Source organism: Rhinolophus ferrumequinum, chromosome 25 (genome assembly GCF_004115265.2).
Source record: "Rhinolophus ferrumequinum isolate MPI-CBG mRhiFer1 chromosome 25, mRhiFer1_v1.p, whole genome shotgun sequence".
Lineage (NCBI taxonomy): Eukaryota > Metazoa > Chordata > Mammalia > Chiroptera > Rhinolophidae > Rhinolophus > Rhinolophus ferrumequinum.
In genome coordinates, this window is record NC_046308.1 from 19,085,794 (window position 1) to 19,157,129 (window position 71,336).

Below are 71,336 nucleotides of genomic sequence, written 5' to 3' on the forward strand. Positions count from 1 at the left end.
TGATGTGGGGCTAGGACCTCCGCACCCGAGGTATCTCTCTTGATTTTTAATGGTGACATGTGGGTGTGGGACAGCCAGTTCTGTGTCTCTGCCCCTCCTATCAGTCTTGAGGTGGCTTCTTCTGTATGTTCTTAGTTTCAGGGCTTCAGGTCAGTTAGATTTCAGGTGATTCTCAATGGTGGTTGTTCTGGAGTTTTAGTTGTAATTTTGATGTGGTCGTGAGAGGAGGCAAGCACGGCATTTACCTACTCAGCTATCTTGACTGGAAATCGCAACCAATACATCTTTATTGAGTGTCTATTCTTCCTGGCACTGCTCTAGACCTTGAGCATATAGTGGAGAATGAAACGATCCCTACCCTCTTGGAGTTTCCATTCTCATAGGGGAGACAGACAGTAAACAAAACACTAAATAAGAATTTCATTTTATGTTAAGATTTAGAAATAAAATAAAACTGGGTAACGTATTGATAGTGACTCAAGTTTGATTAGTAATGTGAGATGCTCCAGTAGGTAATCAGGGAACACTTCTCCTAGGAGATGACATTTGAGCTGAGATTTGAATGGAAATTTCAGCCAGGTAAAAATCAAGAGCAAGAGCATTCCACGAAAAGAACAGCAAGTGCAAAGGTCCTGAGGTGGGTATAAGTTTGTTTTATTTGCTGAACTGAAGGAAGGGAGGGAGTGATAGAAAGGGTCAGATATTGTGTGGTCTTGTAGGCCATGCTAAAATAGTTTGGATTTTATTCTGAGAAGGAAAGCTGCTGGAGGGTTTCTGATTAATAGTTTACATCTATCAACTACTTAATATGAGCTAGGCATTGTACTGAGTGCTTTACAGTTTACGTGTCACTTAAACAATAATTCACATTATTATTCCCATTGAATAGCTCTAGTGAAGTGTAAAGAGCACTGATTTTAGAATGGAAAGTCCTGGGTTAGAATTCAAGACTTACCACACTCACTGGCTGTGTGAACTCAGGCAAGTTACTTACCCTTCTGAGCCAGTTTTCTCATCTGTAAAATACCCACCATGAGACTGCACAATGGCCGCTACAATTATTATTTCTGGAGCTGTTGTCATTTTGGAAAGGTGTCAAGGGGAGTAAGGGTTACTGTACAGTAAATCCTCACCCAGATGCCTGCTTAATTAACCCAGCCAGGGGCTACCCTGGAAGCCTCTGGTCCTCCAGGGCTGCCTGCCAAGGCTCAAAACTTTTCAGCTCTGGCTGGAGTCCAAGTTGTCTTGGCAGCTCAAAGAATGAAGGAAAGCCCAGCGCTCAGAACATTCCAGGCTTGTCCCCAGTAGACACAAGGATGGTGACTATCACAGGCTGGAAACAGACTCTGGGCTGGAGGTTACTATGCAGGAAGTTTATTAAGGAGTGGCCTTGGGGTCAACAAAGGAAGAGAAGGAGAGAGGATGAGCAGAGTAAAAAGCCAGATGCAAATGCAGTCTCAGTGGAGGCCTCCCATGACCCTGGACCCTCGGGGAGTTCTGAGAATGGGATGTCTTTTCAGAGCTGCCCTGAGCAGGGAGAGGGCAGCTCTTTACCGCCCCTGTTGATCACCCACTGAGGCTGCTGCCTAGGAAGGGGACAGACTGGGACAGGGGAGTTCTCAGCATAGCCAAACCTTGAAGGGACTGACAGCTAGCTGAGGCCACTGGCCAACACTACTTTCAGTACCTCACCCCTACAGGGAGATCCAGGTGAAGAATCTGAGAGTCCACCACACCTCACCACGTCTGCAGCTTCTCAAGCCCATTTTATACCTGCATCCCCTCCTTGAGGCTCACCAGAATGGATTTGCAAAATAAAAATAACTAGGTATGCTTTTACTTTTTAAACTCATGAAGATTTTTTTTACTATAATACCTGCTGTGAGCAGGGATGTGGGGACTGGTCATTCTCAAATCTTGCTGATGGGAAGGCCAATTCAACCGTCAAAAAACTTGACCCAGCAATTCTAAGAATTTACCCTGAGAAACTAATCATGGATGTGGATGAATATCCCCATGAACCCAGGAGGGAGTTCATTGTAATTTAGTAGTAAATAATGAGAAACAACCTAAATGAACAACAACAGGGAACTGACTGACTAAAGCACGGTACAACAGAATACTGTTAACTCGTTCAAAAGGATGTAGATGAGAAACGGAAAAATGTTCACAATGTCTTATTAACTGAAAAAGTGGTGATAACAGCATGTGTTGTGGACAACCATTTTTTTAATGTGGAAAACCAATGTGTACATTCCTTTTTCTAAAATAGTGCTAGAAGGATAAGAACTAAAATCCTGACAGTCATTATTTCCAGATGGTGGGATTATGGGATTTTTCTTTCTCTTTGCTTTATTGTGTGAACCACATTGAGCATATTACTGCTTTTGTAATAAGGGGGGTAAGCAACGTTAAGTTATTTTTTTTTAATTGATTCCATCCTGTAAGTCAGCCAGCCCTTCCAATTAGAAGGAACAGGGCTATCCTACAAATGAGTTTGAAGTCTTCCAAAGAAAGGACAGAAATCAATGAATTTAAAATGTCTGAGCAATGTGCAAATTTGGAGGGAATATAAATTCCTCAGGCAACATGGAAGTTATGGAAGCAGCTGCTTGAGTGTTAGCGAAGATGACGGCTCTGTACCAGGGGCAGGCAGCGGCCCATGCGGGAGCTCACACACACACACACACACACACACACACACACACACACACACACACACTAGCTGCCTTCTCCGGGCCACTCACCCAGGGCCCGGCCTGCCATTAGCATGCCTTGTGTCACTGGACCCTCAATCTGAGGTGGGTGCTGCTCTCCATCCCATTTTACAGGTAGAAATAAGGCTCAGGGAAGTTAAGTGTCTTGCCCAGGGTAACACAGCTAGTGAGAGTGGAGCAGAAGTTCAAATACAGGACAGTTGGCTCAAGGCTACGCTCATATACACTGCTCCACACTGTGCAAAAAATCATTTTTCTCTTTTCATTGGGGCTTTGGCTTGATATGCTTGGATTTATGCACAGACTGAATGCCAAGGGCAGACTCCAGCCAGCATCAAGGGCAAGGCAATGATGGAATGCAGAGAAAGTGTCAGCTGGGAGCCAGTCTGTGAGTACAGGGGTGCTGACAGCCCTCCTGCTGCCCTGGCCTATCCTCCTTTCAGAATTCCTGCCTGGAATCTTCCTCTACTGCTCTGGGCCCTTCCTCTTCGATGTACTCTCGGGAGGCTGCCAGATCAACATCCCAGCTTAAACACCTTCAATGGTTCCCCACTACCTGCAAGATCAAGTTCAAATTCCTTAGTCTGACAATCCTCACTTCATAAACCTTCCAAATAGGGTCCTTGCTGTGGGTCCATTTGCTCTCCCTCTTGGGCTTAGGCATGGATGATGGACACAGAACAGGCCTGCATCTGAACTCTAGCTCTGCTACTGTCTAGCCAGGTGACCTTGGATGGGTTGCTTCCCTTCTGTGAGCCTTGGTTTCCCCATGTGGAAAATGCGATAATGATAATAATACCTCACAGAGTGGTTAGGAAGATAATGTGAGATAATGCTTGTGATGTGCTCAGCACACGCTTATTAGCTAATGTTGTCTACAGCGAGCAAATTAACAGGGGCTCCCTGCTAGGTCTTCAGGGACAAGTGCCTAATTAGCATATTCAATCCACAAAATGCAGGCTGAGAGCTTTGGGGATGATTGTACAGCTGAATCATCCAAATGGCCCTCACCCCAACTCCTTGTTGCCTCAGCTGCTTTAAAACCATGTTCCCGACATTCTTCCATCCCTCCTGTGAGCTCCCGTGTTCCTTCACAATCTTGTTTCAGCGAATCTAACACTGTTTTAAACCCCAGCAGCCTTGAGTCGATCTCAGGCGTCCCTTATCTCTTTCCCACACCTTTCACCATGTAACAGATTCCTCTCCACTTCTGTCTGTCTTTCTTCCTTCCTGATGTCTAAGCAGACTTCTGTCTCCCTCCTGTACAAGCCTCCAACAGAGAAGCCACTTCCTACCCTGAGTCTGCAGTTCCACGTGATACCTTATCTCCTTGGCTCACTAAGCTTTCCAGATGAAATAAATACCTTCTTCAAACTAGGCCCTCCAACGGCCTTTCTTCCACTGGCAGACAGGGGAGACTATGGAAAACTGGACATTTGGAAAATAAGTCCTGCTCAGCTTCCTAACTCCCCTCTCCTTTCCCCTGACCCTCTCTCAGTGGAATGACTTGATTAGGTTGTATCAACAGAAATATGATATTTAGAACAAAGGAGTTGATGGGCCCTCTTTTCCACGCTGAGTCAACCACATGTGGAGTATTATGGCTTCTAGTTCAAGTGCCCAGATACAGGGAAGCAGGAAAGCCAAGGGGCTAAAAGACGGACTATGGGGCCTGGTAAACCTGATTTTGAATCCTGGCTTAGCCACAAGCAAGTGACTGAACTGCTAGATGAGGCTTATAATCACATGTACGTTTCACCTGTCTTTGTCTCAAGGATTCAGTGAAGTCATTTCTAGTCCCACAAGGCTGAGCAGGGGACCTCCTTTAGGTCCCCAGTGTACCCATCACACACTTACCAGGCTGGATTGTGCCTGTCTTTTTCTCTCTCCAGCTCCTATGTGTCCAGGTCATCCTGAGACAGAGGCTTCTGGGAGGACTCCCCTGGAGGAGCCAGGGCAGCTGTGCTGAGGGGGTGAGAGGTGGGGTGCACAGAGAGCAGTCTGGAGCTTTGGCGGGAGGCACCCTCTCCTGGGTCCCTGTGAGCAGGGCCCTGTGAGTTCACCTGCTTGCTCACAGTGAGCCGGGACTATACACACCTTGCCCCAACATCCTGCCAACATCTCCAATTTACACACAAGACAACTTTGGCTCAGAGAGGCGAGGCCACCTTGCTCAGAGTTACAGAGCCAGGGAGTGGCTGAGGCCAGCTCTGTTCTGACCCGAGCCGAGCCCTTCTCTGAATGACAAAAGAAAAATAGGCCACTGCCATTCAGAGGACCTTGATCCCCAAGGAAAATTTCTGGCCTTGCCATTGCATGCTATTCTGAGTTAATACTCTTGGGGCGAAACCAATGCCTTCTGAGTTAATACTCTTGGGGAGAAACTAATGCCTTCTGAGCAGGGAGTCTGGTTTTCCAGATGTGACAGGTTGCACACCTCCCCTTTGGCAGGTCACTGAGCTGGTCCTTATCTGTTGCCCCTCTCCTGTGACACAGGCCAGTTGGACCTGGGGGCCAGGCTCTGCCCATTGGATCTGTCCTGTGGCACCTGGTGAACCTGTCGGAGGAATGGGGGCAGCAGTCTCACCTTCTTCTAAACAAACCCCATTCAAAGGGGTCTCAACACGATAGTTCTTGGGCTCCCCTAGAAGCAGGGGCCTGGGGCAGACTGTTTCATGGCAGAACCTGCCATGGAGGCAAAAGCTTTGGAGTTCAAGCCACCCCTGATTCTGTCCTTCTGACGAGAACTATCAGCAAAAGTCAGATAAAGGCAGCTCTGAAACTATTCATGGCCTTGGGACCCCAGAATCCCATGTTTGGAAATGTACCCCCTGGCAATATCAGGTGACTTGTACACATAGGTTTCTGGCACGATGATTAAAAGGGAGCGGAGGTGGACGCCGCCTCAAATGCAGAGTTGACAGGGCGGCCCACCCATCACAATTTTCTTCTCTCCCGTTTGAACAAGGTTCACAGCTTTTAGAGTATCCCCTCTGTTGTGATCTCATCTGACCCTCATAGTTACCTGTGCCCGTGAAGCAAGAGGGCCGGGAGAACGCTCATCCCCATTTCTCACAAGAAACCACGGCCCAGAAAAGCCAAGTGTTGACACAACGTATTCAAGTCCAGGGCCCAGATTCCAGTCTCCTGATTCTTCACCTAGTGCTCTTTTCACCTCCCCCCCGCCCCCCCGTCAGGCCACCTTTATGAACAAGTTAACAGTAAAAAGGAGGGGCAGGTGAGGCCTGCCGATGGACATGGGAAAGACTGCTGAGAAGATCGGACCAGGAGATGGGACACAGGGTGGGAGTCTGCACATAAGCTCTGCAAAGAGCTTTCCCAAATGTACAGCAATGATTGGTCTTCATCCCGCTGGGGGTCCCTTTTCTACCAGGCTCTCCTGTGAAAACCACTTTCAGGAAGAGAAAACCATAATTACTGCTTGGGATGACAGAGCACTTAGGGACATGTCCAAGCGCTGAGGATGGGCTCATGCAGACAGAAAAAGCATATTCAAAGTCATAATTTCATATTTGGAAAACTAGAATTAAGTACCCATTGTTTTTGTCATTCAGGCCACAGCAAGAGAAGCTTGGCACAACCTCCATGGCTGGGAAAGACCCACAGAAGCCCAGTGAATTCTTAAGCAGGGAAAGCTCCCCACCCCCAGGGGAAGAGGGGGTATTTGAAATCCTGACATTGGGGTGGGTTGAGGGTTTAAATAGGTTAAGAAATTCTGGACTAAATGCCCTTTAAGACTCTCTGAATTCTGCCAGTCTGTGTAAAATTCTCTTGATTATTGATTGTGGGAAGAGAATTTCTAGTATGACGGGAAGTCAGAATTTCATGCTCATTTTAAGACACTCCCAACCCCCACCACGCACACACATATAGGGCTGGAGATGGTAACCTTTAGACTGATTTTTTGTACCTTGGTTCAGGCTGCAGAACTGCAACAGCCTCTGGCCAGTCAAGGCCCTTCCCTGCTGCCCCAGCACCGAGATTTAGAAATGACTTGACGCTGGGTTGCCCCTTGCTTATGGGGTGACTCAGGGAGTTCCATGTGGGCCCTGGCCTCACCCCTCCCCTCATTGGGTTCTCCAGAGCTCTGGTGCCTCCCCAGCTCTTCTAGCCATCCCATAAACATGTTCTGGTTCTAACACTTCCTTTTCACCGCTGAGCCCCCTCTTCCTCCTCTTGGATGTCAAGTTCAAGAGAGGCCCACTCTCCTGCCTTCCCTTCCTCATCTTCCATTCTTCCCACTGGCTGCCTCCCCTCTGCTTTCTGGCAAAGCTGGGACAGAGCCCCAGGAATCCCCACGGCCTTAGCCTGGTTGACCTCTTGGCGCCTGCCTGACACCGTGACCACCACCCTCTGCTTCTGGAAAGTCTCTTTGCACTCGGCCTCTTTCTGTTGACCTTGCCTGCTCATTTCTTTATTAATTTATTTATTAAGACTTAGCACAACAGTGACGAATCATTTTCCAAACATGTCTTAATATCCACACCCGCCTTGGACCACTAATTCCACGCGGGTCGGCTGGGTCTTGCTCACCCAGGCCTGGCGCAGTGCCTGGCACCTAGTAGATCTCGGGAAATGTGTGCTGAGTGGATACACTTGTCCTCCCCTCCTTGACCCTCCATTCAGGCTGACTGTCCATACCCCAAGCCTGGAGGGGAGGCAGCAAACACTGAAAGCTGCAGCTCTGAACAAATGTCTCGGCCACAGCCTGGCCTAGTCTGTGGCCCTAACTCTGGGGTCCACTCCCTCTCCTCCACCCCCTCTTCTACCTGCACCCTGGACCTTTCGACTTTGCCAGCCTCTTGGCCCCTCCCAGGCCTCGGTGCTCCCCAGGCTCTGCTGTCCCCATCTCAGCTGAAATGTTCTGCCCCTAGCCTTTTCTCCAGTTCCGCTAGAGAAACAGGACATAAAAAGAAAGAATGATTCAATGGGCTTAATAGCATATTGGACACACAGAGGAAAGGATAAATGAATTTGAAGACAGAAAGTGAAAAAAAAAATTGGAACAGAGCATCTGAGATCGGCGGGACAATATCAAACAGTTTAATATACATGTAACGGATCCCATTAGCCTGATGAAATGGGATTTCCTGTCCTCTTGTTCTGCAGCTATTTGACTTGTATTTCCTTCTTTCTTTGTAAGAACAGTAACAGGGCTGCGGGCATAGCAAGGCGGGTGGCTTAAGGGTTAAGAGTGCGGGGTTCGGGAGTGACTGAATGAATCCTCCTCAGACACTTGCTAAACGCGTGAGCCTGCTTGGTCAGGTCGCCTACCCTCTCTGTACCTCAATTTTTCTCATCTGTACCTCCCTTGTGAGGATTAAACAAGACAATGCAAGGAGAGAGCCCAGCGGAAACTCTGGCCACGGTAAGTAGTAAGTGCTTTTATTCTCATTACAAATCATCATGATCTCACATCATCTTCATTTATGCACATTCCCTTCCAGATTTGGTCTGTATGCAAAATCAATGATTTTTTTTTTAAATACTTTCACAATCATGGTACGTGACCATCACGTAGTCTGCTTTCAAATTTATTCTTTTTAAAAAACATTATTCTTGAGTATTTAGTTTCCTGTGTGGCTATCAAGTCTTCATTGACATCATTTAAAGGGGAGGCTCCACAATACCCCCCTGCATTTTTGGTGCATTTACTTTTATTTTTATTTTTGTTTCCCTCCTTGTATTATTTACCCCAAGCTCCTGGTGTGGCAGGGAGAAGCAGGTTCTTGACAACCATTCATTCTTCCAGAACACACGTGGCTGTCTAAGAGGGCGACTCAAAAAGGATCTACATCCAGGCTCTGCCACTAACTTGCCACCGGCTTTGGGCAAGTTACTCCCTGGGCTCCTGGGCTCTCTTTTAGAAACAGTGACAGGCTCTGTCCACCCACTCACAGAGGCACAGAAGCACTGTTCATACGAACATGTTCACCATCATTGTCATGGACGAAAAACAAAGGTCAGTCTTAAGTCCTCTCGGATGCACAAGGTCTTACAAGCTTCCCGGGAAATGCCTGTGGTAGTCATGTTCTCTGCCAGGGTACAGAGAAGGCACTTGGAAAATTCCTGCTTAGGAACAGTAGTGGGGATGGTGGGCCCCTGTGACCAAGTAGGCAGGGTTCAAGCCTCCATCCCATTTCACTTCTAACACTTCTGCCATTGCCGGTCTTAAACCATGGGGCCTCCTCAGAGAATTTGATTGGCACCAAGTGGAAACCATTCATCTTGTTCAGTGTACCCACCTTACAGATGGGATAACTGAGGCCCCAAGAGGTGAAGGGATGTGCCTATCAGCACCATTCTGGAGGACCCCTGAGCTGTTTTCAAAGCCTCCCTGAAAGGGTGCCCTCAAGATCTGAAATGAGAAAGTACATAGTTCCTCAAGAGAGATTAAACTTGACCTGGCACTACATTCTGGAAAATTTGAAAAATCACTTATATTTTCTCAAGTCCTTTGAACCAGGAAGCCATTGTGAACCCTGAACGCCATTGTGGGTGGTCAGGAGGTGCAGACGACCAAGTGAAGGTGAGAGGGCTGTATGAACAGAAACAGGTCAGGCAGGCAAAGCCCGGGAGATCCCCGAATCCGCATCGCTTTGCTCCAGGGACAAGAGCTGGGTCTGGGGTGTTCAGCGACAGAGAAAAGAATGGCCCCTGCTGCTCCAGGCAAATGCCTCCCGGAGGAAACAGAGTCTTCTTGCTGCCTGTCAGGGTGGCTGACCCTGGGCCTGAGCTCAGCTAATTCGGCCATGTGAGGGGAGGATACCACCCCACATCTGCTCGGCATCGCCAACGCAAGAACTGGTGTGACACAGAGGAATTGCTATTGATTTTCACTTGTACGGGCTGACCTAACAAAACCAATTCGTCAAGTCTTGTCTGCCTTGCTGCTTCAGACGCTCATCCTAACCACATGCAAATAAATTGTACTAGCATCTAGGGTGATTTGTCAAGGTCCAGCTTGGCAGGGGCCCTGGCTTCTGCTGATGGACTACAGGCCAGGCTGGGCTAGGACCAGCCCAGCAAATGCCCCACTGGTGCTCTGCCATCGTTCAGCAAAATTCTGGGGGACCAGTTGGTCATGCCTGGGAGGGGGCTCTGAGGAACTGGGCCCAAGTCCCACTCGCTCCAAAAGGGCTCGGCAGTAACATCCTCACTTGTTTCTTCTGGTCTACAACCCCTCAATTTTGGAGTATTTAATAGAGTGTATATGCAACCAGGAGGCATTGAATTCTGGTACTGGCTCTGCCGCTGGCCAAGTGTCCTCAGGCCAGCTGAGATGGAGAAGACACCACCCTCAGGGGTCTAGGACCCGATAAAGGCCAGGGGTCAGACTGAGGGTCCATCCCTGTTCTCCCACTTCCTAGTTGTGGCTGGGCAGGCGCCTTCAGCTCTCGGTGCTCACCTTCCTCATCTGTACTGTGGGGCTGAGCACAGTACCCACCTCCTCCAGGTGGAGCTGGTGGGGGCTGAATGAGATACCAGATGGGACTGCAGGGCCTCACATACCAAGTCCTTTCTTCCACAAGCAGGTACTCGCGGTTCAGAGAAGGAACTGGTGTTCTCGGGGACACACAGCAAGGCAGAGCAACATGAGGAGGGGTTGCAAGGAGAGGAAAGCACAAAAGGTGGATGAAAAGAGCATGGTGACCGTCCTGCCCTCTTCCTCTCCAGATAGCGGCTGGCACTGAAGAATGGCACACAGGGAGAGCGGGTGACGGGCACATCATGGATGATTGCTTAAAAGGGCATGGATGATTGCTTAAAAACTTTATTCGCCGGCCTTTTGTTTTGTTTTTGAATATACAGGTTTCCTGCCATCCAGGGAAAAGGGAAGTGGTGTCTTGCTGCACGAGGTTTGGGGGGCTTGCCTCGGGGCTCTGTCCCGGCCGGTCCCTTTTGCCTGCTCGCTGGCCCCTGGGTTCTTCCGCTGTGGAATAAGGCACTGTGTATTCTACGAGAAGGCGCTCCCGGCTGGCTGGTGGACAATGAGGCGGCCTTCTCAGGGGCTGCAAAGCTGAGGCTATTGAGGGGTTGAGTTGAACTTGGGGCCCTGGCAGGGAGCCAACTGGTGAGAGGCCCTGGGCTACAGAGATGCCTCCTGATGGGTTTGGCACCGCTGCCTCCGTGGTACGGCAGCTTCAGGATGGAATCATGCCTTTGCTCCTTTTGCGGTCGGCCATGGTTCTCCGGTTGTGGTTGGCTCGTGTCGACTTGTTGGATTCCTTCTTCCGGCGTTCCTGAGTTGTCTCACGGCTCTGCCCATGGCCCCGGGGGCTGCCGGCCACTGCCGTCGAGCTGTCATGCCGGTACCTGAAGGAAGAACAACCCATCTCCAGGAGAACCCATCAGCCAGAAGAAGCTCTGATGGGAAGAGCCCACAGATTTCCTCAGAGGTCTCTGAGAAAGGACATACAGTTTGGGCCAGGACACCCACGTCCCAATTTCTGTAGAAGGAGAAAGAGCCCGGCAGGGAAGGGATATTGGGGCTCTGGCCAGCCCCGTGCCTGGTGATTTCTCTTCTCTGAACTTGGCCTCCAGATGGGACCCTGGCTAAGCTGTGAGGAAGGAGCAGCCAGTGGGTTAACTGCCGCCCACCTAAGGAGAGGAGGAAGGCTTAGGGATGGGTCCTCTCCCTTTCCATCAGGGCTTCGTGCTACAGATGAGGTGATACTCCTGTGCTACTCAGAGCCTTGCCTGGTGGCCTCCAAAGGCCAAGTGCATGCACAGACATGACCTGGGACCTTTTCAGACCATCTCAACGGCTGGGTTTGTCCAGAGCTCTGTGACCAGGGGTTTGGGATGGAAGAGAAGTCCGAGTTGCTCTGCTCCCTACTCAACAAGCTTCTGGGGCTCCCACTGCCTTCAGCATGAGACCCACATGCCTTCCCTCTTTGGTGAGGCCTCCTGCACCCAGTGTGCAGTGCTGTGGGAGTCCCAGGGCCAGGACGGGGTCTGGGCTTCCACCCTGGTTTGGCCTTCAGTGGAGGAGGGACCTTAGGCAGGTCCTTGTCCCCCCTAGGACATCTCTTCACTGGGAAGATGAGGGGGATGAATCAGAGGTGTCTCTGGTTATGTGCTCCCAGCTCCCCTCGAAGACCCCTCCCCCTGACTACACCTGAGCTTTCTTGCCTTTCTGCCCTCCTCGAGTAATGCCTTCCCACCCTTTCCACCCTTAAGGGCCCAGCTCACATGCTCTCATCTGTCTCATGCCTTTTTCAGCCATAAAGGATGTGTGTCTGTCTGAGCTCTCTCACACCTTACACTCTGCTTGACACCAGCTAGCTCTGGACACACTGGGTGATAACCCCGTGTAATGTCTGTCAAATAATGGCTACAAGTGTGGACCCGAGCTGAGCCACCTGGACACAATCTTTGCTCCACCATCTACTAACTGTGTGACCTTTGGAAGATTACTTAACATCTCTGGGCCTCCGTTTCCTTATCTGTAAAATGAGAATAATGATAATAGTAGCTACTTTATAGGGTTGTGGTGAGAGATAAGTGAATATACATAAAACTGTTAGGGTTTATGTGTGGGCTTCCTGGGTAGTTGGCTGGGCCCTCCCCAGATGGGTTCCTTCCCACCAGAAACAGCTCCTGAAATGCTCACCCCTTTCTGGCGAGGAAGGCCATGCGCCTGGCTTCGGCTTTCTCCCGCAGCACCGCAGGGTCCTGCACAAAATGGTCAGGCTGTGGAGGGGAGGGGAGAAAAGAATCACGAGTTGCCCCATTTCCCTAAGCCATGGTGAGGCTGAGCCTGTCTGAGTCTTGTTATGCCTCCATGCCAGGAGTGGGGGCGGCCACAGCCTGGCAGGGTGATGCCCCAGAATGGAACGAGGCTTGCTATGGTCCAGGCTTTCTACTACAAGCCACCTCCTCCGTCCTTCCCCTCAATTCCCTGAGTGGGGAGGCAGCAAAAGGGACAGAGGCTTCCTGGATAGGCATAGTACGGTGGCTGACTGTAGTTGGAGCATAATGACAAATGAGAGCAACGGGAGGCCAGGATGGCCCCCATGAGAGAGGCCAGGTAGGGCCTTCAAAGCCAAGAGAGTTGCCCCTGGAAGCTGACTTGTCCTCAGGCTGGTGCTACCACCAACGTGCTATGGGAGTGCCCACTCCTGAGGACCGTTTTCTACAAGAGTGAAAGGAGCGTGGGCTAGCAAGAGTGTAAGGAATAACTGTGACCTAAAGAACAGTCAGGCTTTGGTGGCCCATGCTGCTTTAAAAAACACCAACAAAACACCAAGTAGAATTAGTAACCTTTGAAAAATGGAAGATTTTACATAAATATCTGGATTGCCCCCTTGCCTGGAAGCAGGGAAAGCCCTGGAAGCTCTGGCCTAGGCTTGTGCTGAGGGGCCCCTGGGATAGGGCGTGTATGTTGCCCTACCACCACCAGGCTGTCTCCACCAGGACCCATTAATGATTTACTCAGACAAAACACATGAGTAACCCTGGTGGGAGGGCATGAGGGGACCCAGGATGTCCCAGGCTTCCACCCCTTTCAACCTGAGCAGCACTACACTTTTATTTGTTTTATATGTTGAGTTCTATTTAAGATTTCTTTTGAAGAAAAAGTTTAGCTGCCAAAAAATAGAATTTTCAAACCCATCAGCCCAGATGACCTTCAAGGGCCCTTGGGCTCTAACACTTCTCTGATTTTAAAAATTGCCATCCTGGGCACGACAGCTGACAGCTGCCTCTCGGTCCCCAGGCTCCAGGGCCTAATGAACCCAGCAGCTCAAAGGCCCGGCCTCTGATCCGTCCCCTGGGCCCCCCTGGGCAGCAGAGGCAAGTTCTAAGCCAGTGGCCCTCCTAGCAAACATCCTAGGCTTGAAGGGGCCCCTTTTCTCTTGGGTAGTACTGCTGGGGCTGCCTCGAGGCCAGGTACAGGGATGGGGGAGGGAGTGCTCCCGAGTCGCCCTTCACAGCTGCACCCTCCCCTACATCTGCCACCTACCTTGGGGGCCTCGTCCTCGGCTTCTTCTTCCTCCTCCTCTTCCTCCTGCCCTTCTCTGGGCACTTTGGTTCTCAGCACCTGAGGGATGGTGAAGGGCCTAAGGGTTTAGAGACAAAGTAAGATCAAAGATTAGATTAAACCTGGAGGGAGCGCCTCAGGGAGGAGGGAAGAGGGGGCTGATGGGAAGGGCTCTGCTCCAGCCCATGGATTCTGAGGGGGTGTGTGGGGGGGAAGCGGGGTTAGGGGAGACTGAGCTGGGAATGTGGGGGCTCTCCAGCTCTGGTTTTCTTTCCTTTTTTCCCTCCAGTTCTTTTTTTATCTGTATTGGGGAATCTCCGTATGACTCCACTGGGAAAAGTTTTCTGCAATTAATTTGGTTACTACATGAAACCAAATTAATGCTGCCCCACAGAGGGTGGGTTAGACCAACCAGCCAAGTGGAGAGAGCACTGGACTAGGAGTCAGGAGGCCTGGCTTTGGGCCCTGGTTCTGCCACTGACCTGCTCATGTGATCAGGGCCTTGCTTCCCTTCCCCTCTGTAAAACCAATAGGCTACAGGAGAGCCCCACAGGCTGGAAAGGCCCTCTGCCCCCGACTTCCGCCCTGTCGGCCTCACGGCCTCACCTGCGGCTGATGAGTTCGTCGTCAGAGTCGGCGTCGTTGGCGCCCACCTGGTTGCCATCGTACGTGTCATCGTACTCGTCCTCGTAGTCATCGCCGCAGTAGGACAGGCCCTCACCGGGCTGCACCGGCACCTGCAGTGGCAGAAGCGTGGGTCCCAGGGGCTGGCCGGTGTCCCCAGCCCAGCACGGCGCAGCGGCCTCACGACGCCTACCTCGTCCACCACCACGCTGTACTGCTCATAACGCTGCCGCTGGGCCGCCACCTCCCGCCTGTCGTTCAGTAGGCTCCGCGTGTTCTCCTCCTTCCTGGCAACGAGAGGGAGCAGCCGAGGGCAGCGGAAGGAGAATCATCAGACTTTGCAGGCTGTGGGGTACGAGAATCTGGAGAGACCACCAGCTCACTTCTTCACCCCTCTGTCCGCCCAAAACTGGGACAACTGGTATCAAACACTGGCGGGCTGTGGGTGGGTGAGACTCACTGCTGCTGGTGCCACGTGACAGGGCCCACACTTTGGAGGGCATCCCAGGGCAGCTGATGAAATATGCCCACCCTTCGACTGGGACATTCCACCTTAGAGAAACGCTGGCGGTGCACACCAGGAGGTCTAACTGGGGATTTTCTTTACAGCATCGTTTGTAACAGAGGAATTGTAAGCAACTAGTGTCCATCACTGGGGAGACAGCCAAATGACCTGTGCCACGTCTACAGTCCAGAACATCGTGAGGCAGTGCTCAAGAACGACGGTGATCTATCTGTGCTGACGGAAAAAGAAGTCTGATCTGTTCCCGAGGAAAGCAAGCTACAGAAAAACGCATACGGTAGGATCTCATCTGTATAAAAAGCTGAATGCAAACCAGACCAACTATCTGTTCCTATGGGTACATATATACCCATGTATGTAAATGCACAGAGAAGGGGCTAGTAAGCCCCCCACCAAATGACAATGGTGATTCCCAGGAGGGCCTTGGGTTATCTGAATCTTTTAAAACCAACACTTAAGAAAGAGCAAGGCCACATGTGGTTTTCTTCCTGAGTTCAGGGTAGCTCCAGGGGGCCTCTGGGATGTGAGGAGCAAAGAGGGGGTCCCATTCACCACAGTGGCTCTTTTATCTATTCTACATTCAATCTTCCAGGTCAGAAAAAGCCTGAAAGTTCAACTCCTATCCTATCACAGGTGAGGAAACTCAGGTGCAGTGCAGGGAAGAGGAGGTACTGCTTGGGACCCCAGTGAGCTGTGGCCCCGCCCTGGTGGGACTCAGGCCTCTTGACTCATGGCTTTGCAAATCTGTAGAAAAACCTGGCCTGTCAAATAAAACAAAACAAAAAACCCAAAACCCTGGCTTATCAGACACATAGGGCTGTGGAATGTAGTTTCGAGCCCTGCAGGGGAAAATCAATATGAGATGCTAGGTAAGAAAATCCAGCTTAGCTGTGAAATCAGGTCTCTGGAATGTATCAAGGGTAGGGGGGAGAAAAGAAGAGACACAAAGCTATATACCTAGCTTCCATAAAAATCTTCTATTAACTGGCTTTTGGTGCAGGGAAGGGCAGGATCCTGAGTCTGTCCGGCTGTCTGCCTGGGAGCTTGGGGCAGGTGAGGACTCAGCTTCCAGCGTGGTGGGTTAGGGCTTGACTTTCTTCAATAGTTTTTACAACAGCCCTACTATGTGCCAGGCAGGGTACTAAGGCTGAGTTGGGGAGAGACTCAGAAAAGAGTAGGATATGGATCTGCACTCATGAAACTCAGTCTAGTGGGGGTGACACTGGCAAATGGCAACCAACATGAAATGTGCTGACTAGAGGCAAGCAAGCTCTGGAAACTCAGAGAAAGAAGGAATGCACTCTGGCTCAGGGGGGTCTAGCTGGGGTCTGGAGAGGGATAATGGAGGCTCTTTGGGGGGGGCATTTGATCTGGACAAAATCTTGGCCCACAGGAGTCTTTCACATCACACCAGGAAAGGGGGCCTGTGACTGTGACCTTGGCCCTGACCTGCCTCTCTTCGCCAAGTTGGGAGCTGGAGAGGAAAGAAGTGGAGAGGAAATGAAAGGGGCCCAGGCTCGTCACAGTGGTCGGTGCCACTGGTAGGAGTACATCCATTCATTCAAAATGTATTTCCTGAGCGCCTACTAGATGCCCAGACCTGTGCTGGGCCAGGGCTCCAAGGGTGAATGAGGGAGATCACTGTCCTTTCTGCTATACCCCATGACTCCAGGTCCCCACTGTCCCAGGTTTGGCGAAGTTGGGAGGTTATTTTGCACTGTGTGGTCTCTGGTTATGTGACTCCCGGGCAGGGCCAGACAGAGAAGCCTGGCAAACTCCACCCACCCCAGCCGGGCACTTGGCAGAGGACACAGCTAGCGACAGTGGAACCTGGCACCCTGGGTACCCTGTCTACACCATCTAGGGAGGTGTGGCTTTAGCCCCATGATCTCATTTGGAGTCAGGAAGGAAAAGAAAATGAGGGGCAAAACTAGCCGGGAGAAGATCCACTTGAGGGCCAGAAAGCCTGGAAACGCTAGCAGCAGTGGCTTCGGAGACTATCTTTGGAGCAGGTTGCATACTTGGCCTCCTAAAGATGGCAGTGAGCCCAGGGAACATGTGGGTTCCCTGAAACCCGACTACCTTTCCCCTCCCCACTTCCTCCAGACTTTCCTTTAAGGCCCAACTGAAACTGACTCTTAGGGGGGTGACTCCCACCTTTGAACTTCTAAAAGGCCTGCAGAAGCAATAAACCCTTCTTTTTTCCAGGTGAGGAATCAGGGGATCCAGAGAGGCACAGCAACCTTCCCAAGGTCACACAGCTTCTACCAGCAAGGACAGGGTCAGAACACAGATCTCCTGACTCAAGTCTGCTCTGCTACTTCCTGAGCTGTGTGATCACAGGCAAGTCCCCTTATCCTTGTCAAGTGTTAGTTCTGCCTCCCAGGGATGATGTGAGGTAAAATAAGACGATGAGTAGAAATGGACCTGGCACCTGCTGGGCTCAACAAACTGAATCGTATTTCTTTTGCAGTAGGACTTGTCAGAGCTTTTAATATGCTCTGTGACTCTCCCAGAGGCAGACAGAGTACACAGACTTTTTGGGCCATAGAACCTTTTTTGGGGGAGAACACTTGTCATCTTCCAGGGCACCACTGTTAAGTCCAAAGAAGTTAGGGGAACCCACCTTATACATACTGCCTCTCGTTTAGGTATGATTTGTCTGCAGTATGTGTGCTTGGTATCTATCCAATAGCCACCCTCTACGTCATCCCTACTCCTCACAGACCCTCATTTTGTTCAGCTCTTTCACACTCCCCCCTTTTCCTGAAGCCCTGGATCTCAGCCCTGGGACCCAGTTCCCCAGTGAGTTGTGAAGGAATCTGGAGACTTCTGGGAAAGATTTCCTGGTCTCTAAGAGAGACACGACATGACCTGGCCCAGAGTTCATCTTGGCACTGTCATTTCCGGAGGTCGTGAGTCAAACAGCAGCAGCCATCCAGTGGCCTTGAGGGAACCAGCTCCAAGAGATGGAAAAGATGCATCCAAGTTGTGGATGCACACAGGTCAACCAAACCTAAACTGCCCTACCTTGCCATTTCTTGTCACACAAGGGGACATATTTCCGTATTACCTGAGCCACTGACTGCATCTGACCTGACTTAATAACACACCCACGCATTTTAATTCAAGTGTGACCTGCCTTGTGCTACTTCATTTCTCGTGTGGTCCGTGAGGGTAGGGTCCAGGGCCCAGAGCCTCTGCCCTGCCCAGAGGACAGGTGGCCCTGCTGAGGCCCTCATATGCCCCTTAAAAGCACCTCTCCCATTTAGTCGCTGCTTATTTCGTGGTCTAAGTCTTTCCCACGGTCTCTGCACTGTTTGAGGGTGAGGCCCGGGGCGCCCTGTTCACCTTGTCTCTCTACTATCCAGCACAGGATCTGGCGCTAGTAAATCGCTTAATAAATATTTGCTGAATGAATAAATAATGAATACATGAATGGAGGCTTTGCCGCTTTGCAATCCCCAGCCCCTAACTATCCAGCACAATGAGTTCAGCAAACATTTGCTGCCCAGTGTCTCTGCCTGGCAGCCCGGAGCACTCTCTGAGCAGGGGCACAGACCTTGTCTGCCCCTCTCCCCACAGCAGGAGCTGCAGAGAGTCACCGTGGCCTGGACCAGGGGCCACCGATGCAGGATACCATCTCCGGCTTGGGAACCGGGGATGTTGCAATGTGTGTGACTAAGCAGTTTACAACTGCTTCCTGTCCAACCAGCCAGCTGGCTTTATAGCTGCCCTGTGCCCGCTCCCCAGGCCCTTGGCCAGCCTACCTTCCAGCACTGGACGGCCCTAGGGAGGGGAAATAGCACAGGGCCCTCACTGAAGCAGCAGCCTGCACCGCCACTGGGGCTCCTATCACAAGATCGGGGCAGGTCCCCACCCCTACCTGAACCTCACTGTCTCCATCTATGTGATGGGGAAAACAGCAGGCTGTGCTCAGTGCCCAGATTTCTGGATCTCATAAACCAACACCATTTAGGAGAACTTTGGGGGACTAGCACAGCGTTATCAACGTCCTCTCTTGCTCTTCTCTATTATGCTGTTCTCTCTACCATCACTGCCGACTCTTGGCTCCTCCATGGGTACCCATTCATTCCAAAGTCAGGGGATCTTTCCGAAACACAAAATGTGTTGGCTCATGGCACGATCACCATGCTCCCCATAGCCCTGGGGGCCCTGCCCCTGCTGTTCACTCTGTTTGGAAAGCTTCTCCTTCTCCCCTTTGTGCAATTGACCCTTCCTACCTGGATCAAAGCACCTGCCAGAGGCTCAGAAGTCTGCACACCTTCACCTTGTACTACCTGTTTTACCTGCGATTTTACCTTGCTTGTTCTTGTTTGACCAATGGATTAGTGCAAACTCCACGTGAGCTGGGGTCGTGTCTATTTCAGCCCCTCACTATATCCCCAGCACCTAAGAAATCCAGGGCCTTGGAAGGCCATAAGCACTCGGCAAATATTTGTTGAATGAATCAATAAATCATGAATGGACTTTCAATGCCAAAAAAGGAGGCAGGACATAAACTGAAAATACAGTATGTAGAAAGGCCTTAAAATGAAATGTGTTCACCTTCGGAAAAGCTCACTCAGTACAGGTCCTTAATTTTCTCGTTTTGTCACTGACTGGAGAAAACCAGATCAAGGCGATGCCCAGTTCTAGCATCCAGTGCTTTGATGGTCGGCATATCCAAAGATGTAAGAAGAAGGGAGGGGGAGGACAGTTTTGGCGCCGCTGGCCTTTTGCTGTCAACAAGGAGGATTCACTAAAAACCAGCCTGGGCAAAGTCAGAGCTTGAAGCATAATTGTTAAAGAACCTGCCCCTGCTTGCTGGGAGCACACAGGTCTGGGCTGCTGGGGAGCCCTGCGTTGAACTCAGGCCAGTTCCATCGAGAACTGGCTTGAGAGATTGGTTTCTCTTGCTTTCTCACTGCACATGCAGAGTTGGGGTACCTGGAACTTACCTCCTGCCCTTGTGTACCCGGCTTAGGTCCACTGAGTCCCTGCTGAACACATCAAACTCATCATTCTGGAAGACGTTGTGACGAGATGTCAGTAGGGGTGTTGGGTCTGGCTTCACTTGTCTGGGGGGTGGCACAGAAATCAATTTAAGGGGGACATGCTAGTTGATGCCCACTTGTACCCCACTCTCCCCTACCCTGTTATAGCCATTAGATTCTCCGCTCTCTTTCAAGAGCCACCCCTAGGACACAATTTAAAAGCCTACCCTATTTGGACCTGCATGGTAGGCACCCACACTGCACAGGGGACCAAGGCTCCCCCTTGGTCCCATGTGCCCATCATTCAGATTTTCTTCAAAATTCCCTCCCTCACTGAATGCTCACAACAGCCCTATGAGATAGGCAGCCACAGGTAACTCAACCTCTTTGTGCCTCAGTGTGCTCATCTGTAAAATGGGCACAAAGAGGTTGAGGAACTTGCCCAAAGGCAGAGCTAACTTAATTCACTCATTTGATAAACATCATTTATTTATGGAAGAAACACCCATTCATACACTCATTCCTGATGGCCCATGGGCCTTCAGGGAACAGTGGGCCAAACTCAGAAAGGGTAGGTATGAAGGAAGTGAGAAGCGCTGGCCATCCTCCATCAGGATTCTACTGGGAAGGTGGCAATGACAGGGGCAGGTCAGCAACTCGGAGCTCTGAAGGGCTCAGCAAGCCCTCTGTCACATCCCGTGTCTCTGATAGGTTTCCCACAGGGTGCAGCAGGGATGTCCCGCTATGCACTCTCTGTCCTGCAGGGGCCATGTGAGAATCTCTTGGGGGTAGGGGTGGGGTCTAAGGTTTTTATGATTCCCCAGAGGACATTAGTTTAAATGGTCGGGAAACATCACTGTGGGGAAGACAGAACGCGCTGAGTCCTGGGACACCAGGGAAGGAAGAACGGAGGCAGAGGAGCTAAGAAGGGGCCCAGCCGAGGGCCTGCAGAGCGCCTGTGGCCAGGGCCTAAGGCGGCCTGGCTGTCGTGCACCTCCTCCCACCTGTGCAGGCTGCGGTCCAGCTGGCTGAGGGCAGGGGCCAGCCGCTCCTCCAGGATGTTATTGATCACCTGCTCCGGGTCGTAGCCATAGTGCTCCAGGCAGGCCAGGATGAAACCCTCACCGAGGTCCGGCAGCAGGTCCTTCACTTGGGAGATGAGCGAGTCTAGCTCCACGCCGCACACAGCGGGGCTCAGGGCAGCAGCTGCCCCCATGCACTGTGGGGAGAGCCAGCATGAAGGAGGAGAAGGCGAGGCCAGGGGGTGATAGGGCACCAGGCCCCCAACAGCACTGCACTGGGAACCAGGGGCCCTGGTGTGAGCCCTGGCCCTGCCCCTCCTCTCCTGGCTGGAGAACCTTAGCCAGGTGACGCGTCCCTCTCAGCCTCCATTTCCTCCCCTGTGAAAAAGGGAGCTCTAGGACTGACAGGCTGAGCTATTTCTGGCTGTGGGTCTTTGGGAGGTGCTTCCCCTCTCAGAACCTCAGTTTCCTCCTTATAAAATAAGCACACTACCACCAATCTCACAGAGTTGTTTTAAATGGTTCGGGGAGATAATGCACATAAAGTGCTGAGCACAGAGCCTGGCTTAGACAAGGCTCGCCATAAACGGCCGTGGCTTCTACTAACCAAGGTCCTTTTCAGGCTCCAGCAAACTGATGGCTGACATTGGAGGGGAAGAGCAACCACCACACCTGGACTGTGGAGACGCTTCCCTGGAATCATATGCTTATCAACAAGGGGGATTCAGTTTATAGACTGCTTGATGGGCTTAATTGTGTTAGGCTTTCCATTGAAGGAAATTCCCAAATCAAAACAACAACAACAACAACAACAACAACAAAGAAACCTGCCATGACTCAGGTAAGAGCGTGGGAAGAGGCAGAGAGGGCCGTCCTTCTCCAGGCCCTGTGACAGTCTGAGGCCTGGCCTCTAACAGGAAGGACAGCGGCGTCTGGTAAGGGAGCATCGAGGGCCAGCCAGGTTCAGAGTATTCCTTGCAGCAGCTCTGGGAATCCCAACCACCTCATGGAGACAGGATGGCAACTAGCCCCGCTTTATAAATGAGGAACCAAGGCTTGATGGGCGTCACATGCCCAAGGCCACACAGCTGGCGAGTGGCAGGACCAGGATACACCTCTGAGCTGCCTGACCCCAGAGACTATGTGCTCTTAATCCCTACGTCATGTTCCTCCTGGCATGCAGGGAAGAGTCCGAGGCTCAGTGGCCAATCAGCACAGCCACAGACTTGGTGAATCCTGGAAAAGCCTGGAGAGAAAGCACTAGAGATTTCCCAACTGGCTCACTGGAGCCCTGCCGTCCCACGAAGGGGTTTCCAGAGAGGCCAAGCGGTGAGACCAGGCACTGGTTCCAGCTGCAACCAAGGCAGCTCCACTGTGATCTGTTCAGAGGCGAGCACCAAGAAGAATTTCACATGAAAAAAGCGCCATTGCTTCATTTGATAGAGGGAAACTGACGCTTTGCCGGCTTACAAGACTTGCTCTATCCTCCTGCCTGGTTCAGCATCCCTTAGCTCAGGCCTCTCTAAGGCAGCAAAGGGCTGACCAGCAGCTCCAGGCAGTCCATTCTAAAAAATACCTTTTTCCCTGAAAGCAGAATCAAAGAAGGGAGGTTTTCTGTGGCCCCAACCTCTCAGACGGGGCCAGGAGGGGCTGAGGCAGGGGGAAAGCGCCACTCCAGACACACACCTCCTCTTCCTCCGAGTTCTCTGGACGGGATGACGGTGCACTGACTGGCTCGGCGATCGCCATGACCCCATTAAGCAACTCGGCCCCCGGTGGGTGTTTAGCATCTGAGGCTTTCCGACGGTCCACCCCTTCCCATGCACTCTCAACCGCCTGGAGGATGTAGGCAGTCCGCGTCTCGTCTCTGTGAGGATGTGTTAAGGGGTCTCTCTCTCTCAGGTGCCCTCTGATGCAGCATAGTTTCTCAGGCTCTCTCCAGCATCTGATCATATTGCTTCTGCCAGGAGCTGTCTGGGCTGCACTCAGTGGCCAGCATGGGCACCTGGACTGCCAGGGGAAACAGGCTGGACCATCGCCACACTGGCCTTGAAACCCAGTACCTTCCCGTCAGCAGGAAGCAGCTCTGGGTAAACACAGGGCCAGGGGCTGGCATCGGACACATGGTGTTTGGACAAGCCAACAGCGCCTCCTCTGTACCGACCCTCAGCTTAGAAGAAGGGCCTGGTAGGGGTCCGGCCACTGGGCTTCCTGTCCAACCAGCTGAGGGCTTTCTGCAAAGGCTCGGGGCCCATGGCTGTTTCTGAGAAAGGACTGAGCAATCTCCCCTAGCTACCAACATGGCCCATGGGCCTGCTCTTCCATGTCCCCCCACCCTCTGAATAACCCTGGGCGCTGTCAAGCCGCACTTCTGGGAGTTGCCCTGACTCCCCGACTCCACTTCTAATCCCACACCCCTGTTGGCCATGCCTAGCTGCCAGTGATGCATCCTCACCACCCCCTGTGCCTCACAGAGGTCCCTGGCCAGTCTGTTCTCCCGCTGCCAGATGGAGCATTTCCAAATCTAAAATGACCCTGTCACTCCCTGCTTTACGCCTTCCCACGGCTCCCCAGTGCTTGCAGAGCAGAGCCCAAGGCCATGCATCCCAGGGCCATGCAGGTCCACTTGTCCCCTGCTCATCTGCCACATCCTAAATTCCTCCCAGACTCCGTCCCTTCACCTCCACCCTGTGATCTACACATAATGTCTGTGGTCTCCTCAGATGGGCCCCCTCAGTCCTCCATCCACTGGGAACCCTTCGCTAGAGGTTTGGCCATCTGTTCCTTCTGCTGTTCTCAGCTTGGACTTTACTTCTATGTGAGACCCGCAGCCTAAGCTCTGCTGGCTTAGGTGCCTCCCCTGGTTTTCCCACCCTCTGAATTTCTCCCATAGGACACTCCAGCTAACTGCCTGTTTACTTGTCAGTCTTTCGTCCTGCAGTGAGGTCACGAGGATGGGGCTGAGTCCACCTTGGTCATGCAGGCCCAGACACTCAGTGAACACCTAGAGAAAGCAGGACTGTACTTCTGCTGTTCTGGGGACCAGAGCTGTCATCTCCTCCAGAAAGAGAGGCTGGGGCCTTGGCGGGGGTCTAGGGCAAGCCAGCTGACCTGTTCTGGGGTAACCCTCCCCCTGCTCCGCCGGGTGCCAGCAGCCCAGCTCTGACCTGGCCCCGTCCCGGTGGCTGTGGCGGAAGGATACAACACTGACGAGGCCTGCTGCAGCAAGCTGACATCCTCGGCCACTGGGAAGAGTGCATCGTAGTCCCGGAGGAACCTGCCACAGAGACCCTGATGAGAGGGACAGGGCTAGGGCCACAGGAGCACTGGTCTGCTGCGGGCCACTGCCTGTGTCTGCTGCCCAGTCACAGACCCCGGAACCTTACGCTGGAGTGGTTATGGCCGGGGCTCTATTGTAGAAGGTCTTGTGGGGACAGATGAGAGCACATGAGCCTATCCCGTTGCTGGTCCCAGCTCAGCCATTCTCACCTCTTCTCCTGTAGCAAGGAGCTGAAGATCTGAAGGAACTCTTCTATGAAGCCTTGAATATTTTCACAGCTGGAACAGGATACCAGGGAAGATAATAAACACCCAAGGCCAATGATGTGAAGCTCCCTTCCCCACCTACCCCACCCGGCACATGTGAGGCTTCTGGCCAGTTGGAGGAAAAGCATTTTTCTTGGTTTCCCATCTCTGCTCAGCAAACCGGGAGCAGGGGAGCGGGAAGATCAAATGAGGGAAACATCCCTGCTGGGCTGCAGGAGGGGGCTCTTCCTCCTGGATGGCGGCTCCCAAGGGCTTACCTGCTTTCTAGGACAGGGAGAAGGCAGATCTGGTTTAGGAGGATGTGAAAAATCTCCAGTAGCTTCTTTCTAGAATGGGAGAGCCTCTGCCACAGGTCACCTAGCAGCCTTTGAAGGCCAGAGGAAAAAAAGAAAGAGATATGAGAGACAAAAAGGCACCGAGGGAGCCTTATTTCCAGCTGTTGCAGGTTCTCCCTCCTCTGCCCCTACATCTACCCAGTTCTCAGAAGGCCTCATAGTTCACTGTTGACTAGCTGGGAAAAGGCTACAGGCTCTGAGAGGCCGGCTGGTTCCGGGGCCACTTCTCAGTTCAAACCGTGGGTCAGGAACCAGTGGGCCAGTTAACAAGAGCTTGGAGCAACAGCTGAGGGGGAAAGGCCTAGATGCAGGGGCCAGGAGGCTGTTGGGTAGGGACACAGCAGCCAAAGCTGCATGGTCCTTGGTCCCACCCCCTTGTCTTAGAGATGGGGATGCTGAAGCCCGGGAGGGCAGGGCTCAAGCTCAGGCCTCTCTCTCCCACACCCCTCAAGAGTTTTGTCCCCGCCTCACTTGCTGTCTTCAAGCCTCCTCTTCTTCATTGCAGACTCCAGCTCAGGAATTGCTATTTCGTAAAAGGAAGCTAGTCTGTGGAGGCAAACATGGGTAAAAGGCTGGATTCGTTCATAAATACCACGCTTCATTTGAAAAATCAAAGCAAACTGAAGGGAGCAGGAAGGCCCATTTCTTGCTCCAAGCTGTCACCACAATTTTCTCCTGGAACCACCCTGGCTCTTCTCCAAGCTCACCCCAGATGGTCCCAACTGTGGCTGGTCCCAGGAAGAGCCTCATAGGAAGTGACCTGCAGCTACATCCCCCATTCAGATGGGAAACCAAGGCCGAGACAGGTTCATTCTAACAGTCACAAGAGGGTCACCCAGGACTCACTGAAGTTTGAGAAACAAACACAAGGTGACTCTTTTTTGTGCTCAAAAACTGCCAGCAGCTACCTACCTCCTATGACATCAAATGGTAATTCCACTCTCTGGCACCACCATCCCTGGCACAGCGCAGCCAGCCTTACTTCTCACCTCGGCAACCGCACACCCACCCCCTCCCAACTCCAATTTAAACTCTTCATTCCAGCCACATGCTTCTTTTCTGTTTTTGTTTTTCAATTAAGCCAGCCACACGGTTCTTGAGCACGCTCACCCATGTAACTCGTCCTTCCCGGAACTAGAAGCACAGCACTCCGAGTATGTTGTCCTTACAACGTTAAATGCAGCTACCTTTCTATGGTGTAATTCTATCTTTCTCTGAACACCTTAGCTTTCCAAAGCCAGCAATACAGCCTATATGCCTAGGACAGTGCTGAATCTGTAGCAGGTACTCTGTAAACATTTGTCCATCACCTGGCTGGCTTCTGGCAACTTCTATCCTAATGTAGTACCATAAGTAGCAGAGGGTAAAACTAGGCCAAAAGACACAGGCTTTACTGAGCCCACAGCGTGGCACCCAGAAGACAGAGAGGCAGTTTGGCCCAGACAGATTTAGGTGTTGCCAGGATACATTGCTGGTGGGAGGGTGAGTTGGAACAACTCCTGTGGAGGGTGATTTGGCAAGATTTATAAAAATTTTAAATGCATATACCATCTGTTTCTGCAGTGCTACTTCTAGGAATTTATTCCTTAGAAATACTTGGAAAGGTGCAAAATGATGTGTGTGCAGTTATTCTTTATAGCCTTTTTTATAATAGCAAACAATTGAAAAAATCCTAAAGGTTGATATGGGATCTAGTATACCATGCAATGGAATTCTACCCAGCCATACCAAAGACTGAGGGTGCTTTATGCACTGACGTACATTAATTTTAAAAGTAAAATGCAAATAATACATAGAGTACTCATATGCCAGCATTAAATTTTTGAAAGGGGCCAGGTGACATGTAACATGCATGTACACATATGTATATGCATGTTTATATGCATATCTCTGGAAAATTCTACCAAAAAAACCCTAAGGATAATGGTTGTGTCTGAGGAACAGAACTGGGGAAGAGAGAGAGATTTCACTATATATTTCATACTTTTTGAATTTTGAACCATGTGGATGTATTATTATTCATTCATAAAATGAAAGGACAGAGAGAGAGATACTCAGATATACTCAAGTATATAATCAAGAGTAAGGAGGAGAAAGTTGTTATGAGAGGGATTGGCTAGAGAAAGAGCTGTTTGGTGACTGTAACCCCTTGCAGAAAGTTCTCCGGGACTGAGGTTGCTGCATTTGCTCAGTTCTTAGCCTTCAGCACAGTTTGAACAGGCTAAGCCAGCGCTGGGCTGCCTGTGTGGGTCAAAGGCAGTGTCACTTGCCAAAGACAGTGTCACTGGCAGTCAAAAGTGTTTTGCTTTCTTTCTCCTCACCCTGAGATGGGTGGAACCACTTCCCTGACTCCACTGTCCCTTGCAGGAAAGTCGGTTCTTCCAAAAATCTCTCCTCCTCTCCAAAGATCCTTTCAAAAGCAATCTGTGACACATTTGGGAAGATAGATGCTTTAACAAAATGAGAAAATGCCTATCAGAAGTGAAAATAATAAGGGTACAAAAGTCTAAGAATCATAGGATTTCTCACAGTGATTTTAATCGCCTACCTTTTGGATTTTTCCAAATTTCTACAAGTATTTGCTATATTTACTATGAGAAAAGATAACTTTTTAAGAGCTATAGTCTCATCCTAACCCCTTTCTCCTGGGAAAGTGTTGATCGGCGCTTTATTCTAACATTCTCTGGGAGGCTGATCATTCTTAATGTCTGATTTTCAGGAGATGAGGAGACCCAAGAAGGGGCAGAGCACTAGCTGCCATCTCTGGCACATGTCAGTGCTAGCTCGGTGCTTTGTTCAATGGGTGAGTAAATAACTGAATGGACTGAAGGCTGGGTGGATGGAGTTGGGCAGCTCCCAGAGGCTCCTATGAATGGTAGGGAAAGACGCCTAGCAAAAGCGAGAGCCAGAGGCTAATGAGAACAGGCCAGCCCTGCCGTTGCCAGGCAACATCCACATTACCTGCCCACGCCCTGCAGGCCTTTCTCCCCGCACAAGGAACAGATGCTCGAGTGCTAAGTGGGCAAAGAGGGTCTCCTTTCCTGCCCCATACCCTCTACTTTTTTCTTCATCACAGCAGGATCTTTCTATGACTTCTTTAGACAAAAACCTCCAGTGGCTCCCTCCTACCTACAGAATAAAGGCCCTAATCCCTGCCAGCGCATTCAAGGCTCTGTACAATCTGACTTCTACCGATTCCCCCAGAGCCACCTCTCATCACCTGCACCTTTTCCTACTGCCCTGGTCTCCCTTCCCACCTATGGCTGCGTGTTGCACTCCACTCCTGGCTCTACCCAGAACACACTCTGGGCCTTTGCAGGTTTCATTCCGCCCGCCTAGAACACCCTTCCTGCCACTGCAACTTTTCTCTGTCTGGAAGGTTCCTGTTTATTCTACCAAACCCCGTTCAGGGGTCACCATGAAACCTCTTATTTCACCAGAGTTTTGCCTCCTTCCTGTATTTCATAATATGGCCATCACCGCCCACCCCACATGTGAACACATCTGCTTGTTTCCGTGTGTGCACTCTCCCCTGGACTACATGCTGAAATCCTCAGACCATTTCTTGTCTATTATTCTCTTCCCTTGCCCAGGATAGGGGCTTTGAAACAAAACAGAAGTGAATTGAAATTGCCCTATTCTTGGTTGTTGGTTTTTTTTTACTCCCCTACCGTTCTTAGCCCAAAATGGGAGTGCTTGTCAAATGCAGGCTCCAGACAAGCAGGAGCCTTATCTGTCTTCTTCGCATTTGTGTCCTCAGGCTGGAAGAGGGCCTGGCACATTCTGAGCACCCAGGGAATATTTGTTGAATGAAGATGTGAACTCGAATCTCTACTTCAACAGCCAGAATTACCACAGTACCTGTAACAGAAGTCGTGTTTCTGGAAGGTTTGGCAAGCCAAAGGGAAGATATCCAGAAAGGCCCAGAGCGTAGTGCAGGTATCACAAAGGTAGAGAACAATGTCCTTTAATTCCTGTTGCCAAAAGAAATCACTGCATTATTCTCTTCTGCCCGCCTTTTACAGCTCTGTAGAGGGTCTGAGACTAAGACGACAAAGCCAAAGGGCCCCCAACAGGCAGATGCTTTCCGAGGGGAAGAGAACACTGGAGACCTGGGCAAAGCCTGGCCGGTCCATCTCTAGTAGCACGATTTGGGCAAGTCATTCAACCTCCCTAAGCCTCAGGTCTTGCTACCATATGATCTCTAGGGTTACTTCTGGCTGTAGGATAATATGGGTTCTCTTCTAAATTGAAGGAGACCCAACCCCTGACTCTAAAGGCAATGCCTGTATTCCCGTACAGAAAGTACATCCCGGTGAGGACAAGAATCTCAAGCCCACGCTTTTCCTTCATTTTGAAGAGGGTATGCAGAACAAGGAGTGCTTTCTCACACACTTTCCTGATTCTCAGGACAACTCATGAGAATTGGTATGAGCTGGGCAGCTGTTAGGATCTCCATTTTACAGATAAGGAGACTGGGGTTCAGAGGGGTAAAATGACTTGCTCCCACAGCACTTGGCATGCCCCGTTCTACAACACTTGTTAAATGCCTGTTTTCCCATGAAGTCCAAGCTCACAGCTGCCTCATTCCTGCTCTATTTCCTGCGCTTACCACAGGGCCTGACACATGTCCAGGCTCCTGAAATATTTCGCTCTGTCTGTCATCCCCATGAGACTCTACTTTCCATGGGAGCTGACACCACGTCTGCTTTTGCTCACTGCTTTACCCCTAAGGCTCAGTGCAGGGCATCGTGCATGCTGGGGGTTCCTCAGTACAAATTCACTGAATGAATGCTCACTGAGTAACACACGAATGAACCTGTTGAGCTGAACTAAACCCCACTCTTCTGAATGCTAGTTCCCTGTTCCTTCCACTGTTTCCTAAATGAAGCTCCCCGAGATACGTGAAGCCTACTAAAATGCTCTAAATGTGATGGGAATAGCTGCTTACGGAGTTGGGGAAGGGGGCCATGAGCAGGGGAAGAAGCTGCTGGGTCCTCTAATAGCCAGTAAGAGGCTGGGCTGAAGGGCAACCTCACCAGGAGAGGCATGTCGCTGGGAGTCAACCGGCCCCTCTCCTCGAGCTTCTGAGGTGTGGCGCTGGCCCCGTCCCCCTGCAAACCACTCTGCTGGAGGATATTGCTGAAGACCTGTGAAACACAAGAGGTGACTCTCCCACATCCTCTCGAGCCAGCAGCTAGGACCCCTGTCCTGAAGCCAGGGACGGGTAATCTGAAAACTGCCTTTGACCCTGGAAACTATGCCAATGTTCCTGGGCCACCAGCTGAGACAATGAAATGACCTTCTCAGACAGCAGGGTCAGAGTGGAAATAGTATAAAACAGAGATGATGTGGGTATTCTTCTTACAGAATTACGGGGAGGATTAAAAAGACAAAAATGTATGTAAAGCCTCCAGGATCCTGCAGATGTTATCTGGCTGGATAGGCTGGGCAAGTGTAAGGTAATGAATATTTAAGATACACATGCAGAAATATGTAATATGTTTTCGGATCCCCTGTAGATGGCATTTATGGGAATTATACTGAAACAAAAGACAAATGAACACTGAGGGTAGAGAGCAAAGCCTGTCGTAAAATCTGTAACTCTTTAACTTAGTGTGTAACTAACTACAGCCCTTCCTCGTTATCCTTGGGGGATTGGTTCCAGGACCCTCTGTGGTACCAAAATCCATGGATGCTCAAGTCCCTTATATAAAATGGCGTTGTATTTGTATACAATTTATGCACATCTTCCCGTATACTTTAAGTCATCTCTAGATTTACTTATAATAGCTAATACAATGTAAATGCTATGTAAATAGTGGTTACACTGTATTGTTTAAGGAATATGACGGGAAAGAAAAGTATGGACACGGTTGGTACAGATGCAACCATCACAGGTCTAACTACATAGTACACGTCAGCAACAATGTAATTTCTTTTTAAAAAATGTTTTCCATCCACGATCCGATACACGGTTGGTTGAAACAGAAGATGCAGAACCCAGGAATACAGAAGGCCGACTGTATTCTAAATTACCGTAAACAGTGGATATTTATTGGTGATGGGATTGTGGGGGAATATTAATCTTCCTTTTCCTGTTTTTATATTTTCCAAATGTTCTACAATGAATATTATTATTTCAGAAAATGATTGTGTAAAATTTTAAAGCTCTTATTTGAGAAACATAACTCTTGTAGAGCCGTATCCTTAGAGGCTTATAGCTGTCAGCAAACACCACAAAATGCAAGCCAAACTCTTGTGTGTGAGTATAGTACTGGACCTTCCTGAGATTTCAATCCTGCTCAAGAGAGGAAAGAATGAATTCAAAGGGTGTGGTAAGGGACAGAACACAGAGCCCAGCTGGAGATGAGTGAGGCTAGAGGGGGTGAACAGTAAACATTTCCCTCAGGCTCAGGGACACCATTAGGTGGGGAGATGGTCTGCCTCCCAAGCTCACCCTCCCCTAGGCAAGGCTGAGAGGTGGTACCTGAAGGATGGTAGGCATGGTTTCATCCAGGTCATTATAGTAACTTGGCTGCTGGATAAAGATGTTTCCTGAAAAGTGAGAGAAAGGCAGAAATTGGGAAAAGAGGGGAGGGGCGGAGAGGACACATTACACATGGTTGCCAGCATGTTCTATGTGACCTTTCTCCCCTTTCCTAAGCCTGTATGACCGAGAGCAGCCCTGGCCCCAGGCCCTGCTGGCACAGAGCTTTGGCCCAGCCTAGAAACTTCTCCAGTGTGGGGGAGGGACCTTGCTTGTTACAATTTAACCTTTTAAGCACCTCTGCCTAGGGAATTACGTAAAAGACCTGCCCTGGTCAAACCAGCAACCCCTGACGTCCCCAGGGAGTGATCACACTTGGGCACTGTGCCTTGTATGACAGCATTCATTGGCTTTGGAAATGGGAGTTAGTCATTCAGGAGAATGAGGAGATATGATCTCTTTGCTCAAGAAACCTGAATGCTGCAATCCAGGATTCTTGCCAAACCACGCCTCCATTAATGTGGGGGGAGTCTAAAGAGAAGTGTCTCTGGTAATTCTCACTCTTTGCGTTTGAATACGCTAGCCATTCTAATCCATCCAATCCAAGAAGCGAGGCCTGAGTGGGACCTAGAGATAAGAGCCTGCACATGTGCAGTTGTTCCTACAAAGTGAAGCTCCTCTCTGAGAGTTTACTATCCATCCTCCAAGTGCTGCTGCTGTGAGTGAGTAGGTTAGAGCATATGGTAACTAGGACAGAAAACCAAATGTTCTGGCTGCCCAGATGGCAAAGGGACGGAGGGAGAATCAGAGCTAGCTGGCGGACTTGACGGTGCAAAGCGCCAACACCCTTAAGAGGCCAGGGCTTTTCCTCCCTCTCTGACCCTAGTATCTGAGGCTGGCTGATTGGCAGGATGTTCTGAACTCTCGGTGTCCTCTGTCCTTGGGCAGCTCTGGCCTTGGTTTCCTTATTGAAAACCCTGCAGCCCTCACCCCATCACAGGTTTGTAAATGAAGGAGATCAAAGGCCAGATGGCGCTGGGTAGCTGAGTGAGTAAGCAAGTCGCTAGGCGGCTGGACTTTCTGTAAACACTTTCCTGGATGCTGCTTCCTTCCTTGATTCCAGAAAGCTGAGTTCTATCAGCACGATTGCTTAGCCCCTCCCACCTCCAGATGGGTGCTGATCCCGCAACCTGTGCAGGTGCTCCCTGACCATCTGCATTCACCTCCTACTCCTGACAGACAAGGAGTGACTGAGCTGTGTTTCCACCAACCTCTGCTCTTCCTCAGAAAACCCTCCTATTGGTATTGTCAAGCTCAAGTCCCAGCTCCTGACCATGGCACAAAGGGCCCTGTGAGATCTGGCCTCTGTTGGCATCTCCCAGCCAGCTTTTCCCCATTCCTGGCATTGCATCCTTCCCTCCCATCATCCTCAACCTCAGAGAACAAGCCCTGTCCCCTCCCTCTGTCTGGAGGAACCTCCCAGAGCTAGGTCTGACAGAGACAGGTGTCACCTTCTCCAGGCAGCGCCTCCTGATCCAGCCATCAGGCGGTCTCCCATAACTCCCAGGGCCACACCTTGGTCCCTTCCACACCCCAACCACCCGGCATGGGGGAAGGCACTCCTGCAGAATCCTTCCAGTGCTTAAGCCTGAGTAGCAGAGATATTTTACAAGCATCAAAAGAGATCACATTTCACAATCTACCCTTGGGGTCTTGAGAGTCCCTTTACTCTCCTTTGTGATTCCAATGGTGGTGCAGATTGGAATTCTGATCTCTTAAAGACATAATTAAAAGGCATGGGACAGCAATGGCATTTTCTGAAAGTCTCTCCTCAGACTAAAGCAGTTCAGAAACCCAAGGTGAATGGAAAGTATTGCCAAATAGGTCCGTGCCAGTGACGTCTGCAATAGGGCCGAGGCCCAATGTACGCCTGCTCTGGCAAAGCAGCTCCACGAGAATCTAACTCAAAGGCCCTGCTTTCAGAATTGCTGGCTGATGTACCATAGAGGCCTGGAGGTTTTAAAAAGTGGGAGGTGGGGGAGTGGAAGTGGGGGGCAGGGTAAGGACTGGGCTTCTGCCCAAAGGACAATCAGCCAGTTCCCTGCTCCCTCCTTCTCTCCCTTGTCAACCCTCTTCCAGCTGATCTGCTTTGCCTCAAGAGTTTATGTGGTAGAAAAGTAGAGGATCCCCCATGCTGTGCCTTCTGCTCAGGAATTGGAAAGAGAGCTTCCGCCTGCGTGGGGGTGTGTGTGTGTATACAGGCCCCTTTTCCATACCCACCCCCAAAATACACAGACCACACACACACACAATGAAGGGGCTCCTAATGCCTGGTCCTGCCCTCTTTTCCATTAACGAGCCTCTAAGAGCCAACGAAAGGGCTCTCCTTAATAAGCTGTTTAGGGTTCTCGTTATGGGGATGAGAACATTCTAAAACACCTCAAAATCTATAAGAGGGCACATTTTTCTGGAGGCAAGCTTTCACCTGATTCTCAACGGAGTCAGTAATTCAAAAGATTAGGAACCCCCGCCAGCAGGCACAGCCTTCTCAATCCACTCTCGCCCGTCTGGAGCTGTCACCTCCTCCTGGAGCCACACAGCCATCTTAGACCCGACAGACATAACGTGACCTTGTGTCTACTCACAGCCCATTCCCCCCACCTCCCAAAGGCCCTCTTTCTGACACGGACACATTTCCCCCAGAATCATTAAGACTTCTCCCCCAAGCTGACCTCACTAAATTTGTTTTTATCCTGCCTCCTGGAGGTCCTTTTCCACCCCGGCAGCCCAACCAGGCTCTCACCTTCAAAGTCACACTGAAGCACCAGGCTCCCATGTGGCCTCCTGTCACCACCCTCCCCCCACCCTTGTGCTGCCGGGTTAACCTTGTTACCAGATGGCTCCTCCCCCTGCTCTAAGCTCCTAGAGACTCCCATGGTCCCCTCACAGTAAGAGCTCAGACTGACCTACTGCCTGTAATATACCAGGCACTGTGCTGAGCACCACCTCATGTTTAAATCCCACAGCCATCCTACAAGGTAGGTATAGTATTCGTTTTCCCATTCTTCAGTTGAGAAAACGGAGGCTTTAAGTGGCTCATTGACAATTAGCCAATTAGAATGGCTAAGTGATATAGCCAGAAATAGAGCTCGGGTGTGAACTGGGCCGTTTAACCCTGTAGCCTACTTTCTTAATCACCAAGCAATATGGCTCCCCAAGTGCTAAAGCTGGGCATTAAGCCCTCCCTGATCTGGCCCCAGCTTTCCCTTTCCTCGTCTCCCAGAATGCTCCACTCTAACCAAACAGACCTAATAACTATTTTTCTAACTAATCATGCTTGCTTTTTGCTCACTCACCCCTTCCTGTCAGTCTACAGTAAAATTATTAAGGGTCTTTCTCTGGGAAATAAAGGAAATTAATGGATGATCATGCAATAGTTAGATATGAATGAGAAACCAGAGGTTCTTCCAATGAAAGAGCTGGATGTGAAATTTCATGTACATTATGCTCTAATGTTTTTTTAAAAACACACGGAGGAAATGATCACCAAGTGATTGTTTCTAAGTGCAGGAATTTGGTAGCTGCTTTCTTGCATTTTTATAACTTTGTATTCTTCCAAAATTTTCTAAGTTAACATATAGTATCTTTATTATGGGGGGGAGGGTGGGAAAAAGGCAGGAAGGAGGGAAACCATTTTGAGGGCTAACTGGCTGTTTGGAAGACTGTGTCCTAGAATCTCAGGGTGAAGAGGGCTGACAGGGCTGCCCAGGGTGAGCACGTCTCCGCGCTGGGCCCAATGCCATGAGCTGCCATTCACAGGGTGTTGTTCCCTCTGTGGCATCCCAACAAAGCTTCCGTCTCTGATTGAAACTTCCAGCCCATGGCCTCCTGACAGGCTCCAACTGCTGACGTCATTCCTTTCACAACCCAAAGAGTCCTCTCTGAACTCTGCCCCCATCTGCTCTCAGCAACGATGTTAATCATGACATTTTTGAGGCAGCTCCATCATCTCTGATGCAGGGAGTGGCAAAGGACAAGAGCCTGAAAGTCAGCTTGGCCATGGATTAGTCATGGCCTCTTAGGCAAGTCCCCTACATTTAACCTCAGTTTTCTGATCTATAAATGGGGATGACAGCACTCATGTCACAGGGCTGCTGTGAGGATCAACTGAAATAACATATGGAGTACCCAGAACCCCCGTGAGCACTCAAATAAAGGTGAGCTATCACTGCTATTCTTCCTCTCATCACCGAAGCAAACATCCCCACTCCTTCAAATGTTTGACACACGACCTAATACTAAGACTCCAAGATCCTTGAGGGACCATGAGGCACACATTTTTGTCTCCATTCCCTCATTGTTACCCAGTCACTTCTTTCAGAGTTGACATACCTATCTAAGTCATGTCCCCCACCTGCCCCTCCTGCTCTGAAGGTCCCTGCGCTCATCGAGGCGCCCACCTTTGGAACCTCTGGTTTGGCGTGTGGGGGCCATCTCTGTGCATCCCCCCCCAGACCCCACGCCCTATGCACCTATCATCTTCTTGAGCAGCGGCGAGTTGCCTTTTCCGAAGAGCACACAGAGGTCCAGGATCTTTGGGATGTCAAACAGGAAGTTATTGTAGAGGATTTCTCCAAATGCAGAAGGGGAAATGAAGTGATCCTAAGGAACAGAGCAGACAAAGGATGAGAGATTCCGAAAGCAGATGCATTGTGAAGTAATAGCAAACTTACAAAAAAACAACCTTCAGGTCCATCAGCAGGGGAATGGCTAATAAATGAAGGTCCATCCACACTGTCTGAGCTTTATATATTGACCTGGAGCAATAGCCATTCTTCATTTTAATGTAAAAAGAAGCAAAAGTACACTATAAAACAGTTGGTTAGGGATTCATTCCTAAATATTTATGGGTAAATTATTGTGACGTCTGAGGTTGCTTTAAAATACTCCAGGAAAAAAAGAAAACTCAAGGGAAGAGAGAAAACAAGACTGGAAAATGCCGATAATTGTTGATGCTGGGTGATGGGTACATGGGGTTTATTATACTTTTGTATATATTTGAAGATTTCCATACTAAAAATAAATATTTTTAAAATAAATACACTCAATGCACACACCCCTATTGAGAGGGAAAAAATCCCCAAAGGAACATGCACCTTAACAAGTCTTATTTTGGAAGGAGGGGATTTTGTGGGTAACCTTCACTATCTCTAAAATATTTCTGTAATGTTTGCATTGTTTAGAGACAGCATTATTATTTTTAAAATCATGGGGGGAAAACAGTAAAGGTTTTTAAAAAGCACATACAAGTTCCTTTCAAAAATCAGAATCAGTGTTTTCACCCTCTGACGCACAAGGCCCAGTCACGCGTCAACTGGCAAAGGGCCCTCGGCTCCCATTGATGAAAACACTGGGTGTAATGCAGACTGACCCGGTGAATTAGAGGATAAGGGAGGTGGCACAGATTTCTACCCCAACGGTGGGAATAAAGGCGGAGGGGAGACAAGAGGAAACTCGATATTTTCAGAGCCTCCCTTCCCAGGGGCAGAGAGTCTAGCACAGAGGTGTTAGGTGTCAGTGGCGACCTGTCACGGGATCAGGGGCTTACTTTGGATTCCTTGTGAGTGGACATGCGGACGAAGGTGAGAAAAACGCTTCGATGGAGGCGCTTCTGCATGTCAACAACCTCAGGGGATGGGGCCACCCACTCGTCGAACTTCCGGGGAACATAGTGCAGGTAGGAGTCCAGGCACTTCTGCAGAGTCTCGTCGAAGATCACCTAAGCCAGGCAACAAAGGAGAGCAAAGATTTGTCCCTGAGGCCCAAGGACTTGTGGGTGAACTGCGCAAGGGCTCACGGCCCATCAGCCCTGGCCTGTGACACACACTCCAACCCCAAGGGACCAAGAAGGTATGAATGAGCTGAGGGCTAAACACAAGTTTCTAAAAATGACACGTTGGAAGGCGTTGTGTAAACATCATTAAGATTGTGATACAAGACAGAGTAATCCAAACCACAATTTGTTGTTAAGGATCCAGTGAAAGAAGTAGAGAAAAAAGCATCTCCTAGGGGGAAAGAAACAACAACAGCAACCAAGCAACGGCATGTCATGTGCTTTGTCTTAGCGTTAATTTTGATAGAATGTTACCTGGCACCAGAATCTATCGTGAGGCAAAGCCAGGAGCCAGTCGAGGTCATTGGCTACGAAGGTGGCGCGTTCCAGGTACTCCTCCACTAGGGCGGGAATGTTGTCTTTAGGGGGTGGTTTGTATAACACAAAATACCGGTCTGCCTTCTGCTCGGGGTGCTACGGATCCAAAAACCACGTGTTAACGTGGCAGAGGTTAGTCAGCGAGGGCCCATTTGCCAACCCACAGCAATGACAACGCTTGGCTGTTCTAACCGGTGACCCTCCAAGGAGCTTTAAGCATAAAGAACCAAGTGTCTCTAACAAAGGGGCTTGGTTGCATCCAGGGAACACTAGGCGGGCATTAAAAACCATATTTTTTGGAAAATATTTAAAGACATGGGGAAAGGTTAAAGGAAGAAAAAGCAGGATATAAACCTCTCTATTTTATATAATCAATTTTTGAATTTTAAAAAATTTTATATATATATATATACATATACATATATATATATATATATATATATATATATATACATACATATCACATTCACATACTGGTACAAGCTGAAAAAAGGGGGGACAACACCCCCAAAGCTAATAGTGGTTATCTCTGGTGGGGGGATTATGACTTGAATACATTTTTCAATTTCAAAAAAATTGAACATGTATTCCTTTTTAAATTATTTTTTAATTATACAAGTGAGACATGAGCATCTTTTCTTCCAAAAACTTACACTATAGAGAAGGTGAGTCACCTGGGACACACGCCCAGTCCCTGTGTTGTCCCATCTGGTGAGTGTCCTTGCAGGCCTTCTCTAGGCGTTCACAGATAAAAGATACCCACATCTCATATTTGTTGAGATGTTTTCATCTTTCTTACAAAAATTGTATCATTCTGTATGTAACATGCTATACCTTTTTTACGATCAGAAGAAAACCTTGGTAATTTTTTTTTTAAAGAAAAGATGCCAATCAAGTATCGCAGGTCCCGGCCGAGAATCACAAGTTCTCTCTTCCAACCTCCACTTTGCCATGAACAAACCTTACTTTGTTCACCATAAAGAAGAGACGATGAGCTCAGTTTTCTCCTCTGACTACATAAGGGCTGCTTTCTCAGAGAGAAGTGGTAATAGGAGGCAGGCCGGGCAACGTCTCAGCTGTTATCAACCCTAGTCCACCCACTACCAGGCCTGTCAGTCCAGAGGGGACAGGAAAATCACGACGGATTGGTCAGGCTCCTTGGGAACCACCTATACCTCCCTACTGCCCAATGCAAGTTTTCACACTGTAGTGCCTTTGAGTTCCACAGGGATTTCTCAGGGACCACCTATTGGGTGGGTCTTCAGGGCCCTTCCCATTTAAATCGGAATTTACACGGTGAGGTTTCAGGTACAAATCTTTTGAAAAAGAAACCCTGCTGACTGAAGTGAGTTCAACACTACTCTCTAGAACCTAAATTTATCTCCTTGGTTTCCAAGCTCCCCCTCAATTCTATCTGTTGACACCTTACCTCGTAGGCCATTTCTCAGGCCAGGCTACTACGCACGGCCCTCCATTCTGGAACAGACACCCCACCACGGAGAATCTACCTTCCTTACAATCCTACAAACATTGACTGGTACCCCGCTGAGGCGTGGCACAGAAGGAAAGCATCTGCTCTGCTTCCAGAGCCCATGCTCCAGAGGGGAAGATGCACATCGAAGCCATCAAGTAAGCACAAAGCAGGGGAAGGGACAGCTCAAACCTGGCAGAGGGACCTTGGGAGTGTAAAAGGGAGATTAACTGTGTCTGGAGGATAAGGCACGGCGAGCTCCCCAGAGCACGCAGCATCTCAGCTGGGCCTTGGCCAATGGGGATTTCTAGGTGGAAGAAACAGCATCTCTATGGAGTATAAAAATGGGCCATAGAAATAAAGGGCACAGGGCTGTGGGAGATGGATTTGGAGGGAGAGAACACTGGAATAATGATAATAAAAGCCACCACTTAATGAGGGCCGGCTCCTGAGTAGGTTATGTCCCACAGCCTTTCTTTTCTTTCTTTCTTTTTTTTTTTAATCTACAACTATTTAAAAGAGAGATAGTATTTTTTTTCTTTTCTTTTTTTTTTTTTTTTTACAGAGGAGGAAACAGACTCAGTAAGCTTCAGGAACTTTGCCAAGGTCACAAGGCTAAGGAGGCAACTGAGGCAGGATTTGAACCAAAGCTTACTACAATGCCAACCTACTAAATGACCTACAGTACCATGTGTCACGCTGGTCTCAATGCTTGTCCTTTCCGCCCCAGCTATGACCTCACCTCCTCCAGGTCTCCCAGACTCGCACCCAACTAGGTTAGGGGTTCACCTGCGCTCTCCCGGCACCTGCACTCTATGCTTCCCTGATGGTAGCACTTGTGGATCTTCATCAAAGTGCAGATCAGATGGGGAGACAGGAAGGGATGGATTACAGAGAGGCGCAGATCACTTTTGGGAGCGGTCGAAAGGTTCATCATCTTGATTATGGTGATGTGTATATGACTGATTATGATTATGGTGATTTGTGGGTGTGTACAGATGTCAAACTGTACACTTTAAGTATGTGTAGCTTATTGTCCTTCAGTGCTACCCCAGTAAAGTTATATAAAAAGGGAGCGTCTGCCTTCTCTGTCTCTCCCATTAGGCCTCCGGAGGCTGGCTCGGCCTTGCATACCACATCATTCCCAGTCCCTAGGACAGTGCTGGGCATCGAGCAGATTCTCCGATGCATGTACTGCCTGGACAAAGGAATGAATGGAGGTAATGAAGGACTGGATACTGCCAAGGTCTTTGAAGGACCTTGAATGCCAAGTTGAAGAGTGGGGACTTTATTTAGTAGGTAATGGGGGCCATGGAAGATTTCAGGGCAGAGAGCAGCAGGGCCCAGTTGTATCTACCACCCTTCAAACCTGGCCCAGGTCCCACTTGCTCTGTGAACCTTTCTCAACATTCTCTGCCCATCACACTTCCGTTCTGTTCATCTTGATAAGAAACCATTCTGCACTGTTCCCAAATGCCCCACTTACATGAGTCTCGTTCTCCTCAAAAGCTTATTCACTCATTCTGTCCCAAGACTTCATTTCTTCTGGATCTTCTATAGCACAAAGTATGTGCTGTGCACACAGTAGCTACTCAATAAACATTAGCTTTACCTATAACCCTGCAAAGGCAATGGGGTGGCTGCCCCTCAGCTAGAGATCTTGTCCAAAGTTAGGACTAAAGAGACAAATACAAGGTGGGTCCAAACCTCAGGACAATCTTTCAGGAGCTTCCAGTGGCCAGCAGGGTAACGCCCTTCAGCGTGGCCAACAAGACTGCTCTTGGATCAGTCAGCTAGCTGTCTCTCAACTTGTCCCTCTTTCCACCCTACCCTCCATTCCATGCTTCTGTCACCGTCCCTGTGGTCATCACCATCATTTTTGAGTGTTCACTACGTTCTAGGCACAGTGCTAATTCAGACATTTCACTTAATCCTCATAGCCACCCCCCCAAAGCTGATTCTGTTATTATCCTTTTTGGATCCTGAGGCATGAAGAGGTATGTGACTTGCCCAAAGTCACAAAGCCAAGTATGTGTGAGATTTAACACAAAGCCCATGCTCCTTAACTCTGTGATACTGCTTCTACCCCAAGTGACTGGTGGTTGTTGTAGGAGTTAGGCTCTCTCAAAACAGCACACAGGTCCTCCTGCCGGGTCCACCCTTTTCCCATCGTTCTGCCTGGCTACTGCTTATTCACCCTTCATTACACAGCTCAGAATCCCCTTCCTCCAGGAATCCTTCCCTGGCTGCACATGCCCTCTCACCACCCCCAAGACCTCCCTGCCCCCACACATCCCTTCGGTCTGGATCAGCAGCCCAGGCTCTGTGCTCATGTGGCAGCCTGGACTTCTTTCTATTACAACCCTGATCACACTGTAGAGAAGCTACTGGTTTGCGTTTTTCTCAGACCATGGGCCCCTCCAGGGCAGGAACCACATCTTTTCTCTTTGTAGGTCCAGTATCTGTCCCAAAGCCTGGCTGGGGTCCTTGACTCATTTACTGAATGTTTCCTGGCACTGGGAAACCAGAATGAAGGGAAGGGACCAGGTCCCTGCTCACACGGAGCCCACAGTCTAGCAACCCAGGTATTCAGTACGTGGGGAAGGACTGACATGGAAAATCAGACCCAGCCACTCAAGGAACCAGTCTCCATCAGGACTGTCCAATAGAACTTTCTGCAATTAATAGAACTGCTCTATACCTACGCAGGTCGACAAGGCAGGTACTCACCACATGGGGCCATTTTAATTTAAATTCATTACAATTAAATTAAAAATCCATTTCCTCATTCTTGAACAATCCATATTTCAAGTGCTCGATCGCTACCTGTGGCAAACAGCTACCATATTGGACAGAACAGTTCTGGATTTTCTGATAAATATCTTCCTTACACAGAAACAAGAGGCTTTATACCAGAAAGGTTTAAGGATATGGGCTCTAGGGTCCAGCCTAGCAGGGTTCACATCCTGGCTCTCCGAATTTCTTAGTTCTGTGACCTTGAACTCTCAGTTTCCTCTTCTGTAAAATTGGAACAACCAAAAGACCTACTCATAGGGCTGTAGTGCAACTTAAATAAGGTAATCCAGGTGAAGTGTTTAGAAAGGTTTGGCCCAGAGCAAGTGTTCTATAAATGGTAAATACTAGGTATTATTGGAGAGTAGTTAGGAAGTAATAGGAAGCCACCCAGAAATCAGGAAATAAAACACCAAGCTATGTTTCCCACGACTTGACTCAAGCCCCCAGAAAAATACTTCCTCCTGCTTTGTTCCAGTAAGCTCATATTCTTGGGAAAACAGCAGGCGGGTTTGGGGACACCGGTCCCTGCGTCTGTCTCCTTCTTCAGCAGCCTGGCACCTCTCCGTGGCTCTAATCTCACTCTGCAAATGGTAATCGGCAGGCTCACAGCCTCCTTATTTTTCAGTCTCACAAGCCCTGCCGAGTCTGTACGTGGCACTTCTTAGCCCATTGAGATAAAAGATGGCTCGACCTCTGAAATCAGTGTTCCCCCCAAGTGCTGAAGTGTGGATAGCAGCTGAGATAGCTCTGAAAAAGGCCTGCCTGAAACCTGAACACCTCCTGCTGGGTCAAATACCCAAACCCGGCTTTGGGATGGATCCATTTCTAGGCCAGCTCAGGCTAGTCAGAACTGGCCATCAGACTCTGATTCAAAATGAAATGCTTTGGGGGAAGGTGTGGTGTAGTGACATGGAAAATGCTACGCAAATTCAAGCTGCTGCTCGGAAAAGAAACTTCTACACTGGGCCTGGAAGGACCTAGTAGTGTCCCAGCTACTGAATTACTGACTGTGGTCCTCAGGTCATCCTTGGAACAGATAAAGAAGGAATTTACTTTTTGCTTTTGAAATTGCAAGAATGATAATATCAGGCGGAACGGCCTCAAGGCACCGGCTCACCAGCGCTGGTGAAGTCCTCAGCTTTCCTGTCTTCAGGTCCTTATGGGTGATCTGGAGTTGGTCCAGGGGCAGAGCTGACATTGTGCTGCGTGACCCTCCTGAAAGGAATATGGATGGGAAGAAGAGGGCAGACACACAGACTCCTGGTGATGGGGGCCTGCTCTGGGGCTGATCCCAGGAGAAGCTTCAACCTCTGGCCTCAGGGGGCTCCTGATGTGGGTCTGGAAGGCCAGCGTCCTGCACCTACTAATCCAGACTGAAGTGACTTTGTTTGGCCTAGAACAGTAGATGTCAACTCAGGAGGAACCCACGCCCTAGGTGACTCCTGATATATTCCCACCCACTTTGAGAGGTACTGGCTAAAAGTACCTAGATTATCCATGTTATGGCTCCTTGGCCTGTGAGCTATGTAAAAACAGTGCCCAGGCTCTCCTCTTGCTACCTTTCCCGTGACCAGCACAGGCCTGGGTAAAGAGGCAGCCTCATCAAATGTTTGATGAACGACTGAATATGAGGACACTTTGCTTATAACTCTAACCAAATTTTAAGTCTTTTGGGGGTTGAAGCCATGCGCCTTTCCTCACTTGTAGAGTACGTTGAGATTTTACGATCCCTGTAGGCTCCAGGGCAGAATGATATGAATGAACAGAAGGACCAAGGACGGCAGAATTCATAGAAACTTGCCAGTGCAAGCTCCTTTCTACAGAGGCCCAAACTGGCCTTCGAGTCAGTGAGTGGCAGACCCCATGTCTCCCATCTTCCCACCCAATGCTCTTCTCACAATACCCTTTGGCCTGACCCACAGGAGGGACATGCATATTGGCTGCATCACGGAATAGAAGTGAATTGGGCCCTTTAAAAGACATGCCATAAAAGGCCAGCAGTCGCAATGACAACACAAACATATACCAAGGCTGGGATGAGGCAACTGTCACTTTCTGAGCCCTCACAGATAAGCTGAGGGGCATGGACATCCATGAGTTACAAGGGATACACACACACACACACACACACACACACACACACACACACGTGCGCGCGCGCGCACAGTGCCAAAATGTATACACATTTTAAGAAAGGAAAAAACTGTATTAAAATTGTAATCCTCAATATATACTGATAACAAAAGATGAGTACAAGTCATGTGTATACATTTTTTTGGCACCCCCAGTATATATCCATATTTGAAATATCAGGCCAGGCCCTGGGGTTATGAACACAGACTGATAAGGCAGGGTCTCTGCCCTGAAAGAGCTTACGTCTAAAAATAAAAATGACAATAGCTGCAGGAGCGACGTGCTTATCATGTGTTAGTGTTCTTCTAAGTGCTATTCTCAGCATTAACTCACTTTACGCGTTAACTCATTTTACATTTATTAATGCTTCTAACAACTCTAAGGTTGGGTCTATTATTATCAATTTATCAATGAGGAACTAGAGGTTAAGAGAAGATGAGAAACTTGCCCAATGTTTCAGTTAGTGGTTGGCGAAGCAGGCTGGCTCTTAACCATTTGCTGGACTGAGTCCACTGTGGTTGAGCTTGCCGGGGGGAGGGGAGTTGGTGACTGTTGGGAAAGCTCTTCTAGAGCGGGGTCTCAAGGATCAGGAGAGCCTGAGTTGAGTCTTAATAGGAGACTGGCCAGGGAAGAGGGGTACCCCAGGCAGAGGGAACAGCAAGAGCCAAGGTAAGAAGATGGGAAGCAGCTTAGTCTACAAGGAACCTTGCGTAGTTCGTGGGCTGTTTTAAAGACTGAAGATATCTATTCTAGAGGACTGTAAAGAGAGACAACCAGTCAGTCTAGTCTTTGAGGCCTGTTCAGCTTTAGGATCTCGGCGAATCAGACACACTGTCCCTGCACACACGAGGTGGCCTGAAAAAAATCACAAGTCAAAGTCATAAAAGGGGCTTGGCATGAGTTTTCATCTTTCACCTTTGCAAAATGTTGATAATAGCCTCTGTTGCATGTATGTTATTTCTCATTAAGTTACTATCTTACTAGCCTCTCACAACAACCCAGTTAAGGATGGCAAGGATCATTATGCTCAGATGTCCAAAGAGAGGCCCTGATATGCGCAAAGCAAATACATTGGTGGCCAAGTTGAAACTGAAGCCCAGCTCTTCTGCCTTGGCACGTGGATCTCTTATGCTGGACGTGCTAAAAATACTTCTTTCCTAACCTCCCAGCAATGCTGGGAGGGCAGCTGGAAACATCAGTGGTCTGCTCACCAGTGCTGAAGTCTAAATGAATCACAGGCCCAGTTCTTTCCATTCTTACCTTCAAAGACTATAGTGGGAATAGTACACTGTGAGCACGCAGGGTGGGGAAAGAGTCATAAGGAGGAGGTGCCTCTCCACCCTTTAAATTCTAGGCCCCAGAATCCAGGCCTAGACACGTAATGACAGCACTTGCTTTCAGAAAAAAGTCCACTCCTACAAGCCAGTGCCTGTAAGGGCAGTTCAGGCCCAGGCTGGTGCGGTGGTTGAAGGAGAGCTTTATAGTTCTGCTACACGGGTTCAAGTCCTGGCTCCACCTTTGCCTATCCATGTTGAGACCCTGAGATAGTTCTTTAACCTCTCTAAGCCTTGATTTCCTCATCTGTAAAATGAAGATGATAATAGTATATAATCTCTTACAGTTGATGTGAGAAGTAATCAATGCTACTGTTCAATACAGTACTTGGTACATAATAATTACTCAATAAAACGTACTTGTCATTATTCAAGTCCCAACCATAGGCAGAGCACTTTGGCCATCCTCATTTAGTCAGCACACACTGGCTGAATACATTTTGGGTCCTGGGCATGTAAATGACTACCATTTGGTGTAGTTACAGCTATTACAGGCAACTTCCAAAATGAGCACAGCAGAGAAAAGGAGGATGTCACAGAGAAGGTGACCTATAAGGCTGTGGAAGAATAGGAGATAAAGACGGGAAGGAAGGGAATTCTAGGTAAAGAGCAAGCATTAGCGAAGGCTCAGAGCTTGTGTCTTTGAAGGAAGAGGAAGACATTGACATGGCTGAAAACACAGAGTCAGGGAGGGGATGACAGAAGTGCAGAGAAGAGGTTGGATAGAAAAGAGAAGCGCAGTATTTTTTTTAAAAAGCCTTGAATGCTATGCTAAAGATTTTGGCCTTTCATCTAAAGGCAGTGAAGAATCATTTAAGTAGAGGAGAGACATGGTCAAAAAGAGAAGACAATACCTGGTGGCAAGAGAGACCTCCTAGGAACTACTGAGCAAAGACTTGTTAATTGTCTTACCTATCCTCTCAAAGATTTCTAAGCACCTCTTATCCAGGCACGAAAGCCTGGAGAATACTAAAGTGTGCAAAGAACAGACAGACCTGTCTTGCCCTTTATAGAACTTACAGCCTTTTAAGGGAAAGGCAGCTAAGAATCAAGTAGTCATACAAACAAGTAAAACTTAATGCCATGATGAATGCTATATAGGTAAGGCCCATGGGGCTCTGACAGCAGTTAACAGGGAGTACTGACTCGACAGAGGAAGGTTGTCAAGGAAGATTTGAGTTTTCATCTTAAGTATGGGAAGAAATTAACTAGGCAAAGCCTAGACTCTGCGCTCCAAAAAGATAAGGACGATGGTCATGACAGTGTCTGTGCCCCCCACTGCAACCCCAGCGTCAAGCAGGAGAGCAGAAGCCAAAAGTTAGGAAAGGTCTTTCTCTAGAAGGGGAGTTCGGTGCAAGCACCAATTACAATAAGGCCTGGGCACATCTCCAGCGCTACTGCTGCCTCGGCTTTTCTATCATCACCCTTCTGCTCTCAATTCAATATTGCTTTCTTCAGAGACCCTCCCAAACCACCCTATCTAAAGTGTTCCCTCCCCCAGTTACTGTCACATGTTAAACTGTCTTGTGCATTTACTTGTCGTTGACTGTCTCCTCCCACTAGACTGTACGCTCCATGAGGGCAGGAGCAGTCTGTCTTGCTCTGCTTGTGTCTCAAGTGCCTAGATCTATGCCTGGCACGTAGGCGACGCTAGACATGCATTTGTTGAACGAATGAATGAACCCTAAGGAAACCGAAGCCTGGGGTGAGGGTGAGGCGGCTGTGACTCGTTCAAGTCACTTTGGTGCCGAGTCTTGAACCCGAGACTTCCTGGTCTTGGGGGGCGGGGGCGGTGGCGGTGGTGGTGGGGAGACTCACGGCCCCTGGGGCAGCGTAGCCTTGACCCTGCCGGGGAGGCGGGGAGACCCGAGGCCGGCGGAGGCACGGCCACGGCAGCTCCCAGGCCTGGTGCCCCGCATCCGACAAGGCCCAGACACACACTCACCTGGGCAGCTCCACTACCGGCGTTGTGCCGCCGCCGCCGCCGCCGCGGTCCACGATGACAGCTCCCAGACCGCTGGCACTTCCGGGGTCAAACGGCGATTCCGCAGGCGCTGACAGGAAGCCACGGCCCGGCCCCGCCCCCGGCACCAACTGCCATTAGGAATCCGGCCCTGGGCCACGCCCCCAGTCTAAGACTCCGCCCCCACAGGGAACCCGCCTGACTGTAACCACGCCCCCTGCCCGCTCCTATCTCCCTTCTTGTTCCAGCAGAAAGGATGGAAGGTGGACAGAGAAGGTTGTGATTCCACCTCTTGGACAATTCAACTATAATAGTCAGCTTCTCAGAATCCTAGGTTTCCGCCTCCTTCCTAACCTTCTCAGTCACTGTTTTTCAAATTTAATCCAGAAGAGTTTCAGCAAGTCAAAAGCATAAACATGATGTTGAGCGAAAGAAAGCAGATAAAGTAGTATAGCCTACAATTTTGTTTATAGGAAGTTCTAAAACAGACGAAACTAATGAGTGGTGATGGGGTTAGGAAGATTGTTGTCTCTGAGGCTTGTGGCTGGGAGGGGCCACAAGTGAGCCTGGGGATATTCCCTACCCCATCTTGGGGTAGCTACATAGATGTCTTCACTTGGGGAAAGTCATCAAATTGTACACCTATGAATTGTGCATTTTTCTGTATGTATGCCATACAAAAATTTTTTTTTTAAATCAGGAAGGCTGTGTATAACTATCTTAAGAACAGAATTCATTTTTTTTCCACAGGTTATTGCCTGGTGGTGTAGCCTGGCTATGCAGCAGAATCATCACAGAAAATACACATCACTGACTTCATCTCAGTGACTGGCACACAGTAAGGATTTAAGAACCACCACCATCATTACCATGAGGGAGCCCTTAATGGTGTACACAAACCAGCCCTGCGGGTCATGTAATATTATCCAGTGCCCTCCAAATGCCAGGCCCTGCTATCTGCACTGGGGCTAGAAGGAATGACAAACAGTGCCTCTCCTCAAGAAGAAGTAGGGGAGATGGGCTCTGAATCAGAAATGAGATGGGAGGGGTTGGATCCTGTATTAGTTATGTATTGGTGTCTAATAAATTACCATAGACTTTGCAGCTTATAACAACACACATTTATGACCTCACATTTTCTGTGGCTCAGGAATCTGGGCATGGCTTAACAGGCTGCACTGCATCAGGGTCTCCCACAGGCAGCAATCACAAAAGTAGCATCATCTCATCATGTCCTATTTGTTAGAAGCAAATCATGGGTGCTGCCCATATTCATAGACAGGACATTTACACAAGGGCATGAATGCCAGGAGGTGGGACTCACTGGGGGGTCACCTGAGAGAATGTTTGCCACAAATACATACACTCATCAACCCCTGGTCTTCAGCAGAAGAAGTAGGGGCTCAGAGGGAGACAGCCCAGCCATAGTAGCATGACTACATTTGTCAGGCCTTTACTCCATTCCAGACACTGGACTAAATATTTTACATGTTATCTCCCTGACTCTTTATAAGAATTGTAAGAGGTAGAAACTATTATTATCCCATTCTAGAGAGAGGTGCAGAGACTGGACAAGTCACAGAGCTCGTGCAATGGGGATTTGAACCCACCTCCGTCTGGTTCCAGAGCTTGCTCTCATAACCTCCCTACCAAGGGCATGCCCCATGGGGCAGGTTTGGGGGTCTCAGGTGCAGGAAGAATTCTATAGCCAAATGCTACAAGCTGTCTCAGAGCAGCGGATGCTTCCCTTTATTTCTGTCATTTTTTTTATTCAGAGAAACTGATATGGAAGGGACAGAAAAAGTGCCAGAAACTCCATGTTTTGTTTTGTTTGTGTTTTTTGTTAACTCTGGTACCACACATATTGGGCACACAGGAAATAATCTGCATCTTGGTGATTGGTTGGAAGGAAATCATGTGTAGCGGCCTTTAGTACAGAGAAAAGTTAAAATAGGACTTCTGGCAAAAAATGTATGGATCCGTTTCGTCTTTCCCTATGGGTATTAATATCACTGAGGTTTTGGAGCTAAATAACAGGATTGTAAAATGACAAAACATCCAATAAGGCACCTAACTTCTCCAAACATGTTTCAGTTTCCTTATCTGTTAAAAGGGGTGATTAATACCCACTTCATCATCATTAGGAGGCTTAAAAGAATATAAACAATGCCATTCACATAGTAGGTACTCAAGAAATTTTGCTGGAGAGAAGGATGGAAGGGAGGGAGGGAGGGAGGGAAAGAGGGAAGGAGGGAAGAAAGGAGGGAAAGAGGAAGGGAAGGAGGGAGGGAAGAGAAAAGGAGACTCTATCAGTTGGAGTGTTAACTCTTATATTTTTTTCATCTTTGTTTTCTTTTCTTTAATGGGAGAGATTAATGAAAAATGTGAGCTTCCAAATGAAGCATCCTTGTCTGAGCTAACATATGTCCAACTGGAATTAAATTAAAAAGCCACTTTAATAGGAGAAACCTTAAACCATACATTAGTTACACACAAGTCTAAAGGAATTTCTGGGTCTCTATTTTCTAGATTTAAAGAAAAACAACAACAACTAACTTACTTTAAGAGCCAATATTTGGATTGGCAAAGGAGGCGAGTGTCCGTGTTGCTCATAGCTAATCAAGTCTAAGGCTAAGGAGGGAGAAAAACTGTCAGTAGTTGGAGCTGAAAATCAGCATAGGAATGAATATCTGGGCCTGAGTCCCGCCTGGCTCAGACACTCTGAGTCATCTAAAATGAATCAGTATTACCTTTGTGCTTCGATTCTCCAGCAAGTATGTGTTCATGAGGCACGCATTGTTGGAGTTAGCTGTTGTGTGGCCCGCCCAGTGTTCATTTCCTCTGTTTTCCCACTAACAGTAACTCGATTACTCCTCAGAGAACAATCCCTTCTGCTTTCATCCACATGGATTAGGACTGACTCCTTACCCAGAATTGAGGAGTGTGCAATTATATTAGTAATCTACTCCTGTGCAACAAATTACCCCCAGAACTCAGTGGCTTAAAACACTAATCATTATTTATTATTGCACACGGTTTCTGTGGGTTAGGAATGAAAAGAAAAACAGTTGTTGAAAGATGAGAATTCAGCTTTGTCCTACTGCACTGTCCTGTGTGTGTGTTCCTCATCTGCAACATCCCCTCAGTTCTGGGGGAGTCTTGTGGGCTGGGCGCACTGCCTCAGACAGTGGCTTCACTACAGCTGGCTCCTTAGAGCCACAGAGACCAACAGTGGCTCTCTCTAGGAGTTGGGATTGAGGAGCTTCTGTTGTTGTTTTGCTTGGATTTTTGTGTTTTCTGTTACCTGTTTTAATAATGTATTATTTTTATAACTGGAGAAAAAATAAATAGCATATTATAAAGCAAAATAAAAGGAGGGGGTGGCTCTTGAATATCCCCACAACACTGCCCCTGGCTTCCTTCAGAGGGAGCAATCCAAGAGATCAAAGTGGCTTGGTTGGGTGGTTCTGGCTCAGGGTCTCTCATGAAGATGCAAGCGCATGTCAGCTGGGACTGCATTCATCTGAAGTCTTGATCACAGCTGAAGAATCCACTTCCAAGGTGGCTCATTTATATGGCTGGCAAGTTGGTACTGGCTGTTGACAAGAGGCCTCAGTTCCTCTCTGCAGGACTGCTTGAATATCCCTACAACATGGTCCCTGGCTTCCTTCAGAGGCAGAAATCCGAGAGACCAAAGCAGAAGCAGTAATGCCTCCATGACCTAGTGTTGGAAGTCATATACCGTCACTCCAGCCATATTTCTATTGGTCACGTAGGCCAGTCTTGGTTTTGTGTGGGAAGGGACTGTACAAGGGCATGAATATCGGAAGACAAGATCATTGGGCGCCATCTTGGAAGCTGGCTACCAATTGGCATATTCCAAACCCTCAGCCACAGTGATTGGTTCAAGAATAGATATAGGATCCAAATTTATCCAACCATAGCTAGTTATGGGATCTTTATTGGAGTCAAAGTGAAAGAAAAGCTCTCTTTCTGATGAGATTGCCAGCAGTAAGAATGAACTAAGCCTGAAGAATGAACTAATTAAGCCTGCCAGAGGCCACTACTTGGAAACTAAGAATGAAGCCAACACAAAGGAAAGCAGAGCTGAGAAAAGAAATGACAAGCAGGGGAAAATGAAAAAGGGTGATGGCATCATTTGATCCCTGGATCCAGGTGCACCTGAATCCAGATACCCCTAGACTTTTCTCATTGCTGTTTTGCCTAAGCCGTTTTGAGCTGGGCTTCTGCCCGAACACAATTTCTAGATGCTGAGTCCTTTTCGTGTCTAGTTGATCAGCCTTTTCGAAAAGTTATGATTGGTACCCACTGAGACAAAAGGTATAAAGTTGCTAACTGTTCAAGCTCATGAGTAGAAGCTGCTGTTGCTGGCATTACAAGTCCCTACATAGTATAGTGACGAGGAGAAGTCCACTTGTGGATCAACCAGTACACCTTGGGTATTCAACTGGATTTTTTAAATCTAGACCAAGGAAGTTTAGGAGAGGTACATTGTAAACAAGTGGGTCATGGATTAATAATGGAGTCTGGAGATCTGGGTATTAGTCCCAGGTATACCCCCTACTCACTGGGTGACCTTGGACAAGTGGCTTAGCTTTTCTGAGCCTTCATTTCCTTATCTGCATAATGGGAATACTAATACTTGTTCAACCTACTACATCCATTCAGCAAACATTTATTGAGGATCTATTATGTGCCAGGTACAATAAAGCAACAAAAGATGCAGTTCTAACTTTCAAAGTTTACAGTCTTGTCAGAAATACGAATAAAATATGAATTACAACATGGTTTGAGATAGATGTACATGGGATGATACATGGGTGTTTTAAAGTTATAAGACAGAAAGCATCTCAGATGGTGGGATCTGCATAGACGTTTTGGAGAGGATGCTCTTTAATCTGAGTTTTCAGGAATTTAGTAACTGACAGGTCGGAAGAGCATAACAGGCAAAGAACACAGCCTAGGCAAAGAACTAGAGATGTAAAAGAGGGTAGACCATTCAAGAAATTTCAAGTAGGTGGGTATAGCTTAAATCTTGGGTTTGAGGGTATTTTGAAGACAGGCCAGATTATGAAGGGCTTTGTGCGCCACGCTAAGGAGTTTGGACTTCCTCTTATTGATGGTGGAGAAGGCCCTAGAAGCTTTCAGTAGAGCTGAGGAATTTCAGAAAGGTATTTTACAGAGATAACTCTAGTAGCTTGGCAGTGGAGAGGAGGAATGGTAGCAAGGATGGAGACAGGCCTGTATTACAGGTATCTGTTGCTGCATGAGAAATTACTCCAAAACTTAGTAGCTTACAAAGATGTACTATTTTTCATGATTCTGTGAATTAACTAAGCTCGGTTCTTCTGTTCCATGTAGTGTCAGCTAGGGTTATCATTCGGTTACATTCAATTGGGGCTTCAACAAAGGCTAAAACACCTAAGACAGCTTTACTCGTGTGTCTGGCTTCTTAGCTGGTGGCTGGCTGAGCCTCTCTCATCACACGGTCCCTCATCCTTCAGTAGTCTAGTCCAGTGGTTCTCAAGCAAGGGTGATATTCTCACACCGAGGACATATGGCAATGTCTGGAGACACTTTTGGTTGTCATAAATATGGCATCTGGTGGGTAAAGGCCAGAAATGCAGCTAAACATTCTATAATGCACTAGATAGCCCACCAACACAAAAAATTATCTTACCCAAAATGTCAATAGTGCCGAGGCTGAGAAACCTTGATCTTAGTCTGAGCTTTTGTACGTGGTGGCCAGGCCCCAAGAGTTACGCTAAAAGTGGGAGCTGCCAGATTTTTTGAGGTCTAGATTCTGGGACTCACACAAGATCACTTCCTTCATACTCTATTGGTCGAAGCAAGTTACCCATCCAGCTCTGATACAAGAGGAGAGGAATTACCCCCTTCTTCCCTATTCAGGGGCAATCACTAATCTACTTTCTATCTCTACAGAGTTTTTGTGGCCACTTTTACAGGCAACCTACCATAGCCAGGGAGACTATGCAATGAGAGAAACTCATGTGAGGGATGATAGTGGTTTAAGCTCAGGTAGTACCAAAGTATCCTTGTGAGAAAAGGAAATAACGGCACTGAAATCTCTTTGCAAAGTGTTACATAAATATACTAATTTCCTAATCCACATTGTCCCTAGCTAGGAAATGCTGTTCCCAGCGGCTTTCTGTTAAGCCCAGCTTTCTCTCAAGAGGTCTTCGCTCTGTGTCTGTCCAATCCCCCTGCTCTCTGCTGAGTTCATCAAAGCTTCTGCTGGCTTGAGAGGAATCTGGAGAATATTTATTGCAGTGAAAATCTCAAATCGTCCCCCAAACATCTGTTTGTCATTCTCCATCATCCTTCTGGGTTTTAGTAAGAAAACAGTGTCAAGTGATGATAATGACAACTGCAAACTAAGTTTCCTAGCTTCCAAGAAGGGAGGCTTAATTTGAAGGCAGCTAATTATCTACCCCATTATAATTTACAATGAGTGGTTGTCTTGCCTTCTGTCATTGGTCTGTGAATAATAGCCAGAAAGATGAAAAAGAAACACATCCAAGTTAACACATTTTAGAAAGCAGAGGGCAGAGAACCCCCAAGTCAAAGAGAAAAATCTTCTCAGACATGTGGTCCAAACCGCTCATTGTACAGATGAGGAAACTGAGGCCCAGAGAGGGGATGAGACTTGCCCACAGTTGCCCAGCAGCTGGAGGATGGCAGAATGGGCACTGGAACTGAAGTCTCTGCTGGCTCCAACCTAAAGCCCTGTCCAGGGAAATGAAAGGGTAGCTCTGTCTGCCCCATGCAGTTCTGAGTCTGTACCCAGACCACCCATCAAAGTGGCAATTGGCACAACCAGGCCTCTTGAAAATCATCACTGTGGGGCAATGGAGCCACAGAACCAGGAGGTAGAATAATTCCTCAAGGGCTGGGACAGTTTCAATTGCTGAGGGGGCTGGAAAAGGGAGATTACTTCGCTTCAAGATCAAACTTTTTTTATTTGGTAGCATCACATACTTTTCATGTAGGATCTGAGAGGAAGGGCTTTCAAAAGACACCTCCAGCTACTCTGGTGATAGGGAAAGTCAGTACTTAATATTTTTAACCATTAAACCTGGGGTTGCAATGCAGTGGAATAGTGCCAGCTCTTTATCTTTCCTTGGGAGAGCATGAAAAGAAATTACTGGAAGATATGTCTCGACCGTCATGAAAAGAGGGAAACCTAGCCTTCCCATGTTCCTAGATGTTTACTCTCTGGGCTGCACAGTCCCCAGAGAACTCCAGAATGCCGCTCTGACCCTCTCATTTCTTAAGAGCCCTGGCCCCGTCACACTTCAGCGCACTAGCCCATGCTGCTTCCTCTGACTGAAATGTCCCCCACGTTCTCCTTATCAAGGCAAAGTCTCCTCTTTACCTTTTCTTTCCCCAAGTGATTGTCATTCCCCTGTTAGACACATTCTTGCACTTCCCTTGTGTAGCCCTGATTCTAGCTCACCATCTTATATTTTTTGTGTGATTATTTATCAATGACTGCCTTCCTCATCAGACGATGCTTTCAGACAAGTTAGGGACCTCATTTGTTTTGTTCGCCAACCTTATCCCCTGATGCAATAAGCATTTGCTGAATGAATGATTGAATCAAAGCGCCAAGATGATCTCGATCATCTCTTCCAATTGCAAGTAAAGAAACTGTGGCCCAGAGAAAGGCAATGACTTGCCCAGGGTCACACATAGCCATCTAATATAATAGCTCCTTGCTGACTATTCACTTCCTTAAAATATGTTGGCACCTGGGACAGGGCCGTTTCAAGGCAATTCTGAAGGACTCAGATGATTTTCATGCCCTGGACAATTATAATTCCTCTTCTTAATGAAAAGCTCCCATGAGCCAGGGATGCTAAGCCTGGGTCCATGAAGTGGCTCCCAGGATACATGCACCCCCTGAATTGTACACAGATATATTGGGGAACATTTTTCAGTAGAGGATGGGTTTTCATCTGATTCTCAAAGGAACACTATCCCCAAAACGCTAAGAACCACTCATGCCAGCTCTCTGCTGAATCTGTTCTTCTCTTTTAGCTAGAAAAGCCTTCCATGGCCCCAGAATCTCTGGTGGCAGAAGCATGACTTAGTATGAGGCTATGGGCCCGCAGTGTTCAGAGCTAAGTGGCTGACACATGGGATCAGAGAGAAATGCATTTTCAGCTTCAGTTGTTTGGGGGTATCAAAGAAAGCTTCCTGGAATGGGGACCAGTTAAGCTCTAATGAACTTTGAAGTTTAGAGAGGGATGTGGGGCGGGAGACAGAGTCCTGAATTGCCTTCTGGTGGCCCCAATGTCCTCATCACTTCCTTGTGCCCCAAAGAAGGGCTCGTTTAAGCTGTCTAGTGTAGACACCAGCCTATCTGTAGAGTTTCTTTTCCCCTTCTCCCTTAAGAAGATAATGTGGGCTGTTTTTGTGATGCCAGCAGCCCTTTGTCCCCTCTGTTGAATTATTCATCCTGCAAGATGAATTATTAATTTCCAATTTTGTACAGCAAACGACAGGCAAACAGGTAGAAATGGAGTTGGTATTCTGGGCATGGAGCCACAGACCTCCCCAGGTCCCCTGAAGTACAGGCCACCAGGGCCAAGAAATTATGCAAGAATTTGCAAGGGGCTCACCCTGGAATGCATTTGACCGAGGGTGAAATTGGCACAAAATCATGGTGCCCCTGAAGTGGCTGAGCTCCATTCTCGTCCAGCTCTCAGGCCCCTTCGTCTCCTGCCACTCCTGACTGGCTCTGGGGCTGGGCTGCGTTTGCACGTCCAGGGTGGGCTCAGCTGCATTCAGCAGAATGACTTGAGTTTGATTCTGAGCCTAGAATTCTGGTGGCCCTGGGGTAGTCGAGCTGGGTTTCTAAACCTCAGCAACATTTTGGCCCAGATCATTCTTTGTTGGACACTGATCTGTGCACTGTAGGACGGGGAGCAGCATTCCTGGCCTCTACCCACTACATGCCAGTAGCACACTTCCCCCTCCCCCAAGTTGTAGAAAACTAAAAGTTCTCTAGACATTGTCAAGTGTTCCCTGAGGAACAAAATTGCTTCCACTTGAGAGCCACTGGCTTAGTGCTTTCACTTCTTTGAGTCTTTTTTACCCCTTATCTGTTAAGTGGGGGGATCAGCGCAGTAATTACCAGGGAGGGATGATGAAATGAGATCATACTTATGCAGTTTCAGCTCGTTTGGAGTGTCTCCAACCTGCGACTTTTCTGGTACATGAACTGATGGTTCTCTTTTATGCTTAAGTCCAGGTCTCAGTTAGGATTATGTTCAGCTGGCAGGTAACTAAACATCCACCTTAAACTGCCTTGAACAGCAAAGGGGAAGATTGATTCACATCTTCCAGAAGTAGGTTGAGCTTTAGGTTTGTTTGGTTGAACAAACTCACCCATGCCCACCCCTCAGGGATCACCTCTTTCTGTCTTTTCGCCCTGTCACATGCAGTGAGGGCTTCTGCTGAGATTGGTTCACTTCAGGGTCCTAGGATGACCTCCAGCAGCATTTGACCCCATGGGTCTCTTTGTTCACTTCGATGTCAGAAAGAACACTTTTTTCCTGCAGTCCGAGCCAGAGTCCTGAAAGTCAGCCTGGCCAGGCCACTTAGGTCACAAGGTCACTCTGCAATTAGCAGCTACCTCCAGTGGGACGGGTGTGCCAATTGGTTTAAGCTCTTCCAGTCCCACCCCTGCAACGAGGGATGGAATCACCTCTCCTAGTATATGGCTGTGTGGATACCCATTCCTGAACCAATCATTCTAGCTGGAGGGGAGGATCAGGCTAGGTTGATTGGTTGGACCTGGGACATGACCAATCCTTAGAGTTGAGGGCATAGGGAGGTGGGCAGGTGAGCACCACCCAACCACAACCACGGGGACTGCAAGTGAGGGAAGCTTGGTTACCCAGTCCCAAAATAGGGATGCTGCTACCAGAGAATGCAGAATGGATGCTGGTCAGGCAAGAATGAAAGGTGTCCATTGTATGAGGTCAAGAGAAGGCCATGGCAGGGGGCAGAGGCATGTTAATGTATCTTTAGAGTGGATCAGACATCTTTGTAGCACTTCATGTCCCCTTGGGCTCACTTTTTATTCCAACCAGTGATAGGTGGTTGGAATAAAACCACCTATCACCTCTCACTTTAATGCCATCGGGGGGGGGGTAACTGTCAGGCTCAATGCTTACTGTGTATAACCTAAAAGTATGAGATGTTACTACCCCATGAGGCAACCCTTGACCAATGGGAATGGGAGCCGATGGCTAAATGCTTTCCCTTTTATTCCTCAGAGTGCACATTTCCAAGATATATTTCCTCAGGCATCTCAGAAGATCCCAAGGAATCGAGCCACCAGTCACCCGTACCAAAGCCACTCATGGTCCTTGTTCTGGCTCTTGCTCCTTGCCTGTCCTTCACTCCTGCTTGCTGGGGCCACTTCTGATAAAATATCCACACAGAAGCCTTTATCTCAGACTCTACTTTTGGGGGAATCCAAGATAAGTCAAAAATTTTAGCTAGTCTGCGATTTAGATGTACGATGTCTGACAATTAAGTTCGCAAACTAGTTGCAACAATGTTGCTAACCTTTTTTGATATCAGAGGGATTATTCATGATGAATTTGTACCAACTGGACAAACAGTTAACCAAATTTACTATTTAGAAGTACTGAAAAGGCTGCGTGAAAAAGTTAGACGCCCTGAACTTTTCGCCAGCAATTCATGGCTCTTGCATCACCACAGTGCACCCGCTCACACGGCACTGTCTGTGAGGGAGTGCCAGTGAACAAACAACTGTGTTGGAACAACCTCCCTACTCACCTGATCTGGCCCCCAATGTCTTCTTTCTTTACCCGACAATAAAGGAAATATTGAAAGGAAGACATTTTGATGACATTCAGGACATCAAGGGTAATATGATGACAGCTCTGATGGCCATTCCAGAAAAAGAGTTCCAAAATTGCTTTCAAGGGTAGACTAGGGGCTGGCATCGGTGCATAGCTTCCCAAGGGGAGTACTTCGAAGGTGACCATAGTGATATTCAGCAATGAGGTATGTAGCACTTTTTCTAGGATGAGTTCTCAAACTTAATTATGAGTATTGTCATAAGTCTATTATGACAAACTTAGTTCTCAAACTTAATTATGAGTACTGTCATAAGCCTATACTTTTTAGACAACATGTGAAAATTTTAAAAAGTAAGTTTTACGCCTTTCAGTTGGCTTCCTGCCTGCTGATCAGGTGTATTCTCGCAAGACACTGCATTCAGGGGCTGAAAGTTAAGACTTTTGAAATCTAGAAGAGCCTCGGGCCTTTCCTGGCAGGAGGCAGTGGCCTGCCAGCTGCTATGCCCTGGGTGGGCAGGCAGGCAGCAGGAGCGTCCCAAGATGAACCGCTACCCGAAGAAGCTGTCAGGAGCTGACTGCAGGCCTTGAGAACTTGATCAAAATATCACCAGCCAAACCAGGAAGGCTTCCCCACCCCCAGCAGAGCCCCTGTGATTCTGACTGATGTGTCAGGACACCGACATGTCCCCAAGTCCACTCGGGCATCAAGTACTCACTTGGGATGGCCTGCCAGTGACAAGGCACAAAGCAGTCTTTGCAGAGATAGTGAGAGGGGATTGGAGAATTGGCTGTCTCCCTCTGTCTAGTGGCCTTGTCTCTCCCCCACTGGCTACAGACATATGTTACAATACGTCTCTGCTTCCTGCACCCCTGGGCTCAGTTTCCTCTACCAATGTTCGCTGACAATCCCTGACACTGTTCAGATGAATGCCTCATTTTCTCAACCTTCTGGCTGCTGCCCATATACCTACTGTGCCCCCTTTCTGGTAGGGCCCTTGGCTACCTCTCCTGGGCTCAAGCCTGGCTCCTTGCTGCCAATGAGGCCAACAGGCCCAATAATTTTTGCCTTTTGACAATCCTCTAGCTCCCCAACAGAAAACCACATCAGTGCCAGAAGGGCACGAAGGCAGCCTAGTGTATACCTATTTGGCGCTATGTCAGCTTGTGGTCAGGCATACAGGAAAACGGGGCGGGACAGCATGATTACTGATTAGCCCTGATCTGACTGTGTCAGTGTCACTCCGCGGCTTCAGATTTTTCAGTGGCATCCCATGGCATTTCAAGGGCCTGTGTGGGGCATTCAAGCCTTTCCAACCTGTCTCATCTTGTCCCACAACCTCCCACCATGGAGCCTACTGTAGCTGCATGACCATCCCATGCTCCCTCAAACTCCCAGTCCTATGCCCCAGTTGGCCCCACTGCACAGGATGCACTTCCTACTCTTGTTCCCCTATTACCTGACTTACATTGAATCATTTTTCAGCTCTCAGCTGACTGCCACCTCCTCCAAGAAGCCTTCCTTATCTTTCCAAACTGAGTGAGGTTCCTCTTGTAAACTCCCAAATTACCTAAAATAAATTGTAGCACATTGCCTGGTATTTACGTCTATTTATATGTTTGTCTCCTGCAGCAGGCAATACATTCCTAAACATTCAGGTACCATTCCTAGTTCACCCATTGTTCCCCCAGGGCCCAGGACTGCTCCTGACACAGAGAAGGTACTCAGTAAACGTTTGTTGAATAAATATCAGACTTCAAAGTGTATAATGATTTGAGCTCAGAGTTCATTCAGAGGAAATGAAATCTCAGGTTTTATATAATAACTAAACATAGAAAAATAATTCAGGTGTTAATATAGGGTATTCTATATCAAGTTATGTTCATTATCAAATATACTTGTATATATGAATATTTTAAAACTCAAATAGTCGCAATTTTGTAAAATACTGTTAACAAACAGAAAGAAAATAAATATGGAACAACCTAAAACATAAGACTTGTGTATTTTCCTCCAGTCCTCACCTTTGGGCAAGGCGAGTTGAGTTCCCCAGTTACTGCGCATGCTATTTCTACGCTTTTACTTAACGGTATAGCATCAACCTTTTTTCGTCATGGAATCATGGCCTTTGGAGTGAAAAGGAACTTTAGAAGTGGCCTCTTCCTTCTACTTCATTTTCAGAGAGGAGAGCTGAGGCCCAGAGCGGTGGCTGGCTCAGAGTCACCCAACACAATGACAACTCTAGCTTCTTAACTTCCTGACATGTGATGTCACTTTCCTGCCCCACAGACTTTGAGATTGTCTCAGTCACTTTCTCCACTTTAGGATCTGAACAGGAAAACACTTTGAAACGAGGATTCTGAAGCACAGATGGAGCATAGTTGGACTTGCTACAACCACTTTTGAGAGTTTAATGACATAAAATGTTATACTTTCACTGGAACTCTCACCCATTGCTAGTGGGAGGGGAAATTCAATTGGTACAACCACTTCAGAAAAGTTGGGACAAGTTTGGGAATATTTTCCAAAGCTGGACATCTACCTACCCTATGACCAGAAATTCCTCTTCTACATATACGTACTCCCTTCAGAAATGAGTGCTTCGCTCCACCAAATGATATGTACAAGAAGGTTCATAGCAGCCTTATTCATAGTAGCCTAAAATTGGACACAATCCAAATGTCCATCCATAGTAGACTGGAGAAATAATTGTGGTCTATTCACATAATAAAATACTACACAACAATGAAAAACAATGAATCTCTGCTACATGTCAAATCATGGAGGAATCTCATGGATTTAACGTTAAGTGAAAGCAGCTGATAAAAGAGAATATGCTGTATGATTTGATTTATATAAAGTTCAAAATAGGACAAACTAATTTATGATGACAAAAAAGTGGTTATATCAGGGGCTGTTGAATTATAGGGGGCGTGAGGGAACTTTGGGGGCTGATAACATTCCATATCTTAATAGAGGTGTTAGTTACATGGGTGTTTACATACATAAAACTTCGTCTGTCTGGACACTTAAGATTATGTACTTTATTTGCGAAATAAACTTTTAAAATATATTATGCTCCCCAAACTGGCGCAGTCTGAGTAAGGTCTGTAGTCTTGTCAATTGCACTGTACCAATTAATTTCCTGGTTTTGATAATGCACTATAGTTATATGAGGTGTTACCACCGGCAAAGCTGCGTCATGGGTACACAGAACCTCTCTGTACTATTTTTGCAACTTCGTGTGAGCCTGTAATTATTTCAAAATACGAAGTTAAAAAAAAATCTTATGCTCCCTACTCTTCATTTCAAAATCAGACAGTTTAAACATATTTTTCAATCATACTCGTCCCTTCATCCAAATTTATGGATCAAATACATTTATTTTCTTTTCTAAGTGGTTTTAGGCCCTCCTCCTTTCTCTTCTCTTTCTTCTTCCCTTCTTTCCTTCCTTCTTTTCCTCCCTCCCTGCCTCCCATTCTCTCTTCATTTCTTCCTTTCCTTCCTTCTCTTGCGCATCACTGTGTCTGGCCCATTCCTCTTTTCTGCCCCTCTCTGAGTCACCCCACCTCAGTGAACTGCTGCTCAGAGAGCATCTTCACAGGATCTTACTGCCCACACCTTGTAAATCCAGAGCTGGGAAACCTAGAATTCTTCATTTCACTCTCCTTTCTGCTCCAACCCCTGGTGACCTATGGCCATGCCTTTAATTTATAAGTCTGGGTTTACCTGTTTGGAAAATGGGTTGAATAATAATAGATGCCTCTCTCACCAAGGTGTTGAGCTTTAATTACTGTTTGAAACATTGCTTAAGATGTCGAGATGAAAGGCAGTTTAAAAAGTCGTGTTATTGGCATTAGTAATAAAGCTGAGGAATTTGTTTGTGAGTTTGCAAGGTTGTCATAAATGGGAAAAGAAGTGTGTGGGGGGGAAGGTTGATTTTATGTGGAAAACCTTGCCCAAAAAACAGCCACAGATCCTGGTTGGTATAAATAGCAAGAACATGTTGTACCTCAAATGACTTCGCAACAAATTTCACATTCTTCCATGCCCCTGAAAAGATAGAACCCACACTTTCAAAATTGAAAACAAGGAGTTACCTGGGGTTATATGGCAGGAAATTCAGGTGCCAATTTTTTGGCTGAGACCATTCTGTTCCCCTTATAATTTACAAGAAAAATGCAGTTGAAGCACGGGGATCTTTATTTTTACCATCAATTCTTTTTTTTCTTTTTGTGTTCTGATCACATTTCTACCAATAGAGCAGCTAACAAGGACCTTTAGAAACCTACCAATTTTTGTTAGCATTTTATAAGGGAGAGATTAGCATAAAATAAAAGGCCAAACTCAATCTATGCCCTCAAAGTGTTTACCATCAAACCAGAAGATAAATAGAACTGGCCTATATTTAGAATTTATTTCCCAGTGCCCTGTTATTAATAATAACTGCCCCCTTCGGAGTGTCCAAAGCCCTTTGAAATGCATTGCTTCATTTGATCCACTGACAATGCTGAATTTACAAGCTCTGGTTTGAGGGTGAGGAAACTCAGACAGAAGTGACTTTTCTAACGCCACACAGCCTACAAGTGATGGTGTTGGGACTTAAACTTAGTCTTGGGAATTGGAATGGTTTAGAGGAATCTAGTGGAAGATTCTTGTATTCTTTCCACTGTACTGCCTTGCCTGCTAGCTACTCAAGGAGAGCCCTGGCCTTTTGGCCCAGGTTCAAGGCCAGCCTAGACCAAAGACCAATGCCACACGGCATCTAATCAGAGAGGAGGAGTAGAGGTGAAGGGTGTGAGTTTTGGACTCAGAAGCTCTGGTTTTTGTTCCTGGCTCTTAAACACTATGCGAGTTGGGACAAATGACTTGACTTTGCTGAGCCTCAGTTTCCTCGTCTATTAAATGGAGATGTACTAACATTCTTTTCTTCTTCACTAGGTTCTATTAAATGACGTAATCCATGGAGTGCACTTAGCCCAGTGCCTGATATATGTATATATCACACGCACATATATAGGCTTTGCTAAAGATGATTAGATGAGACCTTAGTGTACAAATGAATGGTAAATGCACCTTCACCCCTGAAAAGAACCATCTGGGGCCAAGAACTCAAATGAATTTTAAAAACAGCTTTTATTTTGAGATAACTGTAGATGTACATGCAATTGTCAGAAACAGTACCAAGAAAGATTCCTTATGCTTGCTGTTCACCCATTTCCCCCAAGAATAATACCTTGTACAACTATAGTACAATATCACAACCAAGAAATTGACACTGGCGCAACCCACCCATCTTATTCGTATTTCACCAGTTTTACATGCATTCATTTATGTGTATGTGTGTGTTTAGTTCTATGAAATTTTATCACATGTGTAGGTTTGTTTGACCACCGCCATAGTCAAGATACAGAACAGTTCCATTTTAAGGATCCCTCATGTAACCTTTTATAGTCATAGACCTCTCCTTTCTTCCTGATTTCCCTAACCCCTGACAATCATTAATCTCTTCTCCATCTCTATAATTTTGTTATTTAAAAAAAAAAAAAAAATATATATATATATATATATATATATATATATATATATATATATATATATATATAACCATACTGTATGTAGCCTTTTGATTGTTGGCTTTTTCATTCAGCATCACTTCCTTGAGATCCCATGAAGTTGTTGCAGGTATCAATATTTCCTTCCTTTTTCTTGCTGCATAGTATTCCACGGTATGGATGTACCACAGTTTGTTTTACATTCACCCATTGAAAGATATTTGTTTTGTTTCCTGTTTGGGGCTATTATGAATAAAGCTATGAGCAATCGTGTACAGGTTTCATGTGAATGCAAGTTTTCATTTCTCTGGAATAAATGCCTCAGTGTACATTTGCTGGATATTAATAGGCGTATGAACTGTCACACTTTTTTCTAGAGTGACTCTGTCATTTTACATTTCCACCAGCAATGAATAAGTGACCCAGTTTCTCTGCATCCTCACCAGCATTTAGTGTTATCACTATTTTTTTTTAAAGATTTTATTGGGGATGGGGAGAGCAGTGTGTACTTCCAGGACTTTTCCAAGTCAAGTTGTTGTCCTTTCAATCTTAGTTGTGGAGGGTGCAGCTCAGCTCCAGTTCTACTTGCCGTTGTTAGTTGCAGGGGACACAGCCCACCATCCCTTGCGAGAGTTGAACTGGCAACCTTGTGGTTGAGAGGACGCGCTCCAACCAACTGTGCCATCTGGCCACCCGGGAGCTGAGCGGCAGCTCATTGGCTTCATTCTAGTTGCGGAGGGCGCAGCTCACTGGCCCATGTGGGAATCGAACCGGTGACCTCGGCATTAGGAATGCTCAGGTGCTCCAAACACCTGAGCCATGAGGCCAGTCCAGTTATCATTATTTTTTAATTTTAGTCATTCTATGTAGTTACATTTTATTGTTATTTAATTTGCATTTCTCTAATAACTAATGATGCAGAACACTTTTTCGTGTGCTTATTTACCATCTCTATACGCTCTTCAATGAAATATCTGTTCATGTCTTTTGCCCGTTTTCTAATTAAATTGTTTGATTTTTTTTAATGTTGAATTTGAGAGTTCTTTGCCAGATATGTAGCTTACAAATATTTTCTCCCAGTCTATAGCTTGTCTTTTCTCCATAGGGTCTTTCACAAAGCATAAGGGTTTTGTTTTTGTTTTTGTTTTTTAATGTGGTCCAACTTATCAACTTCTCCATTCATGGGTTATACTTTTGGTGTCAAGTCTAAAAACGTTTTGCCTAGCTGTAGATCTCAATTTTTCTCCTATTTTTTAATAAAAGTTTTATAGTTTTACATTTATATTTAAGTCCTTGATCCATTTTGAGTTAAATTTTGAGTTAATTTTTGTATATGGTTAGCTGGTTTAAGCCAATGTTCTTCTTCTTCTTTTTTTTTTTTTTTGCCTATAGATGTCTAGTTGCTCCTGTGCCATTTGTTTAAAAGGTGATTTTTCTTCTATTGAATTGCTCTTACACCTTTGTCAAAAATCACTTGGGCCCATTTGTGTTGGTCTATTTCTGGGCCAAGCTCCCAAAGCAATTTTGACATTAATATTGAACTTGGGTGAATAAAACATAAGAAATCAATCCATATGAAGACTGAATGAAGGCTAACTAAATGAAGCATTTATCAAACAATCTAGTGCTCTATGTAATTAAGTGTGAAACTATAAGAAATTGACTGTAAGTACCCTGATCATTCAAACATAGGCTCAGGGAGTCCACATCAGCAGAGTGTGTTGAAACAGGTCTTGACTTTGGGGCCAGGGAGTCCTGCATCATTTATCACCTGAAAGATATTGGGCAGGTAAGTGCATTAACAAACTTCCTGAAGCCTCACCTTCTCCACTGTTCATTGGAGATTGTATTACCTACCTCAGATTAGTCTGTGGACCAATGAGTTGGGGGCCTGAAAAATGGCTAACAATGAGCTTGGTCCATAGTAGCTATGGCAGGGACAGATCTGAGGGATGGTTTGAGAGTTTTACCCCATATTTTCTATCAGCTCCCTCCCAAGCATCCAAAACAAACATCCACTATAAGTAAAAACTGTGCTTGCTATGCAAATATGTCTTAGAAATGCAGTTTTGAGACATTACATAGCCCCTCCCTTCAACTGAGGTACTGCTCTTAAACCTTTCTCTTATAGAAATTGCAGAGATGCTACAGGTCCACAATAGAGGTTGGGTATCTTTTCTCCCTAGTATCAGAACTTAGTGGGTTTGTTCTCAGGACTGACATTCAAAGGGTCCCCATTTCAACCTTGTCTCTCCACTGACTCATCCCGCAAATCCATTCTCTGGATATCAGCTTTTCCCTAGAAAGGGGATGAAACTTGATGCCCACCTCCCAAGGTGGCTTAGGAGGACCAACAAATAATAAAATGCAGAATACTTAGGGGATTTCCTCAGACCTTACACGTGTTAAGCACTGTTGAACAAGGGTTGGTAAACTCCAGCTCAGGCCCTAATCCAGCCCACCTGCCACAACTGCTCCTGTTTTTGTGTGGCCTGAGAGTTAAACTGATTCTTACATTTTAAAGGTTGTTGAAAGAGATAAAGGAAAGAAGGAAGGAAGGAAGGAAGGAAGGAAGGAAGGAAGGAAGGAAGGAAGGAAGGAAGGAAGGAAGGAAGGAAAGAATATGTCACAGAGGGGTATGTGGCTTGCAAAGCCTAAATATGTACTATCTGGCCCTTTACAGTAAAAGCTTGCTTGCCTCTGTTGTAGGGGATAAAACTGAGGCTCAAAGAAGGGGCAGATGTCATTTACCTGAGGTCACATGACAAGAAAATGGTTGAGCTATGTATCCATTCATCCATCTAAAATACAGAGGGTGCCAAAAAAATGTATATACATTCTAAGAAAGGAAAAAACTGTATTAAAATTGTAATACTCAATATATAATGATAACAAAAGATGAATACAAGTCATGTGTATATATTTTTGGCACCGCTGGTATATAGATTGGATTCCCTTTATATATATATTACAAAAACATCGCTAGCATGGTATTTCCCAAAGTGGGTTCCAAAGATCTCAGCAGTTGCCCAGAAACAACATGTCCTCAGCTCAAACAAGTTCTGAAAACTCCATAACCTCCTCTTAAAGGGTCACTATGTATATCAGGATATCAAACTCTGAGAATCGTGAAGCAAAAAAATAACCTGATGACCTTTGTTGAACTCAGCATGTCCCAAATTTTTTCAGCTGGGAAACTCTTGTTCTGTTTATTTTGATGATAGCTATGTAATATCATTCCGCAGAAACATTTGGGAAATTCTGAAGTTGTAGGCCAGTCACATGGGTTTGAAAACTGGCCTGGACATTTCTTTACTTTTCAGGACACTGAGCAAGTCACCCAGCCTCTCCAAGCCTCATTGGTGGAAAGCAGAGACTCATTTCCATCTACAGCTCTGATTCCGTTTCCTGCCTTTATAGCTGCATTTCCCACAGAGGTGTTCGTTGGCAATCTTCCTTTCCGTTGGGCAAAGGGTAGAGGATGTTAGGGCTAATTTTTTCTCTCTGGTTGGATGTAATTCTCTAGTTTCCCAGAAAGACCACGGCCTTCAAATCACACCTGCTGTCCTTTTATGCTATGTATGCACTGAGAAAGGAGGATGGAGCGGGTCAGGTTCTAGAACACTCAACCTTAAAAAGTCAGGAATGTAAGACTCAGGGAGACAGATGGAATACAGCCAATAAAAGGATTTGTTACCATCCAGAGACGTGATGGAATAGGGTTGATTATTTCCTAGAGGTACTGATGAAGGAATTCATAATAGGAAAAGAATGTAACCATTATGGAATCCAGCCTACACTCTATGATTAACACAGCATTAAATCATAGAATTTCAGCAAGACTCCAGTCTTAGAATGGTAAGCCTGCTTCACAGAAAGATGCCCAAATAAACCTATACTGGCTCCAATTGTTTGGTTCAGTGAATACCCATAGGTCGGTTCTCTTTGGCCTCCGGGTCTTTGCATGTGCTGTTCCCTTTCCCTGAGTCACCCTTTCTCTTGACTTTTGTTTGATCAATTTGTACCCTTCCTTCCAGTCTCTAGATCAATATTACCTGGACCCCAACAAGATTAGGGTAGGTTCCCTACATAATTGTTGCTGTAAATCCTGTATCTTTTCCATCAGAGCATTTACCTGGCTTTCTGTTGATTGTAAGTCCCAGGAAATCTGGGTCCCTGTTGCAACTGCAGAGCTTGGCCTGGTGCTAGACAAAGGGGCTACTCCACAAACATTTGCAACAGACAAAGAGATGTGACACTGTACACTTTTTGAACTCCTTGGTTCTCAGACACATTGGGGAAACCGAGGCAGCTCAGCAGACTCCATAGTGGTGTAGTGGGGCTGGGCATGAACCGTGATCCTCTGATACTAGGTGTGAGACTCTATTTCATACCCCTTAACCCCTTCTCAAATAACTTCATTCCTTCCCAGCAGATCTTCACAGCCTTATTCTAGTCTTTCTTGTTATCACTGAAGAGGTTAAGATTGTTCCGGAGAATTATTTTATAACAGATGGGATCTTGAGGTAGAGGAAAATTTATCTCATTCTCAGAGGTAGGAGAAATGTGTGCCTTTGGACCTTGGATTTAAATGAACCAGCAAATCTCTGTTAATTCTCTTCCCTTGCTGGGTCCCGTCTGCTTCATATTCAGCAAAGTAGAAAGCCAGCCTGTGTTACCCATGATTTATGCCCTGCTGTTTGCTCTCTTCCCCTAGAACATTAAACACCCTGAGCAGAGGGGGAAGAAGAGGTAATCTCAGGATGCCTGGCTGCCAGACGGGTGTCTGGGGCGGGCTCTCTGCTTTGGTGGGAAACAGGAGGAGTTGAAATGTGAAAAAAAAAAAAGGAAAAAGAAAAAGACCCATGGGGCTTCCACATAAAAGGAACAAGGGAGCCTCTGTTTGCTTCTACCTCTGCAAAAACCATTGGCCTCTGAGCTTAGAGACCTGGGTACTTGATTTACTTGTTTACTGAGTGCCTTCGGGCAACACTTTCCTCTCTCTGGGTCTCAGTTTCCCTGGGTCTCAGTTAAAGGAGGGTCTGGAAGGCTTTGAGCTCCCAACAGCCTCAGGGATCTGAAGCTAATTGGCGCAGAGGCCTTAGTTGGAGAGAGGAATGTAGTGCCGTGGTTAACCATGTGGAATCCAGCTCCACCTCTCACTGGCTGTGTGACCCTGGGCAAGCTCCTTACCTCTGAGTTTCACATGCGTGATGGAGTTAATGCCCTGGACCTTCCTCATTGGGTTGCTGAGAACTAAAGCTCCCAGCGGTACTGGCACTGAGCCAGCACTTAATAAGAGTCAGCTATTATTGGGGCTGTTGTTCCTGAGATGGTCCCTGACTGTGGCCTTGGTATTTCTCTACCTGAATTCCCTGCTTGGGGCCTGGCAGGTGGGGGCAGGGCGTCCCTGCCAGCACTTGGAAACTCTGGGCAGAAGGGAGGAGGAGCTATTTTCAGTGGATTCTGGTTCTATTTGTGGCTGTGAGTTGGCCCAGGCTGCAGGGAAGCTTTGGGTAGAGCAAGCTGGGCGCTGAAACCGGTGTGTTATCTTACATTGGGGAGGGTGGAGAGAAGAGAGGGAGGAGATAGGGAGGGAAGAAGGAGAGGAGGAGGGAAGAAGGAGAGGAGGAGGGAAGGGTCTCCTCCTCTCCTACGGCCCTTCTCCCCCACAATCCCTTTCTATCATGTTCTTGTCAATTTTATCTCCTCTGCCTTCTCTGGGGAGAATTTAGAGGGGACTGACTGACCTTTCAAAGGTGGATTTAGTTAGTAACATGAAGCATCCATCAATACACTTAACACCGTTTTCCCAACCAAACAGCATTGGTTTTCTCAAGCTGAAGTGGGATTGGTATCTCCAGAGGAATTGCAGGGTATTTGTTAAGGCGTGAGTGGTATCTAAACCACCAAACACCTAAGTCATTTATCAAAGTGTAGAGGAAGCACTCTCATTCCCCACTGAACCCTGGGGCAGTACAGGTAGTACCTGGCCACAACCCATCACCACCCCACAGTCTCACACCTTGTGACCAAGCAACTTGTTTGACTTCTAAAACTCTCTGGGCCTCATTTTCTTCATTTATTGAAATCAGGGAGTCGGGGGGGGGCACACCAGGGAGACATCTAAACCTCTTGCGTTCTTTCCAGCTGCAATTCTGTGATTCTCTGATGCAATAATCAAAGAAGGTGAGGCTAGGTCCTTTAATCAGAGGATGTTTGGTGGGACTGGGAGGCTCCGGAGAGAGGATGTCATCTTACCCTGTCATTTTCTGGATGAGAAAACTGAGGCCCTGAGGGTGGGGTCAGGTCAGGCAGTGAGTCAGCTGGGTCAGGAATCCAGGCCTCCTACCTCCCATTGCAGCATACCTGCCAGGCATCTATCCCTGGGAGGAGAATAGGAAGGAAGGACATCTACTGAGCTCTACTGTGCATGTGGAAACTCATTTAACCCCCACAATAATTCATTTTCTGGATGGAGTGGCCCACATAGTGAGGTATGGTGGCGGGTCTGCCTAATTAAAAAATGCAATATCTATTTGAGTGTTTCCCAAAATCCAGTTGTTTGGGTACTATCCTCATGAATTTTTGACATAATCAGCTTTGTGCTAATATTTACTTCATATTTTCTTTATATCAATTCATCATTTTATGTAAGTAAATTTAGCCTCATCCTAAGCAAAGATATCAGGGATACTATGTGATCTCTTATATTTTCCCAAATATATATTAAACGTAAATATTTAAATTTAAAAATCCAGTACTGACTAAAAATGACTTGGCAGTTCAGGGATTCCAATGAATGCAACCAGTGGTTCTCAAACTTTTTGGTTTCTTTGAAATTATTGAAGGCCCTAAAGAGCGTTTGTTTATGTAGTTTGTGTCAATTCATATTTACATTGCTAGGAATTAATTTGCCATATCTGACAAAATATTTAATTATCTATTAATTTATAAAAACAACGTGATTTGAGGTAAGTTTTTTGATTTCCAATCAAGATAGCAGAGTAGGTAAATGCTGTGCTTACCTCCTGTCATGACCACATCAAAATTACAACTAAACTGCAGAAGAAACATCATTGAGAATTGCCTGAAGTCTAGCTGAACCAAAGCCCTACAACTAAGAACATACAGAAGAAACCACCTTGAGACTGGTAGGAGGGGCAGAGAAGAGGAACTGGCTGACCTTACACCTGCGTGTCACCATTAAAATCAGGAAGGATGGGGGCCGGCCCGGTGGCTCAGGCAGTTGGAGCTCCATGCTCCTAACTCCGAAGGCTGCCAGTTCGATTCCCACATGGGCCAGTGGGCTCTCAACCACAAGGTTGCCGGTTCAACTCATTGAGTCCCACAAGGGATGGTGGGTGGCGCCCCCTACAACTATCAATGGCAACTGGACCTGGAGCTGAGCTGCGCCCTCCACAATTAAGACTGAAAGGACAACAACTTGAAGCTGAACGGCACCCTCCACAACTAAGATTGAAAGGACAATAACTTGACTTGGAAAAAAGTCCTGGAAGTAGTACACAGTTCTCCAATAAAATCCTGTTCCCTTTCCCCAATTAAAAAATAAATTAATAATAATAATAATAATAAAAGATCTTAAAAAAAAATCAGGAAGGATATCTTGGCTGTGGAGGTCTGCCCCAGAGGAGTGAGGAGTTCCAGCTTCCCAGTCCAAGGTTCCAGTGCTGGGGATAGAAGTCCCCATAACTTCTGGTTGTGAAAACCAG

At 47.5% G+C, this 71,336-nt stretch overlaps 1 protein-coding gene across 4 annotated transcripts; it reads right to left on the bottom strand.

Annotated features, from left to right (window-relative positions):
* Positions 1-8,102: 8,102 nt before the first annotated feature.
* On the bottom strand, positions 8,103-47,218 carry ASCC2 (activating signal cointegrator 1 complex subunit 2). Of its 4 annotated transcripts, XM_033097266.1 has the most exons (20): positions 47,150-47,218; positions 42,855-42,952; positions 37,408-37,566; positions 36,868-37,038; positions 35,792-35,921; positions 31,260-31,327; positions 29,809-29,919; positions 28,631-28,743; positions 25,241-25,315; positions 24,692-24,799; positions 24,378-24,446; positions 24,091-24,165; positions 22,575-22,755; positions 20,871-21,085; positions 19,831-19,950; positions 14,540-14,633; positions 14,329-14,459; positions 13,705-13,801; positions 12,355-12,434; positions 8,103-11,054 (listed from the first exon to the last, which is right to left on the bottom strand). In XM_033097266.1, the coding sequence occupies exons 2-20, from the start codon at positions 42,933-42,935 to the stop codon at positions 10,883-10,885; spliced, it is 2,250 nt and encodes a 749-aa protein (XP_032953157.1). In that variant the 5' UTR covers positions 42,936-42,952; positions 47,150-47,218; the 3' UTR covers positions 8,103-10,882. The 4 variants fall into 4 exon arrangements, with proteins under 4 accessions (XP_032953157.1, XP_032953158.1, XP_032953160.1 ...); XM_033097267.1 differs by lacking the exon at positions 37,408-37,566; XM_033097269.1 differs by lacking the exon at positions 42,855-42,952 and having other exon boundaries at positions 47,150-47,211.
* Between the last annotated feature and the right edge of the window lie 24,118 nt (positions 47,219-71,336).

Coding starts and splice junctions, on each gene's coding strand:
- ASCC2 (XM_033097266.1), bottom strand. CDS start 42,935: ATGTCAGCTCTGCCCCTGGACCAACTCCAGATCACCCATAAGGACCTG. Junction 29,920..31,259: donor CCATGCCTACCATCCTTCAG/GTACCACCTCTC, acceptor TGTGTTTCACAG/GTCTTCAGCAATATCCTCCA. Junction 28,744..29,808: donor CCAGCGACATGCCTCTCCTG/GTGAGGTTGCCC, acceptor TTTTGGCAACAG/GAATTAAAGGACATTGTTCT.